Source organism: Coregonus clupeaformis, chromosome 27 (assembly GCF_020615455.1).
Source record: "Coregonus clupeaformis isolate EN_2021a chromosome 27, ASM2061545v1, whole genome shotgun sequence".
NCBI lineage: Eukaryota > Metazoa > Chordata > Actinopteri > Salmoniformes > Salmonidae > Coregonus > Coregonus clupeaformis.
The window spans coordinates 12,574,165-12,646,253 of NC_059218.1; the positions used below are offsets into that span (position 1 = coordinate 12,574,165).

A 72,089-nucleotide genomic window follows, 5' to 3' on the forward strand; every position below is an offset into this window, starting at 1 on the left:
CCCATAGTTGTGCACCTATCGGTTTTGTTGCTTAACAACCAACCTGTCTATACAATAGCACACCCCTAGTTAACTACTGCCACCTAGTGTTAAATGCTACTAAAAGGACTCCAATACCACATTCTAGGGCCCATACGTGCATCCCAATAAGTTAAAAATGCTTCCTTTCCTGATCTCCTCTCTTTTCATCTGCATTGAGCTAAACACAGGACAGGTGAAAGCAATGTGTACTACTATGGGGCATATTTATTTTCCTATCCAACTCTTTCACATCAGTGCAGATGAGGGAAAGGAGAGACGTAATTCTGACGTAAGACAGAGCTAGCTCTGGTTTTACACAACAGAGACGATTGTCACCGCAGCCACTGTCTTGAAAGTCCGTTTTTCCCTGGTACACAGACAGAGACAGAAACAGTGAGACAGACATTGACAAACGGTTTGAGATTGGAGGGCAAAACTTCAAACAATGCTTATCAATCAAATTGAATCGAATGGAAGCATCATCATCTGACAAGAGTGTTGTTGATTCTGAAGTGTTAAGTCTTGTCTGCTTCTTGTACTCATTCCTTTTAGACTTACCACCATGTGTGTTTGTGTGCCAAATAGGACAACCTGGTCTCAGAGCATTTCGTATTATTCTGTATGTACAGTTGAAGTCGGAAGTTTACATACACCTTAGCCAAATACATTTAAACTCAGTGTTTCACAATTCCTGAGATTTAATCCTAGTACAAATTCCCTGTCTTAGGTCAGTTAGGATCACCACTTTATTTTAAGAATGTGAAATGTCAGAATAATAGTAGAGAGAATGATTTATTTCAGCTTTTATTTCTTTCATCACATTCCCACAGGGTCAGAAGTTTACATACACTCAAGTAGTATTTGGTAGCATTGCCTTTAAATTGATTAACTTGTGTCAAACTTTTCGGGTAGCCTTCCACAAGCTTCCCACAATAAGTTGGGTGAATTTTGGCCCATTCCTCCTGACAGAGCTGGTGTAACTGAGTCAGGTTTGTAGGCCTCCTTGCTCGCACACGCTTTTCAGTTCTGTCCACAACTTTGTGATGGCCACTCCAATCCCTTGACTTTGTTGTCCTTAAGCTATTTTGCCACAACTTTGGAAGCATGCTTGGGGTCATTGTCCATTTGGAAGACCCATTTGCAGCCAAGCTTTAACTTCCTGACTGATGTCTTGAGATGTTGCTTCAATATATCCACATAATTTTGCTTCCTCATGAAGCCATCTATTTTGTGAAGTGCACCAGTACCTCCTGCTGCAAAGCCCCCCATAGCATGATGCTGCCACCCCCTGTGCTTCACGGTTGGGATGGTGTTCTTCGGCTTGCAAGCCACCCCGATTTCCTCCAAACATAACAATGGTCATTATGGCCAAACAGTTCTATTTTTGTTTCATCAGACCAGAGGACATTTCTCCAAAAAGTACAATCTTTGTCCCCATGTGCAGTTGCAAACCGTAGTCTGGCATATTTATGGCGGTTTTGGAGCAGTGGCTTCTTCCTTGCTGAGCAGCCTTTCAGGTTATGTTGATATAGGACTTGTTTTACTGTGGATATAGATACTTTTGTACCAGTTTCCTCCTGCATCTTCACAAGGGTCCGTTGCTGTTGTTCTGGGATTGATTTGCACTTTTCACACCAAAGTACGTTCATCTCTAGGAGACAGAACGCGTCTCCTTCCTGAGTGGTATGAAAGCTGCGTGGTCCCATGGTGTTTATCCTTGCGTACTATTGTTTGTACAGATGAACGTGGTACCTTCAGGCGTTTGGAAATTGCTCCCAAGGATGAACCAGACTTGTGGAGGTCTACAAAAAAATTTCTGAGGTCTTGGCTGATTTCTTTTGATTTTCCCATCATGTCAAGCAAAGAGTCACTGAGTTTGAAGGTAGGCCTTGAAATACATCCACAGGTACACCTCCAATTGACTCAAATGATGTCAATTAGCCTATCAGAAGCTTCTAAAGTCATGACATCATTTTCTGGAATTTTCCAAGCTGTTTAAAGGCACCGTCAATTTAGTGTATGTAAACTTCTGACCCACTGGAATTGTGATACAGTGAATTATAAGTGAAATAATCTGTCTGTAAACAATTGTTGGAAAAATTACTTGTGTCATGCACAAAGTAGATGTCCTAACCGACTTGCCAAAACTATAGTTTGTTAACATGAAATTTGTGGAGTGGTTGAAAAAAGAGTTTTAATGACTCCAACCTAAGTGTATGTAAACTTCCGACTTCAACTGTAAATCCGAGACACTGCATTTAGAATTATATGTTACATTCCGTATGGTATGTATTAATTTGTGGATGTCCATGACCCATTTCGTTTGATATGTTACTAATTACAATTCGTATTATATGTTATGAATCTGCAAAACGTAAAATATGTTACGAATTTGCAAACCGTACTATATGTTATGAATTCTAGCTAGGTGGCTAACATTAGCTAGGTTCGAGGTTAAGGTTAGGGGAAGGGTTAGCTAAAAGGGTTAAGGTTAGGAGAAGGTTTAGCTAACATGCTAAGTAGTTGCAAAGTAGCTAAAAAGTACTAAGTAGTTAAAAAGTTGCTAATTTGCTAAAATGCTAAAGTTGTCCATGATGAATTTTGAACTTGCAACCTTTGGGTTGCTTGACCTTCACATATCCACCTGTCTTAGGTAACCATACCAAACTTAACATATCATACTAATTTCAGTCTCCTGGATTTACGTTTGCTATGTAACATCTAGTCTATTAGACCAGGTTGAATAGAAAGGTTTCCTGTATAAAATATATGTATCTCTGCCATTCAAAGCCCCTACACCTGAAGTTAATCAAAACTAAAGCACATCATTGAGCGCAGGGATTATTTTTAGGTAAAACACCTGCCAGATCTACTTATAACATTGAAAGTCTATCTATGCCAATGACCATAAAACAACGTGGTTGGGCCAATTCGTTATGCTGTAATTATAAATCCTTGGTTTATTCAATGTGCAATAATATTTATACACCTGTGCGTCACCGGCAGCTTGGATATGAGCGCAAGATCAGGGTGATGTGATTGATTATCTGTCACCTATTCTACAGGACAGACAAGCATCAAGCAAGCCGACATTAAGCTCATCACCTGCGTTTGGGGTTATTATTTCATGCCTATACGCACATTTTCGAGTAGGCCTTCTTTCGGCTGTCCGTGCATAAAAGTGAATTGACTACGTAAATACTACATTTCTGGTAAAATATGCTCATTTAAATGCAGAGATGTATTCAATAGCTCTTGAAGCAGAAAATCAAATCTACAATGGCCAAGGGGTTCGCCAAGTACAAAGTCCAAGCAGTCATTCTGCAAGCAGAGTTCAATCACAGACCCAGGAGAGTGAAATTGATTGGTCCCACAAAACACCTGCGCTCTCACAGACAAGAACCGCAATTAGGATACGTTTTGAACAAAATCACAATTTTATGCGTTCTGGAATTGGATCCTATAAACTGTATGATGAAATGTCGCAAATAGGCCCATCAACACCACCCTTAAATCTGAGTGATGGTTTGCCAACAACCAATTTAAGGCTAATTATTATCTTACTCATACCATCCGTGTTTCTTCTTCTGCTGTTGAACTGTTTGTTCCTGGGTTACAAGTTACACCTTTTTTCAAAGAACAACAGAAAAAGACAAGAGGACTACGAAAGTCTTTTACAGTCTACTCTCTCGACCCGCCAGAGAGTGACCATAATATCAGAGGCGCCATTGTTCCCAAATCAAGATGGGAAAAGAGCTTCTTATATCTCTGTTTCAGAGGCTATTTTGGCACAGCCCTTGACCTCTTCAAAGGAGAGGGCAGTAGTGGAGCAGAGGATCGGATTCATCCGTCCTGATGGGGCCACAGGCGGTGGTAGCTCGGAGTCCCTGGGGACGCCGAGCGCCATATTGGCGACAACAGCCGATACCACCTCCACGGTCGACCAGCCTCGTAGGTCACGCATGGACAGTAGAAATAACATGGTCTGGCGCAGAAGCGCCCCTGTCCTACCGCAGTCAAGTGATTCAGAGGCAGAACGGCCTAACCTTGTGCCACCCAATTCACCTGCGCTATATGATCCACACTCAAGGGTAAGTTCATGGTTCCAGCCTAATATTAGCCTATGTAACCCTTGAACTCTGTCTTGGATGTTATTTAGGACTGTTTTATGCACGCAGGTAACACCTGACCAGAGGCCCATGCGTAGGTGCAGCACCATGGAGCTGCAGGATGTATTGAATAACACAGGGGAACACCAGTTTGATATGGTTGAATTCGAATGTGAATATGCCAGTAGCATACCTCGAGAGACTTCATGCTTTGTTGCATCTGACAACTCTTCCACAGTGGGTCCTGGATTGGACAGCGACTTTGGTGCAAGTGCAGGTGAGATGTTATTAAGCATACTAGACCAGTGGTTCTAAAAACCTCCTGCTAAATGACTAAAATGTAAATGTATTTTAGTTATTCCACAGCTAGCACACTTGAATCAACTTGTCAACCAATAATCAAGCCCTTGAGTAGGTGAATCAGGTGAGCTAGTTAAGGGCTACAACCAAATTATGCAACGTCTAGGGGTCCCCAATGAGAGGTTTGTGAAATGCTGTATTAGACCATATATAGCTGTTGTGTAAATGTAGTTACATAAGTCTAATCAATGTTTATTGGTCGCATACACAGATTTGCAGATGTTATCGCAGGTGCAGTGAAATGCTTGTGTTTCTAGCTTCAACAATGCAGTAATACCTAGCAATTACAAAACAATACACACATAATCCAAAAAGTAAAAATGTATAAATGTCGGAAACAAATCCAAGTAACAATCCAAATAGCACTGTAACAGTAAACCAAATGCAATCTATACATATATACACCTGAGGAATTTACACAAAATACACTAGGAATGATACACTGAACAAAAATATGAACGCAACATGTAAAGTGTTGATCCCATGTTTCATGAGCTGAAATAAAACATCCCAGAAATGTTCCATACGCACAAAAACCTTATTTCTCTGAAATGTTGTGCACAAATGTTTACATCCATGTTAGTGAGCATTTGAGCCTTTGTCAAGGTAAACCTGACAAGTGACATATCAAGAAGCTGATTAAACTGCATGATCATTACACAAGTGCACCTTGTGCTGGGGACAATAAAAGGCCACTAAAGTGTGCAGTTTTATCACACAACACCACAGATGTTTTGAGGGAGCGTGTAATTGTCATGATGACTGCAGGAATGTCCACCAGAGCTGTTGCCAGAATTCAATGTTCATTTCTCTACCATAAGCCACCTCCAACGTCATTTTAGAAAATATGTTGCAGTGGGGGGGATTTAATTGTAATTTGTTTGTCAACTTTCTTCACAAAATACTGTCAAAGTTGAAGAAAAATATTAACAATTGTAAAAGAAAAACAAAACTAATATTTTGATTATTTAGTTAGTCAACCCCATGAGTCAATACATGTTAAAATCACCTTTGGCAGCAATTACAGCTGTGAGTCTTTCTGGGTAAGTCAAAGAGCTTTGCACACCCTGATTGTACAATATTTACACATTATTATTTAAAAAAAAACAATATTCAACCTCTGTCAAGTTGGTTGTTAATCATTGCTAGACACCCATTTAAGTCTAGCCATAGATTTTCTAGCCGATTTAAGTCAAAACGGTAACTAGGCCACTCAGGGACATTCAATGTTGTCTTGGTAAGCAGGGACATTCAATGTTGTCTTGGTAAGCAACTCCAGTGTATATTTGGCCTTGTGTTTTACTCTATTGTCCTGCTGAATGGTGAATTTGTCTCCCGGGGCGTTTCTCAAAATGCATACTACCGTGCTCAGAGCACACAAATTGGAGCACGGGAGGGTCGGAGAATGAGTCCAAATCAATGCGAAAATGGAACGCGGAGGGCACTTCTTGAATCCGTACTCCGTTTGTACATATTTTGAAGCGTTCATCGATGCAAGCTTCAACGGAAAGTATGAAAATAAATATGACGCAACCACGTAAAGAATTACGCAAAATCAACATTTCTTTAAATCGAAGCGGCCATTATTTGAGCTTCGGAATGAAATGTTGCCTATTCACATCTACTAAAATATTTTATATGGATACGTTAATAAATACATGCTGTGTTAATTTTGGCATGGTTACCTGCCTACGTACCGTAGATCGCAAGCCCATAAGTCAATAGGGCTAGCTACTAGTACTTTTAGCTAGACAGATAGCCGCAAACAAATAGCTCCCCACGAAGAATTGACATCTATCTTGCATAATATAATTTTTAGGTCATTTTTGCCTGTTTTAAACTATCTGGTTAGCTACATTATTACGATTCACATATAGCTAGCTGATAGTTATGAACCTTCTTCTTTTGGAAGAAGGTTCAGTGAATGGGGAGGTGCAGCATGAGGTAATACAGTAGGGGGAGTGCTTCTCAAATGTATTGTTTTATGCGTTCTCCACTCTCCTCCTCACAAGAACGTACTCAAGAGAATGTAGTCAGAATGCACTCAGAGCACAAGAGTGTGGGTCATGGTAGTATGCATATTGAGAAACACCCCCAGTGTCTGTTAGAAAGCAGACTGAACTAGGATTTTGCCTGTGCTTAGCTCTATTCTGTTTATTTTTCTCATGAAAAAACTCCCTAGTCCTTGCCGATGACAAGCATACCCAAAACATGATGCAGCCACCACCATGCTTGAAAACATTGAACAAAACGCAACATGCAACAATTTCAAAGATTTTACTGCATTACAGTTCATATAAAGAAATCAGTAAATTGAAATAAATTAATTAGGCACTAATCTATGGATTTCACATGACTGGGAATACAGATATGCATCTGTTGGTCACAGATACTTTAAAAAAAGGTAGGAGCATGGATCAGAAAACCAGTCAGTATCTGGTGTGACCACCATTTGCCTCATGCAGGGCGACATCTCCTTCGCATAGAGTTGATCAGGCTGTTGATTGTGGCCTATGGAATGTTGTTCCATTCCTCTTCAATGGCTGTGCGAAGTTGCTGAATATTGGCGGGAACTGGAATACGATGTCGTACACGTCGATCCAGAGCTTCCCAAACATACTCAATGGGTGACATGTCTGATTAGTATGAAGGCCATGGAAGAACTGGGACATTTTCGGCTTCCAGGAATTGTGTACAGATCCTTCCGTCATGGTGCCGTACATTATCATGCTGAAACATGAGGTGATGGTGGCGGATTAATGGCACGACAATGGGACTCAGGATCTCGTCACGGTATCTCTGTGCATTCAAATTGCCATTGGTAAAATGCAATTGTGTTCGTTTTCTGTATCTTATGCCTGCCTATACCATTACCCCACGCCATCATGGGGCACTCTGTTCACAACGTTGACATCAGCAAACCGCTCGCCCACACAACGCCATACACGCTGTCTGCCCGGTACAGTTGAAACCGGGATTCATCAGTGAAGACCACACTTCTCCAGCGTGCCAGTTGTATTCGAAGGTGAGTATTTGCCCACTGAAGTCGGTTACGATGCCGAACTGCAGTCAGGTTAAGACCCTGGTGAGGACAACAAGCACGCATATGAGCTTTCCTGTGATGGTTTCTGACAGTTTGTGCAGAAATTCTAGTTGTGCAAACCCACTGTTTCATCAGCTGTCCGGGTGGCTGCTCTTAGACGATCCCGCAGGTGAAGAAGCTCTGGTGGACATTCCTGTAGTCAGCATGACAATTGCGTGCTGCCTCAAAACTTGAGACATCTGTTGCATTGTGTTGTGTGGCAAAACCACACATTTTAGAATGACCTTTTATTGTCCCCAGCATAAGGTGCACCTGTGTAATGATCATGCCTTTTAATCAGCTTCTTGATATGCCACACCTGTCAGGTGGATGGATTATCTTGGCAAAGCAGAAATGCTCACTAACGGATATAAACAAATTTGTGCACAAATTGAGAGCTTTTTGTGCGTATGGAACATTTCTGGGATATTTCAGCTCATGAAACATGGGACTTTACATGTTGCGTTGTATATTTTTTTTCAGTATGTGTGGGGTAAAGAGAGGAGGTAGTCAATGTTAAACACTTATTGCACACAGTGAGTCCATGCAATTTATGAGCAATTTTTATTTAGGCTTGTCATAACAAAAGGGTTGAATACTTACTCAAGACATTTCAGATTTTCATTTTTAAATACTTATACAAATATCTAAACATAATTCCACTTTGACATTGTGTAGACCAGTGACACAATCTCAATTTTATCCATTTTAAATTCAGGCTGTAATGACAAAATGTGGAAAAAGTCAAGTTTTTTTAAAATATATACTTTATTTACAATATTAGGCTATACATATTTTTCTCCAAATATTTAATTCTAAGAGCACTAACAGAGATCACTTTTGAACTGAGTTACCAAAATGTATTAAAAAAAATAATCCCCACCAGCAGTAGATATTAGTGCGCTATGTCAATAATCCAGTATATAAATATTCGGTGTGTAAACAGTGTAACTAAAAATGCATTGTAGTATAAATATTAGAATGAGCTATGTCGAATACGGTATGGATATTACATACATGAAATATGGATATTACATTTGCCACAATTTAAGGGATTCCCTTTCACATACCTAATTACCCATCTGCTTCTACAGGTGTCTCGCTCCGGATTCTGTCCGCAGACAGCGACGGTCTCACCAACGGTGTGTGGGCCTCAGGAATGGAGTGGGACTATTACGACCCGTGCTACGTGAGGGAGAGAAACATACCCAAACAAAAAGATCACAAACCTGAATTACATACCAAGCATTATTGGGTATGATGCCCGAGAATGACATGTTTTAAACTGATTTCGATTTTTTTATATATACTTTATTTACAATATTAGGCTATACATATTTTTCTCCAAATATTTAATTCTAAGAGCACTAACAGAGATCACTTTTGAACTGAGTTACCAAATGTATTTAAAAAAAAATCCCCACCAGTTTAAGATGAGTTTAGTAAAGGATTGCTAATTCACTAATGTAAATCACATTTATTCTTTAATTGAACTTGTTCATTCAATGTCCAAGACACTTGAACGATTCACTTTTTTGTACTTGCAATATTTTCAATGTTTAAAAAATTGTTTAATGTGGTACACTTGAATAAGCACATTTTGATTATGCACACATTTCTTGTACTTTTCACTTAATGCACTATTAAACTCAATAAAGATTGTATTGGTTTCATGGTTGAAGTTCATTCCCAATTCAAAGATCTATCCAAAAATGTAAAATTTCAGTTTCATGCAAGCAAAACTGACACCCACTTTAACAGGCTAGTATTGAATCCTTCACTAGTGGCTAGTAAGAAGCCAGATGTACTCTACCCAATCCCCCACAGCCTTGTGTAAATCCTTACAAGGTTTGAAATACTTTAATACATGTCCCCCAAAGTCATAATACAGACAAGCTGCAACATGCTATCTCTAACTATGAGAGAGGATTGTAAATAATATTAATAGGCTTTTTTTTTTGTCTTAGTTGTGTTATTATGTGTGTGTGTGTTGCGGCATTGTACAGCTTTGCCAGAATGTATATGAGGAAACTTTGGTCCACCGAGTGGTTGTGTTTTGGTCCACTGTGGGTCATGGTGCGGTTTAACCATAGAGGTCGTCATCGTTGTCCTCGTTGAAGACTGTGCCACCGCTGCCACCAGCAGAGCCCTGGCTGGGCCCGGCGCCTGGCGCAGAGCTAGTGGGGAACCTGAGACGAGGAGAGGACGGGAGAGTAATTGTTTAGTTCAGTACAGTACATATCAGGGGGAGCCAGCTTAGTAGTGCCAGAACATTCCTTATGTAAAACGTATGGCTTGTTAGCTGTATATAGAGTAGATGTACTTTGTAAGAAGAAAAGTTCAATGAATGTTCCCACTGGGTGTATATAGGCTTGAAATGATCTAGGACATACGGGAGCAGAAAGAGTTACCTAACAGTATTATTCAACACCATCATCCGCTGTATGCTATGCGTGTTCTTACCGGAAGCTGCCGAAGCCTCTGCTCTGCTGTAATGTCTGGGCGAACATCTCGTATTTGCGGATGTCGTTGTCGCTGACCGAGCGGCGGGCGAAACGCATGGCCTCCTCAAAGTGGTCCTTACGGATCTCTGGGACAGGGTCGTCCTCCTCAACCTCCTGTGGGGGCAAGGGCAATAGGGGTGGATAAATAATTGATATCTTTAAAAAACCATCACGCTTTCTCTTCCTCCGGTATATGTGTGAATCGGTTTAAGGTTCAATGCATTATCTCTACTCTTCCTCCTGTGTATAAATAATGTATAGAAATCTTTATGGTTTATATGTCAGTCAAATAAATGTCCAGATTGATTTACTCAGTCATTTAATAATTAAGAGATCAAGACACCTCGATTAAGACACCAAGACTGGCTTTGTAGCATTTACAGACTCATCATTGTAGCATCTTAAAGGCCTGGGTAAGTCCAAAATCTCAAAATCAATTATTTGTTAATAATAATTTTTGACACAGACTTTAAAGTTATGCCAAACATCCTTCCCCTAAAGTACCTCTCTATGGATTTTATTTCAGGAAGATCCAAAACATTATGAATATCTTTGTGCCATCCTGATGTGGAAATTCCCAGATCCTACATTATGTAGGCTTCACGATGCACCAACGTTAACAGTCTAGACCAGAGTTTCCCAAACTCAGTTCTGGGACCCCCCCCCCCCGTCCCCCCAGGTGCATGTTTTGATTTTGCCCTAATATTACACAGCTGATTCAAATAATCAAAGCTTGATGATGAGTTGGTTATTTGAATCAGCTGTGTAGTGTGCACCAAGGGGGGACCCCCATCATACGTTAGCAAAACATTTTTTTTTGCACGTCTTATCTTTTCAGGTGAAGGATAATGGCAAGGAGAAGTAGTCAACGTTTTAAAATGAATAGATTTGGTAGATAGTTACATTATTTGGATCTCTGCATATTATAACTGGAAGAGGAAGTGTAAACTCTAAAATAGCATATTAGCTAGAAAGGTAACTCCAAACACATTTACGCTAATGCCGGGTTCACGTGCTAGTCGGAACTAGGAAACTCAAAAATTTTCGATTTACTAACTGGTTGTAGTTATACACGTGCCGCATTCAACCAGTTAGCAAGTAGACACTTTCCTAGTTCCGACTAGCACGTAAACGTGGCATAAGAGCAGTTGTTTAGCTGGTTAAAAGGTCCAGTGCAGTAAAAACATTTTTCCTGTGTTGATATATATGTAAAGCTGCAGAAAAAATGAAGAGACCGCTGCAAAATTATCAGTTTCTCTGGTTTTACTATTTATAGGTATGTGTTTGGGTAAAAATAACATTTCTGTTTTATTCTATAAACTACTGACAATATTTCTCCCAAATTCCAAATAAAAATATTGTCATTTAGAGCATTTATTTGCAGAAAATGACAACTGTGCAAAATAACAAAAAAGATGCAGTGTTGCCAGACCTTGAATAATGCAAATAATATAAGTTAATGTTCATTTTTAAACAACACAATAGTAATGTTTTAACTTAATAACCCTGATTTTCAATCACAGCTTTCATGCGTCTTGGCATGCTCTCCAACAGTCTTTCACGTTGATGTTGGGTGACTTTATGCCACTCCTGGCGCAAGAATTCAAGCAGCTTGGCTTTGTTTGATGGCTTGTGACCATCCATCTTCCTCTTGATCAGATTCCAGAAGTTTTCAATGGGGTTCAGGTCTGGAGATTGGGCTGGCCATGACAGGGTCTTGATCTGGTGGTCCTCCATCCACACCTTGATTGACCTGGCTGTGTGGCATGGTGCATTGTCCTGCTGGAAAAACCAATCCTCAGAGTTGGGGAACAATGTCAGAGCAAAAGGAAGCAAGTTTTCTTCCAGGACAACCTTGTACGTGGCTTGATTCATGCGTCCTTCACAAAGACAAATCTGCCCAATTCCAGCCTTGCTGAACCACCCACAGATCATCACCGATCCTCCACCAAATTTCACAGTGGGTGCGAGACACTGTGGCTTGTAGGCCTCTCCAGGTCTCCGTCTAACCATTAGACGACCAGGTGTTGGGCAAAGCTGAAAATTGGACTCATCAGAGAAGATGACCTTACTCCAGTCCTCTACGGTCCAATCCTTATGGTATTTTGCAAACCTCAGCCTGGCTTTTCTTTGCTTCTCATTGATGAAGGGCTTTTTTTTAGCTTTGCACGACCTCAGCCCTGCCCCTAGGAGCCTGTTTCGAACTCGCCGTGCACTTCACCCCAGCTGCCATTTGCCATTCTTTTTGAGGTACTATTAGCACTGTTTTTGCCATCCAGCTGGTCCTATTGCAAGAGGATAGTGATGACCACAGCAGTGATTTTTATACTTTTCCTCGTTAAATAATATTTGGTTCATGTGATCACCTAATCAGTACCTAATTCAGTAGAATGAGGTGTGCCTGTGTTAGAATTCAACAGACAATGGAATGGAATGGCTGTCATACATGTAGAGATGATGATTTAAGAAAAATATGCAGTGGTCTCTTCATTTTTTCCACAGCTGTATATATACACTGTCAACTGCGTATATTTTCAGCAAACTTAACATGTGTAAATATTTGTATGAACATAAGATTCAACAACTGAGATATAAACTGATCAAGTTCCACAGACATGTGACTAACAGAAATTGAATAATGTGTCCCTGAACGGGGGGGGTTGTCATGCTGGAGGGTCATGTCAGGATGAGCATGCAGGAAGGGTACCACATGAGGGAGGAGGATGTCTTCCCTGTAACGCACAGCGTTGAGATTACCTGCAATGACAAGCGCAGTCCGATGATGCTATGACACACCACCCCAGACCATGACGGACCCTCCACCTCCAAATCGATCCCGCTCCAGAGTACAGGCCTCGGTGAAACGCTCATTCCTTCGACGATAAACGTGAATCCGACCATCACCTCTGGTGAGACAAAACCGTGTCTCGACAGTGAAGAGCACTTTTTGCTAGTCCTGTCTGGTCCAGCGACAGTGGGTTTGTGCCCATAGGCGACGTTGTTGCCGGTGATGTCTGGTGAGGACCTGCCTTACAACAGGCCTACAAGCCTTCAGTCCAGCATCTCTCAGCCTTTTGCGGACAGTCTGAGCACTGATGGAGGGATTGTGCGTTCCTGGTGTAACTCGGGCAGTTGTTGTTGCCATCCTGTACCTGTCCCGCAGGTGTGATGTTCGAATGAACCGATCCTGTGCAGGTGTTGTAACACGTGGTCTGCCAGTGCGAGGATGATCAGCTGTCCATCCTGTCTCCCTGTAGCGCTGTCTTAGGCGTCGTACAGTACGGACATTGCAATTTATTGCTCTGGCCACATCTGCAGTCCGCATGCCTCCTTGCAGCATGCCTGAGGCACGTTCACACAGATGAGCAGGGACCCTGGGCATCTTTCCTTTAGTGTTTTTCAGAGTCAGTAGAAAGGCCTCTTTAATGTCCTAAGTTTTCATAACTGTGACCTTAATTGCCTACCGTCTGTAAGCTGTTAGTGTCTTAACGACCGTTCCACAGGTGCATGTTCATTAATTAATTAAGATCTGTGAAGTTATTTGGATTTGTAAAAATTATCTTTGAAAGACAGGGTCCTGAAAAAGGGACGTTTCTTTTTTTGCTGAGTTTATATATATATATATTAAAACTCGTTTTTCAACCACTCCACACATTTCTTGTTAACAAACTATAGTTTTGGAAAGTCGGTTTGGACATCTACTTTGTGCATGACACAAGTCATTTTTCCAACAATTGTTTACAGACAGATTATTTAACTTATAATTCACTGTATCACAATTCCAGTTGCTCAGATGTTTACATACACTAAGTTGACTGTGCCTTTAAACAGCTTTGAAAATGCCAGAAAATGATGTCATGGCTTTAGAAGCTTCTGATAGGCTAATTGACATCATTTGAGTCAATTGGAGGTGTACCTTTGGATGTATTTCAAGGCCTACCTTCAAACTATGTGCCTATTTGCTTGACATCATGGGAAAATCTAAAGAAATCAGCCAAGACCTCAGAAAACAAATTGTAGACCTCCACAAGTCTGGTTCATCCTTGAGAGCAATTTCCAAATGCCTGAAGGTACCACGTTCATCTGTACAAACAATAGTAAGCAAGTACAAATACCATGGGACAACGCAGCCGTCATACCGCTCAGGAAGGAGACGCATTCTGTCTCCTAGAGATGAACGTACTTTGGTGCGAAAAGTGCAAATCAATCCCAGAACAACAGCAAAGACCCTTGTGAAGATGCTGGAGGAAACAAGTACAAAAACTATCTACAGTGAGGGAAAGTATTTGATCCCCTGCTGATTTTGTACTTTTGCCCACTGACAAAGACATGATCAGTCTATAATTTTAATGGTAGGTTTATTTGAACAGTGAGAGACAGAATAACAACAACAAACTCCAGAAAAACACATGTCAAAAATGTTATCAATTGATTTGCAAAACCCTTGTTGGCAATCACAGAGGTCAGACGTTTCTTGTAGTTGGCCACCAGGTTTGCACACATCTCAGGAGGGATTTTGTCCCACTCTTCTTTGCAAATCTTCTCCAAGTCATTAAGGTTTCGATGGACGGGGCCATGTACGATCAAATCTTGGGTGAGAACCTCCTTCCCTCAGCCAGGGCATTGAAAATGGGTTGTGGATGGGTATTCCAGCATGACAATGACCCAAAACACACAGCCAAGGCAACAAAGGAGTTGCTCAAGAAGAAGCACATTAAGGTCCTGGAGTGGCCTAGCCAGTCTCCAGACCTTAATCCCATACAAAATCTGTGGAGGGAGCTGAAGGTTTGAGTTGCCAAACGTCAGCCTCGAAACCTTAATGACTTGGAGAAGATGCAAAGAGGAGTGGGACAAAATCCCTCCTGAGATGTGTGCAAACCTGGTGGCCAACTACAAGAAACGTCTGACCTCTGTGATTGCCAACAAGGGTTTTGCAAATCAATTGATAACATTTTTGACATGTGTTTTTCTGGATTTTGTTGTTGTTATTCTGTCTCTCACTGTTCAAATAAACCTACCATTAAAATTATAGACTGATCATTTCTTTGTCAGTGGGCAAACTTACAAAATCAGCAGGGGATCAAATACTTTTTTCCCCTCACTGTACATTGTGTCCCTGGCCTGAGAGGATGGAAGTTCAATATGTAGCTAGACGTAGTAGGCTAATGTTAACTAGCTGGCTCATCATTGCCCAGGAAGTTAGGCTAGTGAGCAAGCATTTTAGCCAGGTAGCCTAGGACAACAAAAACGAAAAGCGTTTACTGTATGACAGAGTCATAGACCGTTTTGGCAACATGAAAGCAAGGAGGATAGCATTGGTGTTTCTCTACAAGTAGGGTGAGTCAACATGTTTTGTCTACTTGCACGCCGCATACACAGAGAAATCAGAGACATGGACAGACATCATATTTAGCTTATGTTGATTGGACTAAATAGTTTTTGGTATCTTTTAGTCACTGTATTAGACTAAGTATAGGTGATTTGATGATGTTGAAATGTTGAAGTTGAAATGGTGCTGAAATAGTGGAGGCAGCTCCTGTTTTCTTTGCGACTTGCAGTAACTCTCCATGGTTCTAAATCAATAGTTTAGTAGTCGGAAACATTAACTTACTTGACCATGCTGTAGGTCATGTAACTGTTTGTTACATGCAATATGCTTTGTGGACTTCACCGGATAGATGTTGCTCTCCGGTTTTCTGATGAAAGAAAGGGGTGGTTGAATTTATTCTGCCACTGTGTCTTCTTATTGTGTCGGCCTTAGGCCTATATACTGTATCACGGTGGCAAGGCAAATGAACTAACAGGTTATAGAGCAAACAGCGCAATTATCACAACACAGGTTGTAATATGGCTTTTTTGGGGGGCTTGGCATCCCCATTGATTTTACCCCCGCACCGCTACTGGACATTATTAGAAAGAGGATATTCTCCTCTTTTCTACTGTAGGTATGTAATTCAAAATATGTTTATTCTGCTGTTGCTAGCAAAATTCATAAAAACATTGGGGGGATAAAAATCACTTGTTTATATTTTCTCCGACCCCTGGTCTAGACCGTGTCATTGAATAAATAAAGATGCAGTAGTGATTAAACTCACCATGGCTGAGGGGTTGGTCTGCCTCTCTCTCTCCCTCCTGATCTCGTTCTCGATGGACTCCCTGATGGCCATCTTACAGGCTCTCTGGCAGATCTCTGTCAGGTCAGCTCCAGAGAAACCATTGGTCATCTTGGCCAGGAAATCCAAGTCCACATCCTATAATCAGACAGGGAGTGTTAAAACCACTTCCAGAAAAAGATCAAAACAGTAATGGGATTATAAAACACATAGATGTTTCCCCACACACAGCAATTTCCATATCAACAACCTTTCCACAAACCCATTTTCTACAATCAATACCCATTACATGAAGCCCAGCCTGGAATTAAAACATATGATAAGCCCTAACCCCACCCCTCACATCAGAACATGCTGACTGAGGAGGTGGGAAAAACAGTTCAGTCAGCACAATGTCAGCGCATGGCCAAATACACATAAATAGAGGCTTGCCTTGGCGATGGGCGACTTCCTGAGGTTGGCGCTGAGGATGTTAATGCGGGACTTCTCGTCTGGCAGGGGGATGTAGATGAGCTGGTCCAGTCTGCCGGGCCTCAGGATGGCCGGGTCGATGATATCAGGCCTGGTACAGCACACAGTTTAGTCATTAAACTGAACCTACATTTCTACACAAACCATTCTACACCTCATTATACAGTACCTTATTGTCCACCTAAGAACTAAGTGCATTCAACTAAAGTATGGGAGACTACCACATATGATAATTGCAAGTAAAACCAAGCAGCAACCAGCTAGAAATATGTATTGATCTATTCTAATTATCAAAAAATGCTATGTACCCTATATCAATCCGCCGAATTCAATCTAGCCTGAACATACACCTCTGAGGCCCAAGCGCATCACCAAATGAAACGGTGAGACAGGAGAGAGGAAAGGACGGCACCATTTGGACAGAAGAAGCCGGTGACAATGCTACTGGCCGATTATCAGCACAAAATGTCATCACAGAGAGCAGGCCCTACATCTCAAGCAAAAAACAAGATCAGCAACGCACTCACCAGCTTTCGTTGTTTATGTAACATGGACATGCTCCAACTTATGCCATTGCATGAAGATGCAGACCATGTAAGCACGAGCTGACAATAATTGACTATTTTTGACTGCGGTCATAGACACATAAAGGTCTTTCTATAAACTAGGGTACCAGTGAGGATTTCCTACACTGGACAACTTGTTACAGCGGTTGATAAGTCATTGATAATAATCAGCCTTTTTTTTTTTCATGTCATTCAATTAAGATATAAGGGGGGAACATAGCTATATTCAATCAAATTCACGAGTTGATTTAAAACCTGTTTAACCCTTTATCATGGTTGGTGTCTTGACAGATTTGTCCAAAATCGTGCGACATAAAACATTATATTTCTGTCCTTGCATTTATGGCAGTGTAAGTTGTCGTTATATCATATATTAAGCATTCATTAGTTAAATTAGACATTGAACCCTGTAAGAAACCTGGATCTAGCTGTCGGACAGTTTTTTGTACAGAGAGCTCAGAAATGCAGTGTAACTGGCTAACATTTCGTGTCTCCTTATGTTATGGGGTGAAAACAGTTTTCATGGGCACACAAATCCAAAATAATATGCATTGCAAAATCGAATGCTTCTAACCGAAAGGGTCACCTTACCTTGATACTTAAAACCTAAATCGATACAGTCATTAACGTGGTTCTTCAATAATTATGCATAATACTTGTTGGATGCGCATGGTGTCGGGCTGATTAGTTACGCCGTGATATTTTCACTCATCATCATCAACTGATCCAGGAAGGAATTTTCCAAATGACAGTGACGTGACAAACAGCTGTTGTGAGAGCGAATGCGATGCAACAACAGCCCAAGTGCTGGAAAAAAAGGAATTTCCAGAATATTTTGGTGTCTCATTCCTTACGCCGGTGAAGACAGCAGGGCCGGCGTTATGGGCGGGCCTTAGGGAGCCTGGACCGCCCTACCATACCTTCTTGACCGTCCAAATAAAATATTTATATAATTGATCATTTATTTGACTGATTTTGAACCATTTCATGTGTCTGAAGGTAGAACTCCGGCTACCCGGCAGGCCCAGAGAGCAAATCAAGTGCACCTGTAGGCCTACTGCTGGCCAATCAGATAGCTCAGATCACCAAGGCTGCAGTTTCCTCAAGCCATAGACTGTAAAAAGAAGCCTTGAATGCTGACAGCAAAGTTGATATTGTGAGATTACACAACTTTTAAAACCATCACTAGAGAGAGACTCAACGAATACAGCAAAGAGCTGCTGTTTTTATGTGTAAATTCATATTTAAGTTATTCAGCACTGTCAACACTTTATTCAACACCTTTATGAACCATATAAGCTTTATAAGCCACCAGCACCGCAGCTGCAATGAATGAGTACAGCAAAGTGTTCCGATAAGCTTCCGTTGTTATTATTAGCGGCTTGTGTCTTTTATAATATCAAGGAATATTTCACTTTCTCTGGTCATAGGAGAACAACATGAATTGGTGCATGAGGCAGAAATAATGCAGTGTGACTTGAGTTTCGCCATCAGCTGGACGACAGTCCCCTTTTCTCAGCGGAGGGAGGCAGGACGGTGAGTCGGGTGAGAGGCAGCCTCACCGCTGCTCCCTCCCTCCCTTCTACATTGTAGAATAATAGTGAAGACATCAAAACTATTGAATGGAATATATGGAATAATGTAGTAACCAAAAAAGTGTTAAACAAATCTAAATATATTTTATATTTGAGATTATTCAAAGTAGCCACCCTTTGCCTTGATGACAGCTTTGCACACTCTTGAATTCTCTCAACAAGCTTCACCTGGAATGCTTTTCCAACAGTCTTGAAGGAGTTCCCACATATGCTGAGCACTTGTTGGCTGATTTTCCTTCACTCTGCCGTCCGACTCATCCCAAACCATCTCAATTGGGTTGAGGTCGGGGGATTGTGAAGGCCAAGTCATCTGATGCAGCACTCCATCACTCTCCTTCTTGGTAGAATAGCCCTTACACAGCCTGGAGGTGTGTTGGATCATTGTCCTGTTGAAAAATGAATGATAGTCCCACTAAGACCAAACCAGATGGGATGGCGTATCGCTGCAGAATGCTGTGGTAGCCATGCTGGTTAAGTGTGCCTTGAATTCTAAATAAATCACAGAGTGTCACCAGCATAGCACCCCCACACCATAACACCTCCTCCTCCATGCTTTATGGTGGGAAATACACATGCGGAGATCATCTGTTCACCCACACGCGTCTCACAAAGACATGCCGTTTGGAACCCAAAATCTGAAATTTGAACTCCAGACCAAAGGACAAATTTCCACCGGTCTAATGTCCATTGCTCGTGTTTCTTGGCCTGATTCAAACAGTCTCTTCTGAACAGTTGATGTTGAGATGTGTCTGTTACTTGAACTCTGTAAAGCATTTATTTGGGCTGCAATTTCTGAGGCTGGTAACTCTAATGAACTTAACTTAACTCTGGGTCTTCCATTCCTGTGGCTGTCCTCATAAAAACCAGTTACATCATAGCGCTTGATGGTTTTTGCGACTGCACTTGAATAAACTTTCAAAGTTCTTGAAATTTTCCAGATTCACTGACCTTCATGTCTTAAAGTAATGATGGACTGTCGTTTCTCTTTCCTTATTTGAGCTGTTCTTGCCATAGTATGGACTTCGTCTTTTACCAAATAGGGCTATCTTCTGTCTACCCCCCCTACCTTGTCACAACACAACTGATTGGCTCAAACGCATTAAGAAGGAAAGAAATTCCACAAATTAACTTTTAAGAAGGCACACCTGTTAATTGAAATGCATTCCAGGTGACTACCCCATGAAGCTGGTTGAGAGAATGCCAAGAGTGTGCAAAGCTGTTATCAAGGCAAAGGGTGGCTATTTGAAGAATCTCAAATATAAAATATATTTTGATTTGTTTAACACTTTTTTGGTTACTACATGATTCCATATGTGTTATTTCATAGTTTTGATGTCTTCACTATTATTCTACAATGTAGAAAATGGTAAAAATAAAGAAAAACCCTTGAATCAGTAGGTGTTCTAAAACTTTTGACCGGTAGTATATATTTACATTTTTGTCATTTAGCAGACGCTCTTATCCAGAGCGACTTACAGGAGCAATTAGGGTTAAGTGCCTATATATATATATATATATATATATATATATATTATGATCACTTAGCTGTGCCTCACAAGTAATACAACACATGATCTATTACCAGTGTGATCATATACCTACATGTTTTAAATATCATTTCTAAATGATCTGAGAAGAGCAGCATTGGCAGGGCAATTCAAGCATAGCCAATATGCAGTGATGATGTATTGGGCCTATAGCCTACTGCACAAACCTCATTGCTACAGAACTGTTTTTAATTGGTTCATGTTGTTAAAATCTGAGCGGTAGATCTCGGCTTGCATTTTGACTCAAAGTGATCTTGACTCAGAAAAGGTTGGTGAACTCTGGTGTAGACCATGTATCTGATGCTGTCTGGACCAAAATAGTATGGCATGTCATACTATTTCTGGCCAGACAGCATCATATACATGGGTTACATATAGTAAGACAGAGGGGCGCTGTTTCGCTCACTCGGATGCGTTCTCCGGTGAGAGAGTTCAAGCAGAGAGGAAGAGGCGACACGAGAGGACTCACTCTCACCAAAATCTGTCCAGAATAAGCCCAATGGGTTTCCATGGGCATCTTTGGAGACCTAAGCTTGTCGGCTGCCTTCCTTCCTTTGGGACAACGACACCCATCGTTAGGGCAGAGACATGAGCATCTCGTCATTATATACAGATCTCTGGTTTAAGCCTCTTGCGAATTGGAAAGGAAAGTTGGTGGGCGTACAGTACACTATTAGGATGCTGGTTTCCCCTAACGTACATGTATGATTTGCCAAAAAAATAGCTGTTGATCGTTTCAAATCACAACTGTGTAGGCCTGTGCCTATTTGGGAATAGCACAATTTTGGCAGCGCACGTGGCAATATGTCTAGCTGATCGAGTTGTGGCCGTCAGTGAAAAGCATCTAAAATATACACTACCCGACCAAAAGTATGTCGACACCTTCTCGTCAAACATCTCATTCCAAAATCTTGGGCATTAATAACTAATAAAAATGCTATTGTGTTATTTGTAGAAAGAAAAAATGTGTATTGTAATGCTACCTTCATAAACACAACCACATTATTATTTTAGTGATAGCACATATGAAATGTATTAATTACATTGCTAGAATGTTGCAGTCTGAATGACTGCTCATTAGCGTGAACGGGGATCCCTCGAGGCCCAGCGGTTCTAGTGTTAAAAACGAAATGAGTAAGAATAACAGTGAAGCAGAGTGAGCGGTTAAGAGGGCCGACCTGTTGGTGGCGCCGATGATGAAGACGTTCTTCTTGCTGGACATGCCGTCCATCTCTGTCAGGATCTGGTTGATGACACGGTCGGCCGCTCCGCCACCATCCCCCACGTTGCCGCCACGCGCCTTGGCGATGGAGTCCAGCTCGTCAAAGAAGAGCACACAGGGGGCGGCCTGGCGAGCCTGGAACATAAGAGGGTTTAGGAGGGTGCAATATAGGTTTTGCAACGGAAAAGTCAAGTTAGGTCCCTCCCGTTTCAGTCGGTTTTCTTCTGTTTGGTGCCTAATAAACACATCCCAGGTTTCACATTTATTAACCGTCTTTGTGTAACACAACAATGAGATGCCATACAATCAATACAAATATACAAAAACAGTTCAAATACATGTAAATCTGAGGTTAGAGAGATCTGAAAGCCATGATAAATCGGTTTAGCCTTACCTTGTCGAAAATCTCTCGGACATTGGCCTCGGACTCTCCGAACCACATTGTGAGCAGCTCAGGTCCTTTGATGGAGATGAAGTTGGCCTGGCACTCGTTGGCGATAGCTTTGGCCAGCAGGGTCTTACCACAACCTGGGGGCCCGTAGAACAGCACGCCCTTGGACGGGGTCATGCCGAACTTCAAGAACTTGTCTGGGTGCTCCACAGGGTACTGAAGAGAAGCACAGAACATGAAGGTTAATCAAACTGTTAATTCACTATGAAAGGGATTCAGCATTCAGACTCGTCACAAGACCCACTACAGACAAGCAAAACAGACCAGAGATTTGAACTGCCATTTTTACTCGAACTCTATTGATACAAAATCAACAAATGACATATTAGCTTTCATGGCATATAAAGCTGAATCGTATCAGTAACATGGCTTACTTGTACAAGCTCCTGGAGTTCCCTCTTGACGTCCTCCAGACCTCCGATGTCTTCCCAGCTGACGTTGGGCACCTCCACCACCGTCTCTCTCAGTGCAGACGGGTTGCTTTGGCTTAGAGCCCACTGAAACACAACACGCATACAAACCGGTTAGTGCTGCTGGCTAAGAGATTGTCTGCTACAACTGGTTCTAATGCTTAATGGTTACTGGTCACATTACGGGAAGATAACTTAAGAATAAAGTGCTGTCCTCAGACCATTAGCAAAAAGACAATTGCTGGATGCTGCAGATTTACATAGTGATGGAAAACAGAAGGTGAATAAAGTTCTCTGTGCAGTATAAGCTACTTTGAGTGGTGCGTGTGTTAAAGGAGACAATAATCCAGTTCCTTACTCTGAAGTCATCCATGGTGACAGCCAGGGAGCTCATGACCTCTGCGTCAATGGTTTCGTCCTCCAGGTTGATGAGATCCATCTTCTTCCTGATGGCCTGCAGGGCGGCTTCAGAGCACAGAGCGGCCAGGTCAGCACCCACATGGCCGTGAGTCTGATTGGCAACCTGGAGGACACAGATAGACATGGGCACACATACAGTAGCGATACAGACACCGAATCAATATGGCAGTGAGTTAACTTGAAAACCCACTCCCAACTTTTTATTCTACCTTGCATACACACAAAATGGTGGTGGTGAGTTTCATTGCAGACCTCACTCTGTAAATGACAGTAGTGCTATACACACACCTGCTCGAGGTCCACATTGTCGGACAGTTTCATGTTCTTGGTGTGTATCTGGAGGATCTCCAGTCTGCCTGTGGCGTCAGGGATGCCGATGTCCACCTCCCTGTCAAAACGCCCTGAAGAGAGACGTCACACAGTCAAGGTAAGTCTCACTAACCAGCATATAATTCCATTTCATATTATTTATTTGTTAACATCAACCCTGCTGATTCACAGCTAGTAATGACAAAGAATCAACATAGGATGAAGATATTCAAAGATATATCAAATACGAGACGCCTCCGACATAAACTCAGAACTGAAACTGTTACATTCTAGGTCTACAAGTGCACAGGAGAGATGGTACCAAATCGCCTCAGGGCGGGGTCAATGCTGTTGGGTCTGTTGGTGGCTGCCATGACGATGACGTGAGCGCGCTGCTTTAGGCCGTCCATGAGTGTGAGGAGCTGGGACACGATGCGCCTCTCCACCTCACCGTGTGTCTGCACAGGACAACATAAAAGGTTCATGACATTCTCGGTTGACCCTAAAGGCCCTATCTCACCATGTCTTGTTGACGACACCATTCAAACCAATTGCAAAATATCGTCATGCTGCAATCCGTCAATTATTTGTTCGAAACAGGTTTGATTTTTGTGTCTTTTCGCATGCGAAAATAAGCTGTTGATCAAAAAAATAAAAGCAACATGCAACAATTTCAATGTTTTTACTGAGTTACAGTTCATATAGGGAAATGAGTCAATTGAAATAAATTCATTAGGCCCTAATCTATGGATTTCAAATGACTGGGCAGGAGCACAGCCATGGTTGGGTCTGGGAGGGCATAGGCCCACCCACTGGGGAGCCAGGCCCAGCCACAAAAGGGCTTTATTACAGACAGAAATACTCCTCGGTTTTATCAGCTGTTCAGGTGGCTGGTCCCAGACAATCCCACAGGTGAAGAAGCCAGATGTGGAGGTCCTGGGCTGGCGTGGTTACACATGGTCTGTGGTTATGAGGCCGGATGGACGTACTGCCAAATTCTCTAAAACGACGTTGGAGGCGTCTTGAAAGATGAACATTCAATTCTCTGGCAACAGCTCTGGTGGACATTACTGCAGTCAGTATGCTAATTGCACGCTCCCTCAAAACATCTGTGGCATCATGTTGTGTGACAAAACTGCACATTTTAAAGTGGCCTTTTATTGTCCCCAGCACAAGGTGTACCTGTGTAATGATCATGCTGTTTAATCAGCTTCTTGATATGCCACACCTGTCAGGTGCAGAAATGTTCACTAACAGGGATGTAAACAAATTTGTGCACAAAATTGAGAAATATACTTTTTGTGCATATAGAAAAATTCTGGGAGTTCAGTATAAATTGTTATCTGGGACAATGCCACTGACGGGTCTGTGGCTTCATTGTGTGAATGAATGGATTTATTTATTTCTCTGCCTGTTTTTTACATTTGCAATGAATCAGTGCAGAAATGTATTAATTTAGCCAAAGTGATCACATCACACCAGAGCTATACACGTTGCTCTCGCCATTCAAACTTCCCCGCCAGTTCATTGCCAACGCTGTAGCCTATTTAATAGCCATTCAACAAGCAAGAGGATCGGTCGATGCTTCTCCCCTCGAATAGGCCTAGGCCTATTGGTTTAAAAAAATTGCTCAAAATAAGTTGAACTATATTGATATTCATAGTCTATATATAACCTACTCGTTCAAGAGCTCTGAGGGGGAAAAGATAGGCCAGTGGAGTTGCCAGCGGAGATGCGTGAATTGCGCAAGAAGGGAACAGTGAAGAAGACAGAGGGATGTGTAAGTTAGAAGTTAATACAGCCTATATATTAGGCTATATATTATAGGCCTGCCAAAGTGAACTAGGCCTTTCCTACGCTCTTCTCAGTAGTTGCTATTCAGACTTACCTTATGAAGGTGCTTAATGGGCTTTGTAGGCGTGGTTCCCTTGTGCGCGCTGAATAAATGTAATTCAACTGCTGAAAACCCTCCCACTTGGTGGCCAACAGAGTTTTCATTCAATAGGGTTTTCAATACATTTATGTTAAGCCATCCCTTTAAATGCGGTGTACCTTTTAGTTCGAATTTTGTCAGACTCTATTTATTTTTATTTTATTTCACCTTTATTTAACCAGGTAAGCCAGTTGAGAACAGGTTCTCATTTACAACTGCGACCTGGCCAAGATAAAGCAAAGTAGTGCAATAAAAACAACACAGAGTTACATATGGGGTAAAAAAAACAAAGTCAGAAATACAACAGAAAATATATATACAGTGTGTGCAAATGTAGCAAGTTATGGAGGTAAGGCAATAAATAGGCTATAGTGCAGAATAATTACAATAGTATTAACACTGGAATGCTAGATGTGCAAGAGATTATGTGCAAATAGAGATACTGGGGTGCAAAAGAGCAAAATAAATAACAATATAGGGATGAGGTAGTTGGGTGGGCTAATTTCAGATGGGCTGTGTACAGGTGCAGTGATCGGTAAGGTGCTCTGACAACTGATGCTTAAAGTTATTGAGGGAGATAAGAGTCTCCAGCTTCAGAGATTTTGGAATTCGTTCCAGTCATTGGCAGCAGAGAACTGGAAGGAATGGCGGCCAAAGGAGGTGTTGGCTTTGGGAATGACCAGTGAGATATACCTGCTGGAGCGCAGACTACGGGTGGGTGCTGCTATGGTGACCAATGAGCTAAGATAAGGCGGGGATTTGCCTAGCAGTGATTTATAGATGGCCTGGAGCCAGTGGGTTTGACGACAGACATGTAGTGAGGACCAGCCAACAAGAGCGTACAGGTCACAGTGGTGGGTAGTGTATGGGGCTTTGGAGACAAAACGGATGGCACTGTGATAGACTACATCCAATTTGCTGAGTAGAGTGTTGGAGGCTATTTTGTAAATGACATCGCCGAAGTCAAGGATCGGTAGGATAGTCAGTTTTACGAGGGCATGTTTGGCAGCATGAGTGAAGGAGGCTTTGTTGCGAAATAGGAAGCCGATTCTAGATTTAACTTTGGATTGGAGATTCTTTATGTGAGTCTGGAAGTTGAGTTTACAGTCTAACCAGACACCTAGATATTTGTAGTTGTCCACATACTCTAGGTCCGACCCGTCGAGAGTGGTGATTCTAGTCGGGTGGGCGGGTGCTAGCAGCGTTCGATTGAAAAGCATGCATTTAGTTTTACTAGTGTTTAAGAGCAGTTGAAGGCTACTGAAGGATTGTTGTATGGCATTGAAGCTCGTTTGGAGGTTTGTTAACACAGTGTCCAATGAAGGGCCAGATGTATACAAAATGGTGTCGTCTGCGTAGAGGTGGATCTGAGAGTCACCAGCAGCAAGAGCGACATCATTGATATACACGGAGAAAAGTGTCGGCCCAAGAATTGAACCCTGTGGCACCCCCATAGAGACTGCCATAGGTCCAGACAACAGGCCCTCCGATTTGACACACTGAACTCTATCTGAGAAGTAGTTGGTGAACCAGGCGAGGCAGTCATTTGAGAAACCAAGGCTATTTAGTCTGCCAATAAGAATGCGGTGGTTGACAGAGTCGAAAGCCTTGGCCAGGTCGATGAAGACGGCTGCACAGTACTGTCTATTATCAATCGCGGTTATAATATCGTTTAGGACCTTGAGCGTGGCTGAAGTGCACCCGTGACCAGCTCGGAAACCGGATTGCATAGCGGAGAAGGTACGGTGGTATTCGAAATGGTCGATGATCTGTTTGTTAACTTGGCTTTCGAATACTTTCGAAAGGCAGGGCAGGATGGATATAGGTCTGTAGCAGTTTGGATCTAGAGTGTCACCCCCTTTGAAGAGGGGGATGACCGCGGCAGCTTTCCAATCTCTGGGGATCTCAGACGTTATGAAAGAGAGGTTGAACAGACTAGTAATAGGGGTTGCGACAATTTCGGCAGCTAGTTTTAGAAAGAAAGGGTCCAGATTGTCTAGCCCAGCTGATTTGTAGGGGTCCAGATTTTGCAGCGCTTTCAAAACATCAGCTGTCTGAATTTGTGTGAAGGAGAAGCGGGGGGGCATGGGCAAGTTGCAGCAGAGGGTGCAGAGTTGGTGGCCGGGTTAGTGGTAGCCAGATGGAAAGCATGGCCAGCTGTAGCAAAATGCTTGTTGAAATTCTCGATTATTGTAGATTTATCGGTGGTGATAGTGTTTCCTAGCCTCAGTGCAGTGGGCAGCTGGGAGGAAGTGCTCTTATTCTCCATGGACTTTACAGTGTCCCAAAACTTTTTGGAGTTAGTGCTACAGGAAGCAAATTTCTCTTTGAAAAAGTTAGCCTTTGCTTTCCTGACTGCTTGTGTATATTGGTTCCTAACTTCCCTGAAAAGTTGCATATCGCGGGGGCTATTTGATGCTAATGCTGTACGCCACAGGATGTTTTTGTGCTGGTCAAGGGCAGTCAAGTCTGAGGAGAACCAGGGGCTATATCGGTTCTTAGTTCTGTATTTTTTGAATGGGGCATGTTTATTTAAGATTGAGAGGAAATTACTTTTAAGGAACAACCAGGCATCCTCTACTGACGGAATGAGATCTATATCCATCCAGGATACCTGGGCCAGGTCAATTAGGAAGGCCTCCTCGCTAAAGTGTTTTAGGGAGCGTTTGACAGTGATGAGGGGTGGTCGTTTGACCGCGGACCCGTTACGGACGCAGGCAATAAGGCAGTGATCGCTGAGATCCTGGTTGAAGACAGCTGAGGTGTATTTAGAGGGTGTGTTAGTCAGGATGATATCTATGAGGGTACCCATGTTTACGGATTTAGGGTTGTACCTGGTAGGTTCGTTGATAATTTGCGTGAGGTTGAGGGCATCTAGCTTGGATTGTAGGATGGCTGGGGTATTAAGCATATCCCAATTTAGGTCACCAAGCAGTACAAACTCTGAGGATAAATGGGGGCAATCAATTCACATATGGTGTCCAGGGCACAGCTGGGGGCTGAGGGGGGTCTGTAGCAAGCGGCAACAGTGAGAGACTTATTTCTGGAAAGGTGGATTTTTAGAAGTAGAAGCTCAAACTGTTTGGGCACAGACCTGGATAGTATGATAGAGCTCTGCAGGCTATCTCTACAGTAGATTGCAACTCCACCCCCCTTTGGCAGTTCTATCTAGACGGAAAATGTTATAGTTGGGGATGGAAATTTCAGAATTTTTGGTGGCCTTCCTGAGCCAGGATTCAGACACTGCTAGAACATCAGGGTTGGCAGAGTGTGCTAACGCAGTGAATAACTCAAACTTAGGAAGTAGACTTCTGATATTTATGTGCAAGAAACCAAGACTTTTGCGATTACAGAAGTCATCAAATGATAGCGCCTGGGGAGTAGGAGTGATACTGAGGGCTGCAGGGCCTGGGTTAGCCTCTACATCACCAGAGGAACAGAGGAGGACTAGAATAAGGATACGGCTAAAGGCTTTAAGAACTGGTCTTCTAGTGCGTTGGGTACATAGAATAAAGGGGGCAGATTTCCGTGTGTTATAGAAAAGATTCAGGGCTATAGAATATATCGGTATATATTAAAATTCTGCATAATGGCACAGCATTTCATAAACTTTATATCTATAGAATATATCGAGAGAACGGGTTCAGAATATTAGGGATCAATTAAAGAAAGCCATGTAAGTATATGCATATTTGTCTCTGTTTCAGCATCAATTGGTAGATTAAAAAAATACTCTGATCTTGTTGATTATTTAAGGTTAATAAAGTATTTACAAATCACAAAAAAACGGGTTTAAAGAGCCTTTACACACAAAATAAAGAAAACAGTGGTTTGATTAATTCTGAAAATTGCGACATTCAGTTGTTCAACCCAAGGTAATGTTGGAAGATTAGTGTATATAGAATTATAAATAGGGAGAATAGTGTACAATAGTAGCCTACACCCTTGTCTATTGCCTGCACTAACCATGGAACTTTGTGATGACAGACAATTCATGCGTCATGAGTTGGGGTCAAACTAATACGGCTTGGTCTGCACTCCTCTCCATAACGATTGAATTAGTCTACATGTCTTTTTTAAATATTATCAACTGTTACTAATGATCCTCAGCAACAACCATATGGCCGTGACTGCGTTTACAGAGGAAGCAAATTAAGTTAAACAAAACAATTTAATTAAATGGAATGATTAATGTAGGCTATACCAACTGAAGGTAACTAACAGTAAATTGGCAGTTCAATATGTGTTGTTATTAGGCCTGCTGACGGTTGATACTGATAGTGGCTAATATTTAACATGATAGAAATAGGAAACAGAGAAATTCGTGGTAGCCTATAATTAAGACATTCCAGAGTGCCCATCCCTGCAAATTATAAGGTTGTACAATTAAAATTCTGCATAATGGCACAGCATTTCATAAACTTTACTGTGGGAAAGTTGATATGCTTCAATTTGCTGCCATATTATTGTTTCACATGTCTCCAGCGATTATAAGGTCAAATATACCTAAAACAAGCGTCATTTATATTTACAATTCCCATATCCAAAACGGATTACTCATTTATCTAGCACTTATCAATAGCTCTTATTGTTATTTCTATCGGAAAAAATAGATCCTTTTTCCACTTGGAACTAGTAGGTTCGCTAGACCTTATTCATGGTTTCCTCACGCATAAAGGTGGTGGAAATAAGTCTAGGTCAGAATACGGCGTATCTGTAGACACCTCCTCCACACCTTCATTTATTCAATCTCCACCCCCCCAAAAATAGCAGGTGAATAGCACACTATTCTCACGCTTATGTTAAAGATCAGAATACGTATAGAAAGAATGGTGCATAAAGGGAATTACGTCCCATTTACGTGCGCTTAACTTGGGTCGGAATCGGGCCCCATGTCCATTCAGAAAGGTTCAGAAAATACCGACTGGACCCGATTAGACCTGTCCTCTGTTAATTTACTGTTTGTGTGATGAGAACTGCGCGAATTTGTTATCTGTGTCAGCCAATTGTAACTCAATAAAACGTATAGGCGCACAATTGGCCCAGCGTCGTCCGGGTTTGGCCGGTGTAGGCCGTCATTGTAAATAAGAATTTGTTCTTAACTGATTTGCTTAGTTAAATAAAGGTAAAATAAAATAAAAATAAAAACTGGTTCCAGCTGCTCACCTCACGTGCGCCTGCTGCTGATGAGTGAGTGAGTGAGTGAGTGAGAGAGAGAGAGAGAGCGAGTGAGAGTGAGAGTGAGAGTGAGAGTGAGAGTGAGAGTGAGAGAGAGAGAGAGAGAGAGAGAGAGAGAGAGAGAGAGAGAGAGAGAGAGAGAGAGAGAGAGAGAGAGAGAGAGAGAGAGAGAGAAAAAGGAGCCTTGGCCTAGGCTACTGTTAATTGCGAAGATGGAGTAATTTTTCATTGAAGTAAAACAAAAGTTGAAAGGGTATAGTGAAAAGAAGTCGACAACGGGAATGTCCTCAGGGACAAGTTTTAATATTGTAGTGGACAAAGATGAGAAGAACGTGTGTAACTCGCTTTTCAGGTTTGATGCAACTTTCTACCTTGCATTTGTTTATTTTGTATTTATTATCAATTGTTTAGTCATCATTATTATTATTATTATTATAAATTCTTCTTTTATTTCTTTTTAGTCATTTAGCAGACGCTCTTATCCAGAGTGCCTTACAGGAGCAATTAGGATTAAGTGCCTTGCTCAAGGGCACAGACAGATTTTTCACCTAGTCGGCTCAGGGATTAGAACCAGCGACCTTTCGGTTACTGGCACAACGCTCTTAACCACTAAGCTACCTGCCGCCCCAAATCATTATTATTGTAGGCCTATTTAATCATCTAAACCTGTTCTTTAAATAGCCTATGCAAAAAGTTTCATTTTGTTCCGATTTTTTTGTTGGCTAAATTAAGTTTGAACTGTCTTTTATCATTTTGTCCAAGGTTAAAATTCGGCCTGTTGTAAAAGAAATAGCATTAGCCTATCGCTGTCATTTGTTGGGCAGGCCTACGGTAGGCAATCGCCTTTCTTGGTAATAGCTGCAATATAGGCCTGTTCCAAAAACTTTTTTGAAGGTTTCATTCTGTTGCGCCGTTTTTGTTTGCCAAATTAAGTTCCAGCTGTAATGTTGTGTTTGCCGCAACACAATACAATTACCAGTAGGCCTACTATGCTACTTACACTCAAACCATGAAAAGGAAAACCAAAGAGGGCAAGATGCAAAACTCAATTTAATGCCGCAATATAATAACCTGTTCATATTTTCTCTTTAAACAATGAATTCACTTACTTTTTATAATACCCTAATAAAGTCAAACAACTTTTGTGATGGTTTTATTTGTTGTATGGCTATTATTAGGCGTAGCTACTGCAGGCCTATGAAGGCAGTGCGCACCGGCACCCCAACTGACTATGACAGTTGAACTTGAGGTGAGGAAGAGTGTTTTAGGCCAGAGTTGCTCCTTTAAATGTAACAATATAATGCTCATCTTTATGAAAAATATTCTGATCGAAAATGTATGAACTAGCCTCCTGTATGCCTATATCTGTAACCTCTATGACAAGTATAAAGAAATCCATGTCAATGTCGGGAACATGGCGCCCGGCATATCTCTATCTTTCTCTCGGGTTATTCTTAAATATGAATATCATACAAGGGCCTATACGCATGCAATGCCCTGATGTATTTAGCACTCAAATCTCCAACAGCTGAACCGTGAGGTAGACTATTGTTGTTTTAGTAAAGTAAAAACCATTTTGAATATGCTTCACCATGCTCAAAGGGATACTTAATGTCTGCTTTTTTTTACCAATAGCTGCCCTTCTTTATCAAGGCATTGGAAAACCTCCCTGGTCTTTGTGGTTGAAATTCACTGCTCGACTGAGGGACCTTGCAGATAATTCTATGTGTGGGGTACAGAGATGAGGTAGTCATTCAAAAATCATGTTAAACACTATTATTGCACACAGAGTGACTCCATGCAACTTATTATGTGACTTGTTAAGCTAATTTTTACTCCTGAACTTACACTACATGACCAAAAGTATGTGGACACCTGCTCGTCGAACATCTCATTCCAAAATCATGGGCATTAATATGGAGTTGGTCCCCCCTTCGCTGCTATAAATAGCCTCCACTCTTCTGGGAAGGCTTTCCACTAGATGTTGGAACATTGCTATTGGGACTTGATTCCATTCAGCCACAAGAGCATTAGTGAGGTCGGGTACTGATGTTGGGCGATTAGGCCTGGCTCGCAGTCGGCGTTCCAATTCATCCCAAAGGTGTTTGATGGGGTTGAGGTCAGGGCTCTGTGCAGGCCAGTCAAGTTCTTCCACACCGATCTCGACAAACCATTTCTGTATGGACCGCGCTTTGTGCATTGTCATGCTGAAACAGGAAAGGGCCTTCCCCAAACTGTTGCCACAAAGTTGGAAGCACAAAATCGTCTAGAATGTCATTGTATGCTGTAGCGTTAAGATTTCCCTTCACTGTAACTAAGGGGCCTAGCCCGAACCATGAAAAACAGCCCCAGACCATTATTCCTCCACCAAACTTTACAGTTGTCACTATGCATTGGGGCAGGTAGCGTTCTCCTGACATCCGCCAAAGCCAGATTCGTCTGTCGGACTGCCAGATGGTGAAGCGTGATTCATCACTCCAGAGAACGCGTTTCCACTGCTCCAGAGTCCAATGGCCGCGAGTTTACACCACTCCAGCCGACGCTTGGCATTGCGCATGGTGATCTTAGGCTTGTGTGTGTGGCTCAGTTGAAAGTCAGAGCTCTTCAGAGTTGGCCATTCTACTACCAATGTTTGTCTAGGGAGATTGCATGGCTGTGTGCTCGATTTTATACACCTGTCAGCAACGGGTGTGGCTGAAATTGCCGAATCCACAAATTTGAAGGGGTGTCCACATACTTTTGTATATATAGTGTTTTTAGACTTGCCATAACAAAGGGGTTAAATATTTATTGACAAGACATTACAGTCTTTCATTTTTTATTAATTTGAAAATATTTCTAAAAACATAATTCCACTGACATTATGGGGTATTGTGCATAGGCCAGTGACACAAAATCAAAATTGAATCCATTTTAAATTCAGGCTGTAAAAGTCAAGGGGTGTGAATACTTTCTGAAGGCACTTTAGGCCTAGCCTGTCTGCACTTTATCTCTTTAATCAGATAGAAAGAAAACTGTAGGCAGCAAGCGTCATGATGGTCAACATTTGTGCAAGGAATGACGACAAGTGCAAATGGGGTGCAACTGAATGAAACATAGCCAAGCTCCTTTCCTGAATTGGTGTGAACGGTTTAGTGCGTCAAAATCGGAATCTGTATTTTTTCGGAATTCTGACAAAAAGATCGCAATGCAGTTGGTGAGAAAAGGCCTTAAGGGTCAAGTCTATAGTAGGTGGTATAGGGATTTGATCTTATAGTGAATTTACTGCAGTGCCATTGAATCCTGGTCCGCGAGAATCCTGGGCGTGCAGGCTTCTGTTTCAGCCCTGTGCTACCACACCTGATTCAACTAAAGAAGTAGGTTTGTGCTGTGCTACACAAAAAGCCTGCACACCCTGTGGGCCTCCAGGGTCGTGTTCAGTATGGCACAACGTTCAAACATTTTGGACAAGTTCAGGTAGTACCTTTCTGTTCCACTCACTCAGTTTCAAAAAATGTCTCCCTAATGAACATGACTACGGATTACAAAGGAAGAACACTAATATAGTGGATGGGAAGGAAACTGTATCAGAAGACATGAGCCCACCTTTTCTCTTTTTGGTGCAATGGCGTCCAGCTCGTCAATGAAGATGATGGCGGGGGCATTCTTCTCAGCTTCCTCGAAGGCCTTCCTCAGGTTACTCTCAGACTCTCCGGCCAGTTTACTCATGATCTCAGGCCCTGAAACATTTAGCAGGCACAAGTTCAACTATTAGGTAACTATTTCCTTACAAGCACACTGATGGTGTTATTTTGACCGTTACTGAACAGAGTTTGGGTCAATCAATTCCAATTCAGTCAGTTACATTGAAATTCCAACTAAAAACATTTTTGCTCTTGAATGGAATTTCTATTCACTTAATGCATTAACTGAATTGAAATGGAACTTAATGAAACGCTAAATGAAAAATAACAACGCTTTTGTCGCTCAGTCTCACCATTGATAAGGAAAAAGAAGGCTCCAGTCTCGTTGGCCACGGCACGTGCGATCAATGTCTTTCCTGTTCCAGGGGGTCCGTACAGCAGGATACCCCTTGGAGGCTGGGATTAAACATTGAATTACCTTTTAATTAGTTGCATTTTCATGTAAAACAATATAATAAAAAACAAAACAAACAATTTACTTATTTATCTTTTATCTAATCTTGTCCATGAGGTTTGAGGTGAATGATGAGAGATAGGGTTGGGCGGTATCAAGATTTTCATATCGTCATACCGTCCTTCTCGCATCCCGGGATTTACGGTATTACCGGCTTAGTACACAAAGGGGGTGCAAAACAACGCAAAAAAACAACATTTTGCCTCGATTACCAGAATGCTAACAAAATTACCACAAGTAATAGCGAATTTCCATGGAGGCTAGCTAAATATGTTAACGAGTGCAAACAAACATAAACAAATTGCAAAGACAGGCAATCCAGCTCCTAAAGTTATACATATATAGGGAGGAGATACCAAATTACATTTTTCGTTTGGACATTTACAAGCGAATGTGAACACGAGACATTGTGCAAATGAACAAAGTTGACGGATGCTTGTCTGAAGGAAGAACAGTACTGTGTACACGCTTTGTCTGTGTGGAGTCTGGAGTCGCAGGGCAACGGGCCTGTCTGCTCTTTTCGGAGATGGGGAGGATCAGACGGGGCCGAGAATAGAGAAAATAAATGCAAGGAAATCAAGCTGCAGTGGCAGCTGTACAGATAACTCATCCTAAGGGCTTTGACTTCTCTAACACGGCAGAAAACTAACACAATATGATGCCCCGTCACCTTATTAAATTAGCCAGCTGAGGAGTATTTCTGTCTGTAATAAAACTATTTTGTGGGGGGGGCAAACCCATTCTGATTGGCTGGGCCTGGCTCCCCAGTGGGTGGACCTGGCTCCAAAGTGGGTGTGCCTATGCCCTCCCAGGCCCACCCATGGCTGTGCCCCTGCCCAGTCATGTGAAATCCATAGATTAGGGCCTCATAAATTTAGTCCAATTGACTGATTTCCTTATATGAACTGTAACTCATCAAAATCTTAGAAATTGTTGCATGTTGCATTTATATTTTTGTTCAGTGTAAAATGCTTCTTATTGTTATTTCTGATCGGCATTAAACACATTTTGTGCCTCAGTTGCACTTCTTCACTCGGATGAGAATTCACGAACGGACATTCTACCATGCATCAGCAGACAGAGCTCTTTTCTCCGGTACTTTTCTCGGTGTAGCCAGCCTACTTTTTCTCCAGCAAAATGCAAGATAGACTTAAAGCAAAACATAAGGAAATGTAGCTGGCTACATTCTTTCTATGATAAACATTAGAAATATGATGGCCATGGATTGTTCTTTGCAAAAAATACAATTTACAGTGCATTCGGAAAGTATTCAGACCCCTTGAGTTTTTCCACATTTTGATACAGCCTTATTCGAAAATGGATTAAATTATTTGTTGCCCTCATCAATCTACACACAATACACCATAATGACAAAGCCAAAACAGGTTTAGGAATGTTTGAAAATTTATTTTAAAAAACAAAAACAGGTTTTTACATAACGTTTTTAGACTCCAAATTGAGCTCAGGTGCATCCGGTTTCCATTGATCATCCTTGAGAAGTTTCTACAACTTCATTAGTGTCCACCTGTGGTAAATTCAATTGATTGGACATGATTTGTAAAAGGCACACACCTTTCAATATAAAAGGTCCCACAGTTGACAGTGCATGTCAGAGCAAAAACAAAGCCATGAGACAGGATTGTGTAGAGGCACAGATCTGGGGAAGGTACAAAACAAATTCTGCAGCATTGAAGGTCCCCAAGAACACAGTGGCCTCCATCATTCTTAAATGGAAGAAGTTTGGAACCACCAAGACTCTTCCAAGAGCTGGCCGCCCAGCCAAACTGAGCAATCAGGGGAGAAGGGCCTTGGTCATGGAGGTGACCAAGAACCCAATTGTCACTCTGACAGAGCTCCAGAGTTCCTCTGTGGAGATGGGAGAACCTTCCAGAAGGACAACCATCTCTGCAGCACTCCACTAATCAGGCCTTTATGGTAGAGTGGCCAGACGGAAGCCACTCCTCAGTAAAAGGCACATGACAGCCCGCTTGGAGTTTGCCAAAAGGCACCTAAAGACTCTCAGACCATGAGAAACAAGATTCTCTGGTCTGATGAAACCAAGATTGAACTCTTTGGCCTGAATGCCAAGCATCACGTCTAGAGGAAACCAGGCACCGCTCATCACCTGGCCAATACCATCCCTACGGTGAAGCATGGTGGTGGCAGCATCATGCTGTGGAGATGTTTTTTCAGCGGCAGGGACTGGGAGACTAGTCAGGATTGAGGAAAAGATTAACAGAGTAAAGTACAGAGAGATCCTTGATGAAAACCTTCTCCACAGCGCTCAGGAACTCAGACTGGGGCGAAGGTTCACCTTCCAACAGGACAACGACACTAAGCACACAGCCAAGACAACGCAGGAGTGGCTTCGGGACAAGTCTCTGAATGTCCTTGAGTGGCCCAGCCAGAGCCCGGACTTGAACCCGATCAAACATCTCTGGAGAGACCTGAAAATAGCTGTGCAGCGACGCTCCCCATCCAACCTGAGAGAGCTTGAGAGGATCTGCAGAGAAGAATGGGAGAAACTCCCCAAATACAGGTGTGCCAAGCTTGTAGCGTCATACCCAAGAAGACTCAAGGCTGTAATCGCTGCCAAAGGTGCTTCAACAAAGTACTGAGTAAAGGGTCTGAATACTTATGTAAATGTGATATCAGTTTTTAATTTTAAATACATTTGCAAACATTTCTAAAAACCTGTTTTTGCTTTGTCATTATGGTGTGTGAATTGATAAAAATATATAAAAATAATATCTCAATTTTAGAATAACGCTGTAAAGTAACAAAATGTGGAAAAAGTGAAAGGGTCTGAATACTTTCCGAATGCAGTGCCTTGCAAAAGTATTCATTCCCTTTGGCATTTTTCCTATTTGGTTGCATTACAACCTGTAATTTAAATTGATTTTTATTTGAATTTCATGTAATGGACATACACAAAATAGTCCAAATTGGTGAAGTGAAATGAAAAAATAACTTGTTTCAAAAAATTCTACAAAATAAATAACGGAAAAGTGGTGTATGCATATGTATTCACCCCTTTGCTATGAAGCCCCTAAATAAGATCTGGTGCAACCAATTACCTTCAGAAGTCACATAAGCAGTTAAATAAAGTCCACCTGTGTGCAATCTAAGTGTCACATGATCACAGTATACAGTGGGGGGAAAAAGTATTTAGTCAGCCACCAATTGTGCAAGTTCTCCCACCTAAAAAGATGAGAGAGGCCTGTAATTTTCATCATAGGTACACGTCAACTATGACAGACAAAATGAGAAAAATAAATCCAGAAAATCACATTTTAGGATTTTTAATGAATTTATTTGCAAATTATGGTGGAAAATAAGTATTTGGTCAACAACAAAAGTTTCTCAATACTTTGTTATATACCCTTTGTTGGCAATGACACAGGTCAAACGTTTTCTGTAAGTCTTCACAAGGTTTTCACACACTGTTGCTGGTATTTTGGCCCATTCCTCCATGCAGATCTCCTCTAGAGCAGTGATGTTTTGGGGCTGTCACTGGGCAACACGGACTTTCAACTCCCTTCAAAGATTTTCTATGGGGTTGAGATCTGGAGACTGGCTAGGCCACTCCAGGACCTTGAAATGCTTCTTACGAAGCCACTCCTTCATTGCCCGGGCGGTGTGTTTGGGATCATTGTCATGCTGAAAGACCCAGCCACGTTTCATCTTCAATGCCCTTGCTGATGGAAGGAGGTTTTCACTCAAAATCTCACGATACATGGCCCCATTCATTCTATCCTTTACACGGATCAGTCGTCCTGGTCCCTTTGCAGAAAAACAGCCCCAAAGCATGATGTTTCCACCCCCATGCTTCACAGTAGGTATGGTGTTCTTTGGATGCAACTCAGCATTCTTTGTCCTCCAAACACGACGAGTTGAGTTTTTACCAAAAAGTTCTATTTTGGTTTCATCTGACCATATGACATTCTCCCAATCCTCTTCTGGATCACCCAAATGCACTCTAGCAAACTTCAGATGGGCCTGGACATGTACTGGCTTAAGCAGGGGGACACGTCTGGCACTGCAGGATTTGAGTCCCTGGCGGCGTAGTGTGTTACTGATGGTAGGCTTTGTTACTTTGGTCCCAGCTCTCTGCAGGTCATTCACTAGGTCCCCCGTGTGGTTCTGGGATTTTTGCTCACCGTTCTTGTGATCATTTTGACCCCACGGGGTGAGATCTTGCGTGGAGCCCCAGATCGAGGGAGATTATCAGTGGTCTTGTATGTCTTCCATTTCCTAATAATTGCTCCCACAGTTGATTTCTTCAAACCAAGCTGCTTACCTATTGCAGATTCAGTCTTCCCAGCCTGGTGCAGGTCTACAATTTTGTTTCTGGTGTCCTTTGACAGCTCTTTGGTCTTGGCCATAGTGGAGTTTGGAGTGTGACTGTTTGAGGTTGTGGACAGGTGTCTTTTATACTGATAACAAGTTCAAACAGGTGCCATTAATACAGGTAACGAGTGGAGGACAGAGGAGCCTCTTAAAGAAGAAGTTACAGGTCTGTGAGAGCCAGAAATCTTGCTTGTTTGTAGGTGACCAAATACTTATTTCCACCATAATTTGCAAATAAATTCATTAAAAATCCTACAATGTGATTTTCTGGAAAAAAAATTCTCAATTTGTCTGTCATAGTTGACGTGTACCTATGATGAAAATTACAGGCCTCTCTCATCTTTTTAAGTGGGAGAACTTGCACAATTGGTGGCTGACTAAATACTTTTTTCCCCCACTGTATATACATACACCTGTTTTGAAAGGCCCAGAGTCTGCAACACCACTAAGCAAGGTGCACCACCAAGCAAGTGGCACCATAGAGACCAAAGAGTGTAGCTCAGTTGGTAGAGCATGGCGCTTGCAACACCAGGGTTGTGGGTTCGATTCCCACGGGGGGGCCAGTTTAAAAATAAAAATAAAATGTATGCACTCACTAACTGTAAGTCGCTCTGGATAAGAGCGTCTGCTAAATGACTAAAATGTAAAATGTAATAACCCTGAAGGAGCTGCAAAGCTCCACAGCGGAGATTGGAGTATCTGTCCATAGGACCACTTAGAAGCATTGTGGTGGCAGCATCATGCTGTGGGGATGTTTTCCATCGGCAGGTACTGGGAAACTGGTCAGAATTGAAGGAATGATGGATGGCGCTAAATACAGGGAAATTCTTGAGGGAAACCTGTTTCGGTCTTCCAGAGATTTGAGACTGGGATGGAGGTTCACCTTCCAGCAGGACAATGACCCTAAGCATACTGCTAAAGCAACACTCGAGTGGTTTAAGGGGAAACATTGAAATGTCTTGGAATGGCCTTGTCAAAGCCCAGACCTCAATCCAATTGAGAATCTGTGGTATGACTTAAAGATTGCTGTACAACAGCGGAACCCATCCAACTTGAAGGAGCTGGAGCAGTTTTGCCTTGAAGAATGGGCAAAAATCTCAGTGGCTAGATGTGCCAAGCTTATAGAGACATACCCCAAGCGACTTGCAGCTGTAATTGCTGCAAAAGGTGGCTCTACAAAGTATTGACTTTGGGGGGGGTGAATAGTTATGCACGCTCAAGTTCTGTTTTTTTGTCTTATTTCTTGTTTGTTTTAGAAGAAAAAATATTTTGCATCTTCAAAGTGGTAGGCATGTTGTGTAAATCAAATGATACAAACCCCCCCAAAATCAATTTGAATTCCAGGAAAAATGCCAAGGGAGGTGAATACTTTCACAAGCCACTGTACATGTGTGGCTGCCAGCCAAATAGTGTTGCACTTCTGTTGAAGCTATTTTCTGCCGAATGTGTTGCACTAATGTATTTCCTGTGAAGGAAAACTATAGTTGCACATCCCTGAACACTATTAAAGCAACAACAAAAAAACACTACTTTCAATATAAAACGCGACCCCTGTCAATACACAGCTGGACTCACCTGCTCCCGCTTTCTCCCGCTGTGCTATTTACAAACACGCGACTGGCTCAACTGTTCTGGGGAACTATGGTAACATTAATTATGTAAAATAATGTGACAGGTGAAATGAAGAACGCGATCTGCCTGATCCCCTAACGTATTGCACAAGTTGACTGCAGGTATTTACTCAAAGAATAGCAACAAATATGACAATTTATTGAAAAACTAAAAACCATCCCGTATACACGGTATACCGCCCAAGCCTAATAAGAGAGGTGGTGTATTTAGTTCACCTTGACACCGATGGCCTTGAACAGTGCTGGGTGTCTCAGGGGCAGCTCCACCATCTCCTTAATCTGGGCCAGCTGCTTCCTCACGCCCCCAATGTCATCATAGCCAACCTCATTCAGAGACTCCTCCTCATCCTGAACACAGAGAGAGATGTGGTTGGTAAAGCACAGAAACGCAGAGGGAAAGGCTACAGATAGCATACAAATGTAATAAATAGTTTACTATGATCAGAAAATCTGGAATTCCCAAATTATCAACAGAAATCCCATCTCTGAAAACTACAGCTTTAAAGTGAACCTGCTCTCATGCACAAGATCCAACTGAAGCCGTAGACAGAGCAGTCCTGGATGTAGTCCTACCTCTCGTTTGATGGGCTCGCCCTCACAGTGGATGACAGTGTCTGGGGCCACGATGCAGTAGGGGTTGGGATCCGTCTCCACTACTTTGAACTCCACTGCACGCATGCCTCCCCTCACCAAGAAAATGTCCGCTACAAAACAACAGAGACTTCACAATAAACCAGGTCCCCAAGACCCTGACTTAACCTTTTGTTTTTTTCATAGGTGTAGTCAGCTGGCAAAGACACAGGATCATGTTCGTTATGCACCAAACGGATGAAAACAGACCGAAACGGGGAGGGACTACCTGGACTTGTCCAATAAGAAACACTTTAGATTTCCGTTGCAAAATGTTTTCATTTAGGTGTCCTAATGATCATAACCCAGAACAACATCTGTAGTAGAGGGTCAAGTTCAGGTGGAGGAAGTACCTTAAACATTTTCTCCCATTTGGTGCCTACTGAACACACTCCAGGTTATCCCCTGAATCACTGTTACCTTTCCTGATGGGCCTGTAGGCCTCCATGAAGTAGGGCTTGAGGTAGACCTCAAACAGGTTCCCTGTGATCCCCTCCACAGTGTCATCGATGGGCAGAACGTGGATCCGCTTCCCATACTTTACATCTGGGCATGGCTGAATACTGTGTGATCACAAAAGGAACTAATTATGCCATGGCTTTACTGTACAGTGTGAAGGAGCAGTGGTCTGGTTCCCCACATCACCCCGCACTGATGCCAAAGTTCTCCAGTTCTACCTCACCTGATGACATCTCCCAGGCGGACTCTCAGGTTGTTGCGGACCACTCTGTTCATGCGGACCTTCTCGTCGGAGCAGGTGTCGTCAGAGAGCACGATGCATACCGTCTCCCGCCTCTTCTTTCCTTTCATCAGCACGGTGTCTCCCCTGAACAGTTGCAACTCATCCATCTTTGCCTAGGGCGGGGCAGGAAAGAGGAATTAGTCAGACACTGAATCCTACTGATCTAGTATAGAACCTTCAACAGGGAACATAACTATCACAGCCTGTGCAACAGGAACGAGTGAGTGAGTTACTGCTGAAATAATATTGTACAGTCGTGGTCAAAAGTTTTGAGAATGACAAGTATTGGTCTTCACAAAGTTTGCTGCTTCAGTGTTATGATATATTTGTCAGATGTTACTATGGTATACTGAAGCATAATTACTAGCATTCCATAAGTGTCAAAGGCTTGACAATTACATTCAGTTTATGCAAAGAGTCAATATTTGCAGTGTTGACCCTTCTTTTTCAAGACCTATGCAATCCGCCCTGGCATGCTGTCAATTAACTTCTGGGCCACATCCTGACTGATGGCAGCCCATTCTTGCATAATCAATGCTTGGAGTTTGTCAGAATTTGTGGGTTTTTGTTTGTCCACCCGCCTCTTGAGGATCGACCACAAGTTCTCACTGGGATTAAGGTCTGGGGAGTTTCCTGGCCATGGACCCAAAATGTCGATGTTTTGTTCCCCGAGCCACTTAGTTATCACTTTTGCCTTATGGCAAGGTGCTCCATCATGCTGGAAAAGGCTTTGGTCGTCACCAAACAGTTATTGGATGGTTGGGAGAAGTTGCTCTCGGAGGATGTGTTGGTACCATTCTTTATTCATGGCTGTGTTCTTAGGCAAAATTGTGAGTGAGCCCACTCCCTTGGCTGAGAAGCAACCCCACACATGAATGGGCTCAGGATGCTTTACTGTTGGCATGACACAGGACTGATGGTAGTGCTCACCTTGTCTTTTTCAGATGCCCCAAACAATCGGAAAGGGGATTCATCAGAGAAAATGACTTTACCCCAGTCCTCAGCAGTCCAATCCCTGTACCTTTTGCAGATTATCAGCCTGTCCCTGATGTTTTTCCTGGAGAGAAGTGGCTTCTTTGCTGCCCTTCTTGACACCAGGCCATCCTCCAAAAGTCTTTGCCTCACTGTGCGTGCAGATGCACTCACACCTGCCTGCTGCCATTCCTGAGCAAGCTCTGCACTGTTGGTGCCCCGATCCCGCAGCTGAATCAACTTTAGGAGACGGTCCTGACGCTTGCTGGACTTTCTTGGGCGCCCTGACGCCTTCTTCACAACAATTGAACCTCTCTCCTTGAAGTTCTTGATGATCCGATAAATGGTTGATTTAGGTGCAATCTTACTAGCAGCAATATCCTTGCCTGTGAAGCCCTTTTTGTGCAAAGCAATGATGACGGCCCGTGTTTCCTTGCAGGTAACCATTGTTAACAGAGGAAGAACAATGATTTCAAGCACCACCCTCCTTTTAAAGCTTCTAACTCAATCAGCATGACAGAGTGATCTCCAGCCTTGTCGTCGTCAACACTCTCACCTGAGTTAACGAGAGAATCACTGACATCATGGCAGCTGGTCCTTTTGTGGCAGGGCTGAAATGCAGTGGAAATGTTTTTTGGGGATTAAGTTCATTTTCATGGCAAAGAGGGACTTTGCAATTAATTGCAATTCATCTGATCACTCTTAATGACATTCTGGAATATATGCAAATTGCCATCATCAAAACTGAGGCAGCAGACTTTGTGAAAATTAGTATTTGTGTCATTCTCAAAACTTTTGACCACGACTGTAGTACTCAGTGCAGACTGAGCGTTCACTAAAATGTCCCTGTCCCATTCATTCACACCACCAATGCCTCACCTGAGACAGAGAAACCACACTGTTGTCCTCATTGAGAGATTCATCCACAACCAACCGGTTGGGCCTGGTCTTCTGCTTTAAAATCGCTGTGGATAGATCATTTTTTGATCTGAGGGAAAATCAAAGAGATGGTAAATATATCTGATGGCAAAATGTAACATACTTCATAATATCCAAATATATAGACAGACAGCTAGCTAGCTGACTGTTGAACATTTCTACTAAGAGACAAACGGGTTTCTTTATTCCGATTTTTAAAATTAGGATCCCAATTAGCCAATGCCAATGGCGACAACTAGTCTTTCTGGGGTCCGACACATAACGAAAAATACATTACAAAAGACAATTTACATACATTTAAAACATTAAAATAGACATTACAGACTTATAGAAAAAAAATAATAGAACTAAAAGACAAATGTAAAAAATAATATTAAAAAAAACAATACAACTAAAGAATAATCATGTGTGTGTGTGCACGCATCTATCAGTTGTACATACACACAAAAATTAGGTCACATGGGGAGAGGCATTGTGCCTTGATGTGTTGCTTTATTTGTTTTTTTTTAAAACAGGTTTGCTGTTCACTTGCGCTATATGACATGGAAAGGCATTCCATGCAATCATGGCTCTATATAATATTGTACGTTTTCTTGAATGTATTCTGGACCTGGGGACTGTAAAGAGACCCCTGGTGGCATGTCTGGTGGGGTAAGTATGTCTGTCAGAGCTATATGTAAGCTAATTACAGACTATTTGGAAGTGAACACATACATTTCTCACAAAAACAAGAATTGATGCATGCAGTCAATCTCTCCTCTACTTTGAGCCAAGAGAGACTGACAAGCATTGCTGATATTAGCCCTCTGTGTACTTTGCAGGGCAAGACGTGCTGCTCTCTTCTGGGCCAGCTGCAGTTTTTCTAGGTCCTTTTTTGCAGCACTTGACCATACAACCGGGCAATAGTTATGATTAGATAAAACTAGAGCCTGCAGGACTTGTTTGGTCGACTGTGGTGTTAAAAATGTTGAGCATCTCTTTATCACAGACATACCTCTCCCCATCTTTAAAACAATTGAATCAATATGTCTTGACCATGAAAATGTATAGGGTGTCCAATCAAAACGGCATATTTTGACTAATGGGTAAAATTATGTTAATTGTATAGATAATCCTCTAAGAAAACCAATGGTCCAAACCTCATGTCTCTATCATAATCCGTTCCAAATTTATTGGAGTTTCTACCCTTGTACTATAGGATGGTCAGAATTAGGGTGACTCAATTTGTAAGGCAGCAGCTACTCTTCCTGGGGTCCAGCAAAATTAAGGCAGTTATACAACTTTAAACACATCAAGTAACATTACAATACATTCACAACAGATTTCACAACACATTAAGTGTGTGCCCTCAGGCCCCTACTCTACTACAACACAAAATCCACGTGTGTGTGTATGCATGTGTCTGTGCCTATGTGTGTGTTGCTTCACAGTCCCCGCTGTTCCATAAGGTGTATTTTTATTTTTTTCAATCTAATTTTACTGCTTGGAGGCCAGAGAAAAAATTGCATCGCGTCAGCTAGGCTGAATTCTGTGCAGGAATTAAGGCTACTACCGACCTGACAGGCTCACTTTCCCGTTGAACTCGTCAACTTTTTTCTCCAATCCGCAGGACATAAAACAATAGAGGTAAGATGGATATCGATTTTGAAACATGACGTAGTAGGCTATTTACATATTTTAGTATACGCTTTTCATATTAATTCAAAATTCCTGTTCTTTTTTGAAGACTTCTCACAAAAACAAGCGTATCTCTGCGAAATGTCAACGGACCACTGAGCGTATACCAAGCTTTTTATTTTCAAAGCCTTTTACATTTAATTCAGTTTGTGTCATGCTAATGTTGCAAACCACGGAAACAACTTTGAAGACTACAACCACAAAATGGGGGAGGGGGTTCCGTTAAAACGATAAGAACAATTCTTACAATTTCACGTGAATTCACAATGCAGCAGCGCTGCTGCCAGCAACGGTTTGGGTTACGCATTGCACCTGTACTACCGTTACTGTACATCAATTCCACCTCGCAAAGTTTGCATTTCCTTTTCATGTAACTTCTCAAAGTGTTGCCATAGAGGATTTCTCTGCTGTCGTTGTCTTTCTCTGCCATTTTTCCAACTGTTAATGACGACGATGACGTAGTGGTGGAGAGTCGATTCCAAAATAATTGATTCCTTGAAAGTCGACTCCCGGTGTCAACTCCCATTTCTGAGTATCAAGAGTCGATTCCGCTAGGAATCGACTCCTAAGATTCTGTATTTTTGGAACGGAGGAGACCGATTAGTTGGCGTACTTCCGAGAACACAAACACTTGCATCTTTCATAGGGAGCTAGCGAGGGACAAAGAGAGAGGGGAGGGGCACAGTATATGCAGGTCGGTCACCAGGCAGAGTCAAAACCGTGCACTAAGCCTAGCTTTGGGACACAACATCAGGAGTCTGTCTTTTCGGGAGTCTATTGGTTGGAATCATAAGCTTGTTTTTGTAAGAAATCTTCGAAAAATAACAGGAATTTGGCCTTAATGTGAAAAGTGCACACTAAAATACTACGTCATGCCTCAAAATCAATATCTATCTTACCTCTATATTGTTTTATGTCCTCCGGATTAGAGAAGGAAGATGACGAGTTCAACGTCTAGCCTTAATTCTCGCACAGCATCCAGCCTAGCTGACCACTTTTTTCCTCTGGCCTCCATTGATTTAGTCACCCTAAAAACTCCAATAACTTTTGAACAGATTGTGTTTTTTTGTGTTGACCGTAACTTTGTACCTAATTTTTCCGCCATTGTTTCCTACAACTGAAAAGAGCTTCTGGACATCAGAACAGTGATCACTAGCCTCGATTTGAATGAAGATTTCTACTTCAATGATTTCGCGGCAAAGGACATACTGCTCAACCCCGGACCAGGCCCTAATCCCAGACACTCAGAAGAGAAAGAGACTGCGATATAGAGGCCGAAGTGCGAGTACCCTAATGAAGCTACGGCGGAGAGTAAATAATCCGCCTTTACCCTCTGTTCTATTGGAAAATGTACAATCACTGGAGAATAAAGTGGACGAGCTCCATTCGAGACTATCTTATCAATGGGACATAAAGAACTGGAATATCCTATGTTTCTCGGAAACTTGGCTGAACAAGGACATGGATAATATTCTAGCTGGTTTTTCTATGTATCGGCTGGACAGAACGACAGTGTCGGGTAAGCTCAAGGGGAGGTGGTGTGTGTCTAATATTAAGGAAGTCTCAAGGTTCTGCTCGCCTTAGTTAGAATCTCATGATAAGCTGCAGACCATACTATTTAACAAGAGTTTATCTATATTTTTTGTAGCCGTCTATTTGCCACCACAATTCGATGCTGGTACTAAGACCAAATTCAACAAGCTGTATAGGGCCATTAGCGAAGCAAGCAAATGCTCATCGAGAGGCGGCGCTCCAAGTGGCCTGTGATTTTAATTCAGGTAAACTGAAATCCATTTTACCTCATTTCTACCAGCATGTGACCTGTGCAACTAGAGGCGAAAAAATTGATCACCTTTACTCCACACACAGAAACGCATACAAAGCTCTACCTCACCCTTCATTTGGCAAATCTGACCCTAACTCGATCCTCCTGATTCCTGCTTACAAGTAAAAACTCTAACAGGAAGTACCAGTGACGCGCTCAATATGGAAGTGGTCCGATGAAGCGAATACAAAGTCACAGGACTATTTTGCTAGTACAGACTAGAATATGTTCCGGGGAATTATCCGATGGCATTGAGGAGTTTACTACATCAGTCACCGGCTTCATTAATAAGTGTACCGACGACATCGTCCCCACAGTGACCATACGTACATATGCCAACCAGAAGCCATGGATTACAGGCAACATCCGCACAGAGCTAAAGGCTAGAGCTGCCGCTTTTAAGGAGAGGGACACTAACCCGGACACTTATAAGAAATCCCGCTACGCCCTCCGACGATCCAACAAACAGGCAAAGAATCAATACAGGACCAAGATCAAATCCTACTACACCGGCTCTGACGCTCGTCGGATTTGGCAGGGCTTGCAAGCGATCACAGATTACAAAAGGGAAACCCAGCCACGAGCTGCCCAGTGACGCAAGCCCTGCCACATCTTCTATGCTCGCTTCAAGGCAAGCAACACTGAACCATACGTGAGAGCACCAGCTGTTCTGGACAACTGTGTGATCACGCTCTCCGTAGCCGATGTGAGTAAGACCTTCAAAAGTATTAACTTTCACAAGGTCGCGGGGCCAGACGTATTAACAGGACGTGTACTCAGCGTATGCGCTGACCAGCTGGCAAGTGTCTTCACTGGGTCAAGGAGAGGTTGAAAATGACAGTCTGTAATACCTACATGTTTCAAGCAGACCACCATAGTCCCTGTGCCCAAGAATGCCAAGGTAACCTGTCTAAATGACAATCGCCCTGTAGCACTCTATAGCCATGAAACAATGTGAAAGGCTGGTCATGGCTCACATCAACACCATCATCCCAGACACCCTGGACCCACTCGCATACCGCTCCAACAGATCCACAGATTACGCAATCTCTATTGCACTCCACACTGCCCTTTCCCACTAGGAAAAAAGGAACACCTACGTGAGAATGCTGTTCATTGACTACAGTTAAGCATTCAACACCATAGTTCTCTCCAAGATCATCAAGCTAAGGACCCTGGGACTGAACACCTCCCTCTGCAACTGGATTCTGGCCTTCCTGACGGGACGCCCCCAGATGGTGAGGGTAGGCAACAACACATCCGCCATGCTGACCCTCAACACATAGGCCCCTTAGGGGTACGTGCATCATTAGGTTTGCCGACGACACGACGGTGGTAGGCCTGATCACCGACGATGAGACAGCCTACAGGGAGGAAATCATCAGAGACCTGGCACGGGAAGACAAAAGGAGCTGATCGTGGACTACAGGAAACGAAGGGCCGAGCACCCACCCATTCCCGTCGATGGGGCTGTAGTGGAGCGGGTTGAGAGCTTCAAGTTCCTCAGTGTCCACATCACCAATACAGATCATGGTCCAAACACACCAAGAGGGCATGACAATGCCTCTTACCCCTCAGGAGGCTGAAAATATTTGGCACGGGTCCCCAGATCCTCAAAATGTTCTACAGCTGCACCATTGCATCACCACCTGGTATGGCAACAGAAGATAGCCCTATTTGGTAAAAGACCAAGTTCCATATTATGGCAAGAACAACTCAAATAAGCAAAGAGAAATGACAGTCCATCATTACTTTAAGACCTGAAGGTAAGTCAATACGGAACATTTTAAAGAACTTTGAAAGTTTGTTCAAGTGCAGTCACAAAAACCATCAAGCGCTATAATGAAACTGGCTCTCATGAGCACCGCCACCGGAATGGAAGACCCAAAGTTACCTCTGCTGCAGAGCATAAGTTCAATAGAGTTACCAGCCTCAGAAATTGCAGCCCAAATAAATGCTTCACAGAGTTCAAGTAACAGACACATCTCAACATCAACTGTTCAGAGGAGACTGTGTGAATCAGGCCTTCATGGTCAAATTGTTGCAAAGAAACCACTACTAAAGGACTCCAATAAGAAGAAGAGACTTTATTGGGCCAAGAAACACGAGCAATGGACATTAGACCAGTGGAAATGTGTCCTTTGGTCTGGAGTCCAAATTGGAGATTTTTGGTTCAAACTGCCGTGTCTTTGTGAGACGCGGTGTGGGTGAACGGATGATCTCTGCATGTGTCTTTCCCAACGTAAACCATGGAGGAGGAGGTGTTATGTTGTGGGGGTGCTTTGCTGGTGACACTGTCTGTCACACTTAACCAGCATGGCTACCATAGCATTCTCAGATTCTCAAAAAGTTCTACTGCTGCACCATTAAGAGCATCTTGACCGGCTGCATCACCGCCTGGTATGGCAACTTCTTGGCATTTGACAGCAAAGCGCTACAGAGGGTAGTGCAGACAGCCCGGTACATCACTGGGGCCGAGCTCCCTCCCATCCAGCACCTCTATACCAGGCGGTGTCAGAGGAAGGTCCAAAAAATGGTCAAAGACTCCAGCCACCCAAGTCATAGTGTTCTCTCTGCTGCCGCACGGCAAGCGGTACCGATGCACCAAGTCTGGAACTACTGCTAAATAGTTAACCAAATAGCTAGCCGGACTATCTGCATTGACCCTTTTTGCACTAACTTTGCCTCATAACATACGCTGCTGCTACCTATCACTTTATTCCTAGTTACAGTTGAAGTCGGAAGTTTACATACACTTAGGTTGGAGTCATCAAAACTAGTTTTTCAACCACTCCACAAATGTCTTGTTAACAAACTATAGTTTTGGCAAGTCGGTTAGGACATCTACTTTGTGCATGACACAAGTAATCTTTCCAACAATTGTTTACAGACAGATTATTTCACTGTATCACAATTCCAGTAGGTCAGAAGTTTACATACACTAAGTTGACTGTGCCTTTAAACAGCTTGGGAAATTCCAGGAAATTATGTCATGGCTTTAGAAGCTTCTGATAGGGTAATTGACATCATTTGAGTCAATTGGAGGTGTACCTGTGGATGTATTTCAAGGCCTACCTTTAAACTCAGTGCCTCTGTGCTTGACATCATGCGAAAATCACAGCAACCAGATGGGATGCTGTGTGTATGGGCTGTGTGGTGTGTGTATGCAGGTGGCACGGGGTTGGACACATTATTTGGCACTCTAGGCCAAATCGGTTTGGCTACAGAATACAACATAACTGTGACACAGCCTAACTATTACTAATTGGTAAATAGTAACCCTGCTTTTCGTTCATGATCATGTAAACCCAATTACTCCGTTACAACCCCTGGTGTTTTGCGTGTGTGTGTGTGGCACCTTACTCCTCAGTGTAGATTCCCAGTTCTGCATAACACATCAATATATGTTAACAATATGACCACTTGGCTTTAAATTAATGGGTTTAACCCCCTAAAGTCGATGTCCGCGAAAATCTAATTAGCATAATAATAAAAAATCCCCATTAAATCTGTCAGCTTAAGCTAGAAATATGTGTTTTTGCATTGGATGCATTTCAATCCACCGCATCCCCCTATGTCGCACTTCCGCATCTGTGGGTGAAAGGTGACAGCTAGAGCGGTCTTTGTCAGTTTGGTCTACAAACTATTATAACCCCTTTAAGGAAAGAGACAAGACTTTCATGAACACGATGGTGTTCTCCGTTTTGCTCTACAACCCCCACAAGCATCTTGGAATTCATCTGAAGTCGGTACAGCCGATCTGCCAACTTCTGTCTGAGGCGTCCGAACAGTTTGGGCTACACACTAATATGAGACTCTCACGAACATATACACTACCGGTCAAATGTTTTAGAACACATACTCATTCAAGGGTTGTTCTTTTTACTATTTTCTACATTGTAGAATAATAGTGAAGACATCAAATCTATGAAATAACACATATGGAATCATGGAGTAACCAAAAAAGTGTTAAACAAATCACAATATATTAAATATTTGAGATTCTTCAAAGTAGCCACCCTTTGCCTTGATGACAGCTTTGCACACTCTTGGCATTCTCTCAACCAGCTTCACCTGGAATGCTTTTCCAACAGTCTTGAAGGAGTTCCCACATATGCTGAGCACTTGTTGGCTGCTTTTCCTTCACTCTGCCGTCCGACTCATCCCAAATAATCTCAATTTGGTTGAGATCGGGGGATTGTGGAGGCTAGGTCATCTGATGCAGCACTCCATCACTCTCCTTCTTGGTAAAATAGCCCTTACACAGCCTGGAGGTGTGTTGGGTCATTGTCCTGTTGAAAAACAAATGATAGTCCAACTACGTCCAAACCAGATGGGATGGCGTATCGCTGCAGAATGCTGTTGTAGCCATGCTGGTTAAGTGTGCCTTGAATTCTAAATAAATCACAGATAGTGTCACCAGCAAAGCACCCCCACACCATAACACCTCCTCCTCCATGCTTTATGGTGGGAAATACACAAGCGGAGATCATCTGTTCACCCACACGCGTCTCACAAAGAAATGCCGTTTGGAACCCAAAATCTGAAATTTGAACTCCAGACCAAAGGACAAATTTCCACCGGTCTAATGTCCATTGCTCGTGTTTCTTGGCCTGATTCAAACAGTCTCTTCTGAACAGTTGATGTTGAGATGTGTCTGTTACTTGAACTCTGTAAAGCATTTATTTGGGCTGCAATTTCTGAGGCTGGTAACTCTAATGAACTTAACTTAACTCTGGGTCTTCCATTCCTGTGGCTGTCCTCATAAAAACCAGTTTCATCATAGCGCTTGATGGTTTTTGCGACTGCACTTGAAGAAACTTTCAACGTTTTTGAAATGTTCCGTATTGACTGACCTTCATGTCTTAAAGTAATGATGGACTGTCATTTCTCTTTGCTTATTTGAGCTGTTCTTGCCATAATATGGACTTGGTCTTTTACCAAATAGGGCTATCTTCTGTATACCCCCCTACCTTGTCACAACACAACTGATCAGCTCAAACGCATTAAGGAAAGAAATTCCACAAATTAACTTTTAAGAAGGCACACCTGTTAATTGAAATGCATTCCAGGTGACTACCTCATGAAGCTGGTTGAGAGAATGCCAAGAGTGTTCAAAGCTGTCATCAAGGCAAAGGGTGGCTACTTTGAACAATCTAAAATATATTTTGATTTGTATAACACTTTTTTGGTTACTACATGATTCCATGTGTTATTTCATAGTTTTGATGTCTTCACTATTAGTCTACAATGTAGAAAATAGTAAAAATAAAGAAAGACCCTTGAATGAGTAGGTGTTCTAAAACTTTTGACAGATAGTGTACATGTTGGTTGTTTTGCTCTAGGACGCCCACAGGCCTCACAAGATTCATCTGAAGGTCCCCGGTACAGGTTGAAAAAATAGTACTGTATAAATGGAGACTGTTTAGTGCAAAAAATAAGGGGTTAAATACATATAAAAAATAAAGGTTTCCTGATCTTTCTTATATCTCTCAGATATACACTGAACAAAAATATAAATGCAACAATTTAAAATATTTTACTAAGTTACAGTTCATATAAGGAAATCAGTCAATTGAAATTAATTCATTACGCATCCGTTGGTCACATATACCTTAAAAAAAAGTAGTGGCATGGATCAGAAAACCAGTCAGTATCTGGTGTGACCACCATTTTCATTATGCAGCGCGACAGCTCTCCTTCGCATAGAGTTGGCCTGAGGAATGTTGTCCCACTACTCTTCAATGGAACTGGAACACGCTGTTGTACACGTCGATCCAGAGCATCCCAAACATGCTCAATGGGTGACATGTCTGATAAGTATGCAGGCCATGGAAAAACTGGGACATTTTCAGCTTCCAGGAATTGTGTACAGATCCTTGCGACATGGGGCTGTGCCTTATCATGCTGAAACATGAGGTGATGGCGGCGGATGAATGGCACGACAATAGGCCTCAGGATCTAGTCCTAGTGTCTCTGTGCGTTCAAATTGCCATCGATAAAATGCAATTGTGTTCGTTGTCCGTAGCTTATGCCTGCCTATACCATAGGCCCACCGCCACCATGGGGCACTCTGTTCACAATGTTGACATCAGCAAAATGCTCGCCCACACGACGCCATACACGCTAACTGCCATCTGCCCGGTACAGTTGAAACCGGGATTAATCCGTGAAGAGCACACTTCTCCAGCGTGCCAGTGGCCATCGAAGGTGAGCATTTGTCCACTAAATTCGGTCACGATGCCGAACTGCAGTCAAGTCAAGACCCTGGTGAGGACGACGAGCACACAGATGAGCTTCCTGGAGACGGTTTCTGACAGTTTGTGCAGAAATTCTTTAGTTGTGCAAACCCTCAGTTTCATCAGCTGTCCAGGTGTCTGGTCTGAGACGATCCCGCAGGTGAAGAAGCCGGATGTGGAGGTCCTGGGCTGGCGTGGTTACCTGTGGTCTGCGGTTGTGAGGCCGGTTGGACCTACAGCCAAATTCTCTAAAATAACGGAGGTGGTTTATGGTAGAGAAATGAACATTCAATTCTCTGGCAACAGCTCTGGTTGACATTCCTGCATTCAGCATGCCAATTGCGCGCTCCCTCAACTTGAGACACCTGTAGCATTGTGTTGTGTAACAAAACTACACATTTTAGAGTGGTCTTTTATTGTCCCCAGCACAAGGTGCACCTGTGTAATGATCATGCGGTTTAATCATTCTTGATATGCCACACCTGTCAGGTGGATGGATTATCTTGGCAAAGGAGAAATGCTCACTAACAGTGATGTAAACAAATTTGTGCACAACATTTGAGAGAAATAAGCTTTTTGTGCGTATGGACAATTTCTGGGATCTTTTACTTCAGCTCATTTATATTTTTGTTCAGCATAGGACAGACACTTCAGAACAAACTTCCTTTAGATTATAATTTTTTTGGGGGGGGATGACTATCTGTTGTTCCATGTAGTGGATCTGATATTCAATGCGTTTGTATGGGCTAATAGCAATAAGGCCCAAAATAATTTATCATCAAATTATTTTTTGATATATATTTATTTTGGTACTTCAAGGGGTCTTAAAATTCTAAATCAAATAGCAAAATGATGCTTGGTATGACATTCTTAAAACAATTCCATATATCTTAGTAGTTAATAATATGGCCACCCTACCTTAAATTATTGGGTTTACTGTAATTATGTATTCCGTAGTGCCTAATTTGCATATTAAGTGCATCATTTGCACAATATTGCATATTTGTTTGGTACATTTTACTTTTATTCTAGTCATCTGTGTTCTACATCAGCCCTGAAAATATCATAATAATATGACCACCCTATCTTGAGATATTGGACAAAAAGGGTTTCCAAACAGGGATTACCATCACCAATCTGCGACCTTTTTGACCTTTTCCAATCAGATGAAAATAAAATAATCTGAGCAATGGTAAATCCTATGCTCATGAAATAAAGTGGTATGTGTTCCTGAGAAGCTGGTATACAACATTAAAAACATGGAATAAGTATAACACCAGAACCAAAGTTTCATTTTGACCCTAACACCCTACAATTAACATTTTACCCATTGGTCAAAAGATGCGTTTTTGATTGAATACCCTGCCATCATATCAATCAACCGCCTCTTTGGGTTAAAAGTGGTATTTTTGGGTTAAAAGTGTGCCTACTGACCAGAGACAGAAACGTAGAAAAACTATTATGGGCCAGTTGCTTTCAGTTTTTCATTATACAGTAGTGAAACTAGCTACTAGAATGGGCAGCAATTCTATTTTGATGGGTTTTGAAATGACATCTGCCACACTGTTAGCTAGATAGCTAAATTAACTTGCTTGCTAACAGGAGAGGAGAGTATTAGCAAATATTTTTTTATAACTAACCCAAGATAGACCACAGCATGTCGTTTCCACTTGGAGCAAATTGAATTATAGTGGGAAGAACAAGCAAGGAGGTGGGCAGAGCCAAGCACAAGCTAGCAAGATCGTATTGGCGCGTTCTAGCATGTATTTGCATATTTCCATTAGAGAACACCTACTCTGAAGTGCGCATGTTCAATAACTCAATTTGCCCTTGCACTCCTAAACAACGAAAAAATTTGAAACTTTGGCAAGGGGTAAGGTCTACCAAACTTTGTACACTCTGTAACATATTTCAGTTTTGCGAACAGAAAACTGTATTGAGCTCAAATGTTTAATCGATGAGAAAATTTGCAGAATGTCGGCCAAAATCCATCTTCTCCCACTTGGCTTCCTCTCAGCACCATATTTGGTGGAGAGTGGAAATGACAAACAGATGCTAGCTACAGATTTTACATCCGGTGAAACATTACATTTTAGTCATTTAGCAGATGCTCTTATCCAGAGCGACTTACAGGAGCAATTAGGGTTAAGTGCCTTGCTCAAGGGCACGTCGACAGATTTTTCACCTTCTCGGCTCGGGGATTAGAACCAACGACCTTTCGTTGCTCATTGTTCCGTGGTATTAGGTAGCATATATAAGATGTGTATTTCTTTTGAACAAACCTAGCTTGGGTCGGGACTCCGAAGAAAGGGAGTATCACTTTTGTAATGTTTACTGTACGAAATGCTCATGTTTTGCTAAACGCTAGCATCAGCTTCAGTAGCCCAAAGACCAGCAGGTGGCGATATTGAGTCGTTTCATCTTACCGTCAAAACGCATTGTATACAGTAGGCAATACACTCCTATCCCCCTAGACGGGTTCATACTTAAAACTTTCTCCATTGAGGCTGCAAATTATAGATTTCCTCCTGAACGCAGGGCGCAACATCAGGAACTAGCATTAGCCACTCTAGCATGGTGGTGGAAAATAGTGTTTCATAAATAAAGTACGCATATTTTTCCACCAATAAATACTGTACAGTTAAGGAGGAAATCGACGCCTTCGCAGCCTGTATGGATAATGTTTTATGTATAAGCCGGTCCACGGGTGATAACAGTGTATTGCCAGCTGCATACAATGCGTTTCTGCATACAATGCGTTTGGACGGTAAAATGAAACGACTCAATATCGGCATCTGGGTTTCAGATTCAGTTGTAAATCTGTAGCTAAGAAAAACTACGAGAGCTAAAGTGGTCAGTCATTCGCTCAATTTAGCAGACTACTATAACTGTAACGTTTGCTAGTATAACACAAGCATCACTTAGCAAATGTAAGCTACAACATGACAAGCAGTCTTCCCATTTACGTCGCTGTCAGTTAACCAGCTTAGTTAGCTACGTAGCTATTTAAGTCTGGTAGACAGATACAGATGGCAAGCTGGTATTTTTGACATAGCTAACACGTAGCAGTAAACTGAAATTAGCTAACCGGCCCTGGCATGGGCATGGCATAATCTTGCTGCTAGTTAGCTATGTTGAAACGTATCATTTGCATGTACTTCTATATGTTCAAATATAGCTACGTTCATATAAAACATATTGATAGTAGCTAGATGTGCCAGGTAGGTGCGCACGTTCGCTAGCAACAACAGAAAGTTAGCTAACCTTAGCTACCCAATTTAGCTAGGTTTAGCTAACCAAGCAAACGTTCTTTCTTGGTAACTGGGTCCTCTAGGATAGCAAGTTAGATAGCGATGGCAACTTACTCTCCTCCTGAAGCCATGGTGTTCCGCTTGGTAGGTTCAACGAATAAATTATGGTTTCTTTATAGTTTGTAACCTCTTCTCATGTGTATTTTCCTCTCCAGTGAGTGCAACGCCAATAGTTTGATTTGATCCGTGCAGTAAACAGACAGCGCAGTGGATTCTGAATGTCAATGGAGCCAATCAGAATAAAACGTTTCTTTGTCATTATCTACCTAGTAACAATATACCATATGCCATACAGTGCCATAGGAAAGTATGCAAGAACCCTTGACTTTTTCCAAATTCTGTTAGGTTACAGCCTTATTCAAAAATTGATTAAATTGTTTTTTTCCCTCATCAATCTACACACAATACCCCATAATGACAAAGCAAAAACAGGTTTAGAAATTTTTGCTAATTTATTTTAGAAAAAAAACTGAAATCATATTTACATAACTATTCAGACCCTTTACTCAGTACTTTGTTGAAGAACATTTGGCAGCGATTACAGCCTCGAGTCCTCTTGGGTATGACGCTACAAGCTTGGCACACCTGTATTTGGGGAGTTTCTCCATTCTTCTCTGCAGATCCTCTCAAGCTCTGTCAGCTTGGATGGGGAGCGTCGCTGCACAGCTATTTTCAGGTCTCTCCAGAGATGTTAGATTGGGTTCAAGTCCGGGCTCTGGCTGGGCCACTCAAGGACATTCAGAGACTTGTCCCGAAGCCACTCCTGCGTTGTCTTGGCTGTGTGCTTAGTGTCGTTGCCCTGTTGGAAGGTGAACCTTCGCCCCAGTCTGAGGTCCTGAGCGCTCTGGAGCAGGTTTTCATCAAGGATCTCTCTGTACTTTTCTCTGTTCATCTTTGCCTTGATCCTGACTAGTCTCCCAGTCCCTGCCTCTGAAAAACATCTCCACAGCATGATGCTGCCACCACCATGCTTCACCGTAGGGATGGTGCCAGGTTTTCTCCAGACGTGACTCTTGGCATTCAGGCCAAAGAGTTCAATCTTGGTTTCATCAGACCAGAGAATCCTGTTTCTCATGGTCTGAGAGTCTTTAGGTGCCTTTTGGCAAACTCCAAGCGGGCTGTCATGTGCCTTTTACTGAGGAGTGACTTCCGTCTGGCCACTCTACCATAAAGGCCTGATTGGTGGAGTGCTGCAGAGATGGTTGTCATTCTGGAATGTTCTCCCATCTCCACAGAAGAACTCTGGAGCTCTGTCAGAGTGACCATTGGGTTCTTGGTCACCTCCCTGACCAAGGCCCTTCTCCCCCGATTGCTCAGTTTGGCTGGGCGGCCAGCTCTAGGAAGAGTCTTGGTAGTTCCAAACTTCTTCCATTTGAGAATGATGGAGGCCACTGTGTTCTTGTGGACCTTCAATGCTGCAGAAATGTTTTGGTACCCTTCCCCAGATCTGTGCCTCAACACAATCCTGTCTCGGAGCTCTACGGACAATTCCTTGGACCTCATGGCTTGGTTTTTGCTCTGACATGCACTGTCAACTGTGGGACATTATATAGACAGATGTGTGCCTTTCCAAATCATGTCCAATTAATTGGATTTACTACAGGTGGACTCCAATCAAGTTGTAGAAACATCTCAAGGATGATCAATGGAAACAGGATGCACCTGAGCTCAATTTCGAGTCTCATAGCAAAGGGTCTGAATACTTATGTAAACAAGGAGAAGGTGTTAAAATAACTTTGATCTTGGTTGGGTCCATTTTGTCCAACTGTCCCCTCACACCGGCATAGATGACTGTAACCTGCTCCTCAATGGCCATGGGGCCTGCAGGACAAAATGGATGCAGTCAGTCACACAGGCAAGGGAAGGAAGAAGGAACAGCAGTGGATAGAGCAAACTTTACTAAGGACGACCCTCTGGAAAATCTGAATTCAGTCTCATCTACTCATGCAATTTATTTGACAGGAACAGTGCACACATGAATCATAATTTCAGTTGATTAAAATCATACAAATATGCCCAAGAACTCCATCTCCTCAGCTTGCAGGTTCCTGAGACACTCTGGCAATACCGTCAGCGGCCAGTCTCCTCCAGGTCGGCACTGGTGTCAGCCCCCAGGATCTTCTCCTACAGCAGGGTTCTTCAATTCCGGTCCTGGAGGGCCGACACACTTCTGTTTTTTATTTCTACCTGGTAGTTAATTGCACTCACCTGGTGTCCCAGGTCTGAATTAGCCCCTGATTAGAAGGAGAGGATGAAAAACATAGGTGTTTCGGCCCTCCAGGACCGGAATTGAAGAACCCTGTCCTACAGAATGGATGAGACATCTGCTGTGCCTGCAGTGCATATTTACATTTACATTTTAGTCATTTAGCAGACGCTCTTATCCAGAGCGACTTACAGGAGCAATTAGGGTTAAGTGCCTTGCTCAAGGGCACATTTACGTCATTTAGCAGACGCTCTTATCCAGAGCGACTTACAAATTGGTGCATTCACCCTATAGCCAGTGGGATAACCACTTTACACATTTTTTTATTGTATTTTTTTTTTTGGGGGTGGAAGGATTACTTTATCCTATCCCAGGTATTCTTTAAAGAGGTGGGGTTTCAAATGTCTCCGTAAGGTGGTGAGTGACTCCGCTGTCCTGGCGTCGTGAGGCTTGTTCCACCATTGGGGTGCCAGAGCAGCGAACAGTTTTGACTGGGCTGAGCGGGAACTATGCTTCCGCAGAGGAAGGGGAGCCAGCAGGCCAGAGGTGGATGAACGCAATGCCCTCGTTTGGGTGTAGGGACTGATCAGAGCCCGAAGGTACGGAGGTGCCGTTCCCCTCACTGCTCCATAGGCAAGCACCATGGTCTTGTAACGGATGCGAGCTTCAACTGGAAGCCAGTGGAGTGTGCGGAGGAGGGGGTGACGTGAGAGAACTTGGGAAGGTTGAACACCAGACGGGCTGCGGCATTCTGGATGAGTTGTAGGGGTTTAATGGCACAGGCAGGGAGGCCAGCCAACAGCGAGTTGCAGTAATCCAGACGGGAGATGACAAGTGCCTGGATTAGGACCTGTGCCGCTTCCTGTGTAAGGCAGGGTCGTACTCTCCGAATGTTGTAGAGCATGAACCTGCAGGATCGGGTCACCGCCTTGATGTTAGCGGAGAACGACAGGGTGTTGTCCAGGGTCACGCCAAGGCTCTTCGCACTCTGGGAGGAGGACACAACGGAGTTGTCAACCGTGATGGCGAGATCATGGAACGGGCAGTCCTTCCCCGGGAGGACTGCCCGGGGAAGGATGCATGGCATTTGAGAGTTAGCCAAGTTATCAGAGTAAACTGAGAAGATGCCGTGAAGATGAAGATGCTTCTTCTACTAAGAAGAAGTTGTGATTGGCAACATAGGCTGATCAAGACTATACCAGTTGTCAATGCCCCCAAGCTATAGAAAAATCCATTGCTATTACAAAAAAAAAAATTTTTTTTTTTGTCTTTATTTTTTTTTTGGGGGGGGGGGGGATGGATCAGCTTAATATTGAGGATAGATTGTATCTTCTATCAATGTAATTGTCTGCATCACTTCCAATCCCCCATGTTTTTTTTTTTTTTTATGTTTTTTTTTTATATACACTCCCCTTTATTACTTTTCAACCCCACCATCCTTTCCCTACTTGGAGTAAATTAGTGAACAACAATGCCCAGGCCTCTACTTCCGGTCTATACTTACTATCTACACCTTATGGACAGAGTTAATTTTACAATAATTCTATTATATATATATATTATTATTTTTTTATTTTTTTATTTTTTTTTGCTCCTGAACTTCTTCTACTCTCAACCTCTCCGATCATTTTCATGATGTCCATCCGGTTTGCTTCTATATGCCATATCTTTCTAACTGTGCTCTTTCCCAAAAGCTCCCAACATACAACCTATATACTTATTATGGACACAGTATTTGTTGTTATTTGTTATTAGTCCCATCCTTCAACTCTATTCAATACCTCCCATCTATCTCTTAACACCATCCATATAGGATTTCTATTTGCCATATATATTTCAACCGTACTGTGATGTTTTACAAAAGTTCTGAACCTTTCTATTCTCATTGCTTCTACAGATTGTGAATTAAAAATAAACATTTTTGCTAAAAGTATTATTATATTATTGATTGATTGACTATGACTTTTCAGATCACCCAGTAATGCTATCTGCAAGGTTAGTTCCAGGTAAATATTGTAATCCTTTAGCCATTCCTGGACCTGTGTCCAAAAACAAGCTACAAATGGACAGAACCAAAACAAATGATCTAATGATTCTGTCTCTTCACAGCAAAATCTGCAGAGCTGGGAAGATTGTATCCCCCATATAAATAACATTCTATTGGTAGCAAGAATTTTATATAATAATTTAAATTGAAAGATTCTAATTTTTTGAATCCGGTGTCGTTTTGCGTGTCAGTTCATAACCACTATGCCATGGGATCGGTACGTCAAAGATCTCTTCCCAACTATTTTGCAATCTATATGGGACGGCTGTCAATCCTTTGGTCCTTAAGTGAAACTGATATACTTTTTTATTTATCACAGTTTTCCTTAACCAATTATGTTCTTTAATGCAAGGCCGACAGACAAGTTCCTTACTTTCTCCCCCTTCCACTTTCCTCTTCCACTTTTGCGGTAATACTGCAATTATTTGGTTGTAATTTTGGGTAGAGCAGACATTTCCATATGTTTTTGTTAGCTGCATGTGCGTCATAACTCCACCAGTCCTACCGATGATATCATTTATGAAGATTATACCTTTTTTAAACATTCTGTCAAAAAATAAAGGTTTTTTGTTAATTAGTATATTTGAATTTAACCACAATATTTGTTTGGTTACATGTGTCATTCAAGAGCCCTGACCTGTCTTGGCCATCCATGGTTTTGTGGTGTGCAGGTGCCTGGCTCCTACACATGCAGCGGCAGCAACATTTTTGAAGACCTGCAAGGACAGTGGTTGAGATCATGTTACAATTTCAATCCGTTTACATGCAAAATAGTGACCCTCAAATCTGCACCATATTCTGAGTGGACTGATGATAGACAGTGTAGCTATGCTACTAGTTTACCATACAAGTGTGATGGAAAATTTTATGTTTGTGCCTTTCTAATAACCAATTTCTGTGTTCATCCATCACTATCAGTATCTGCAATTTGGCAGTACGCCCAGAACCTTGTTTTGAGAACGAAAGATACAGTGGGGAGAACAAGTATTTGATACACTGCCGATTTTGCAGGTTTTCCTACTTACAAAGCATGTAGAGGTCTGTCATTTTTATCATAGGTACACTTCAACTGTGAGAGACGGAATCTAAAACAAAAATCCAGAAAATCACATTGTATGACTTTTAAGTAATTATTTTGCATTTTATTGCATGACATAAGTATTTGATCACCTACCAACCAGTAAGAATTCCGGCTCTCACAGACCTGTTAGTTTTTCTTTAAGAAGCCCTCCTGTTCTCCACTCATTACCTGTATTAACTGCACCTGTTTGAACTCGTTACCTGTATAAAAGACACCTGTCCACACACTCAATCAAACAGACTCCAACCTCTCCACAATGGCCAAGACCAGAGAGCTGTGTAAGGACATCATGGATAAAATTGTAGACCTGCACAAGGCTAAGATGGGCTACAGGGCAATAGGCAAGCAGCTTGGTGAGAAGGCAACAACTGTTGGCGCAATTATTAGAAAATGGAAGAAGTTCAAGATGACGGTCAATCACCCTCGGTCTGGGGCTCCATGCAAGATCTCACCTCGTGGCATCAATGATCATGAGGAAGGTAAGGGATCAGCCCAGAACTACACGGCAGGACCTGGTCAATGACCTGAAGAGAGCTGGGACCACAGTCTCAAAGAAATCCATTAGTAACACACTATGCCGTCATGGATTAAAATCCTGCAGCGCACGCAAGGTCCCCCTGCTCAAGCCAGCGCATGTCCAGGCCCGTCTGAAGTTTGCCAATGACCATCTGGATGATCCAGAGGAGGAATGGGAGAAGGTCATGTGGTCTGATGAGACAAAAATATAGCTTTTTGGTCTAAACTCCACTCGACGTGTTTGGAGGAAGAAGAAGGATGAGTACAACCCCAAGAACACCATCCCAACCGTGAAGCATGGAGGTGGAAACATCATTCTTTGGGGATGCTTTTCTGCAAAGGGGACAGGACGACTGCACCGTATTGAGGGGAGGATGGATGGGGCCATGTATCGCGAGATCTTGGCCAACAACCTCCTTCCCTCAGTAAGAGCATTGAAGATGGGTTGTGGCCGGGTCTTCCAGCATGACAACGACCCCAAACACACAGCCAGGGCAACTAAGGAGTGGCTCCGTAAGAAGCATCTCAAGGTCCTGGAGTGGCCTAGCCAGTCTCCAGACCTGAACCCAATAGAAAATCTTTGTAGGGAGCTGAAAGTCCGTATTGCCCAGCGACAGCCCCGAAACCTGAAGGATCTGGAGAAGGTCTGTATGGAGGAGTGGGCCAAAATCCCTGCTGCAGTGTGTGCAAACCTGGTCAAGACCTACAGGGAACGTATGATCTCTGTAATTGCAAACAAAGGTTTCTATACCAAATATTAAGTTCTGCTTCTCTGATGTATCAAATACTTATGTCATGCAATAAAATGCATATTAATTACTTAAAAATCATACAATGTGATTTTCTGGATTTTTGTTTTAGATTCCGTCTCTCACAGTTGAAGTGTACCTATGATAAAAATTACAGACCTCTACATGCTTTGTAAGTAGGAAAACCTGCAAAATCGGCAGTGTATAAAATACTTGTTCTCCCCACTGTATATATCAGTTTCAAGGTCTCAGCTTAGAGAGAAGAAGCCTCATGAGGTATTGGTCTGTCACATGCATGAACCAGTATTGGTCGGTCACATGAATGAAGCAAATGTTAATGATGAATGAATTATGAATGATGAATAGGCTAAATCATGCAAATATAACTTGTCTGCAGTATATAAGAGAACTAACGGGCCTGCCCCGATAGAGCTCCTGACAGACGTGTACTATGGTGCATCAAGTTTGTTGGAACCTATCCAGCATGCTGTTAATAAACAATTATTCATTTAAGATTTACTTCGAGTGTCCCTGTGTAGAATTTGTACCGGTCAAAAGTTTGGACACACCTACTCATTCAAGGGTTTTTCTTTATTTTTACTATTTTTTACATTGTAGAATAATAGTGAAGACATCTAAATTATGAAATAACACATATGGAATCATGTAATAACGAAAAAAGTGTTAAACAAATCAAAATATATTTTATATTTGAGATTCTTCAAATAGCCACCATTTGCCTTGATGACAGCTTTGTACACTCTTGGCATTCTCTCATACAGCTTCACCTGGAATGCTTTCCCAACAGTCTTGAAGGAGTTCCCACATATACTGAGCACTTGTTGGCTGCTTTTCCTTCACTCTGCCGTCCGACTCATCCCAAACCATCTCAATTGGGTTGAGGTCGGGGGATTGTGGAGGCCAGGTCATCTTTTATTTATTTATTTTTATTTTTATTTCACCTTTATTTAACCAGATAAGCCAGTTGAGAACAAGTTCTCATTTACAACTGCGACCTGGCCAAGATAAAGCAAAGCAGTGCGATAAAAACAACACAGAGTTACATATGGGGTAAAAAAAATAAAGTCAAAAATACAACAGAAAATATATTTACAGTGTGTGCAAATGTAGCAAGTTATGGAGGTAAGGCAATAAATAGGCTATAGTGCAAAATAATTACAATAGTATTAACACTGGAATGCTAGATGTGCAAGAGATTATGTGCAAATAGAGATACTGGGGGTGCAAAAGAGCAAAATAAATAACAATATAGGGATGAGGTAGTTGGGTGGGCTAATTTCAGATGGGCTGTGTACAGGTGCAGTGATCGGTAAGGTGCTCTGACAACTGATGCTTAAAGTTAGTGAGGGAGATAAGAGTCTCCAGCTTCAGGGATTTTTGCAATTCGTTCCAGTCATTGGCAGCAGAGAACTGGAAGGAATGGCGGCCAAAGGAGGTGTTGGCTTTGGGAATGACCAGTGAGATATACCTGCTGGAGCGCAGACTACGGGTGGGTGCTGCTATGGTGACCAATGAGCTAAGATAAGGCGGGGATTTGCCTAGCAGTGATTTATAGATGGCCTGGAGCGTACAGGTCACAGTGGTGGGTAGTGTATGGGGCTTTGGAGACAAAACGGATGGCACTGTGATAGACTACATCCAATTTGCTGAGTAGAGTGTTGGAGGCTATTTTGTAAATGACATTGCCGAAGTCAAGGATCGGTAGGATAGTCAGTTTTACGAGGGCATGTTTGGCAGCATGAGTGAAGGAGGCTTTGTTGCGAAATAGGAAGCCGATTCTAGATTTAACTTTGGATTGGAGATTCTTTATGTGAGTCTGGAAGGAGAGTTTACAGTCTAACCAGACACCTAGGTATTTGTAGTTGTCCACATACTCTAGGTCAGAACCGTCGAGAGTAGTGATTCTAGTCGGGTGGGCGGGTGCCAGCAGCATTCGATTGAAGAGCATGCATTTAGTTTTACTAGTGTTTAAGAGCAGTTGGAGGCTACTGAAGGAGTGTTGTATGGCATTGAAGCTCGTTTGGAGGTTTGTTAACACAGTGTCCAATGAAGGGCCAGATGTATACAAAATGGTGTCGTCTGCGTAGAGGTGGATCTGAGAGTCACCAGCAGCAAGAGCGACATCATTGATATACACGGAGAAAAGTGTCGGCCCAAGAATTGAACCCTGTGGCACCCCCCATAGAGACTGCCATAGGTCCAGACAACAGGCCCTCCGATTTGACACACTGAACTCTATCTGAGAAGTAGTTGGTGAACCAGGCAAGGCAGTCATTTGAGAAACCAAGGCTATTTAGTCTGCCAATAAGAATGCGGTGGTTGACAGAGTCGAAAGCCTTGGCCAGGTCGATGAAGACGGCTGCACAGTACTGTCTATTATCAATCGCGGTTATAATATCGTTTTAGGACCTTGAGCGTGGCTGAAGTGCACCCATGACCAGCTCGGAAACCGGATTACATAGCGGAGAAGGTACGGTGGTTTTCGAAATGGTCGGTGATCTGTTTGTTAACTTGGCTTTCAAATACTTTCGAAAGGCAGGGCAGGATGGATATAGGTCTGTAGCAGTTTGATCTAGAGTGTCACCCCTTTTGAAGAGGGGGATGACCGCGGCAGCTTTCCAATCTCTGGGGATCTCAGACGTTATGAAAGAGAGGTTGAACAGACTAGTAATAGGGGTTGCGACAATTTCGGCGGCTAGTTTTAGAAAGAAAGGGTCCAGATTGTCTAGCCCAGTTGATATGTAGGGGTCCAGATTTTGCAGCTCTTTCAAAACGTCAGCTGTCTGAATTTGTGTGAAGGAGAAGCGGGGGGGGGCATGGGCAAGTTTCAGCGGAGGGTGCAGAGTTGGTGGCCGGGGTAGTGGTAGCCAGATGGGAAGCATGGCCAGCTGTAGCAAAATGCTTGTTGAAATTCTCGATTATTGTAGATTTATCGGTGGTGATAGTGTTTCCTAGCCTCAGTGCAGTGGGCAACTGGGAGGAAGTGCTCTTATTCTCCATGGACTTTACAGTGTCCCAAAACTTTTGGAGTTAGTGCTACAGGATGCAAATTTCTGTTTGAAAAAGTTTGCCTTTGCTTTCCTGACTGCTTGTGTATATTGGTTCCTAACTTCCCTGAAAAGTTGCATATCGCGGGGGCTATTTGATGCTAATGCAGTACGCCACAGGATGTTTTTGTGCTGGTCAAGGGCAGTCAAGTCTGAGGAGAACCAGGGGCTATATCGGTTCTTAGTTCTGTATTTTTGAATGGGGCATGTTTATTTAAGATTGAGAGGAAATTACTTTTAAGGAACAACCAGGCATCCTCTACTGACGGAATGAGATCTATATCCATCCAGGATACCTGGGCCAGGTCAATTAGGAAGGCCTGCTCGCTAAAGTGTTTTAGGGAGCGTTTGACAGTGATGAGGGGTGGGTCGTTTGACCGCTGGACCCGTTACGGACGCAGGCAATAAGGCAGTGATCGCTGAGATCCTGGTTGAAGACAGCTGAGGTGCATTTAGAGGGTATGTTAGTCAGGATGATATCTATGAGGGTACCCATGTTTACGGATTTAGGGTTGTACCTGGTAGGTTCGTTGATAATTTGCGTGAGGTTGAGGGCATCTAGTTTGGATTGTAGGATGGCCGGGGTATTAAGCATATCCCAATTTAGGTCACCAAGCAGTACGAACTCTGAGGATAAATGGGGGGCAATCAATTCACATATGGTGTCCAGGGCACATCTGGGGGCTGAGGGGGGTCTGTAGCAAGCGGCAACAGTGAGAGACTTATTTCTGGAAATAAGTGGATCTCTACAGTAGATTGCAACTCCACCCCCTTTGGCAGTTCTATCTAGACGGAAAATGTTATAGTTGGGGATGGAAATTTCAGAATTTTTGGTGGCCTTCCTGAGCCAGGATTCAGACACTGCTAGAACATCAGGGTTGGCGGAGTGTGCTAACGCAGTGAATAACTCAAACTTAGGAAGTAGACTTCTGATATTTATGTGCAAGAAACCAAGACTTTACGATTACAGAAGTCAGCAAATGATAGCGCCTGGGGAGTAGGAGTGATACTGAGGGCTGCAGGGCCTGGGTTAGCCTCTACATCACCAGAGGAACAGAGGAGGACTAGAATAAGGATACGGCTAAAGGCTTTAAGAACTGGTCTTCTAGTGCGTTGGGTACATAGAATAAAGGGGGCAGATTTCCGGGTGTTGTAGAAAAGATTCAGGGCATTATGTACAGACAAGGATATGGAAGGATATGAGTAAAGTGGGGGTAAACCTAAGCGTTGGGTAACAATGAAAGAGATAGTATCACTAGAGGCACCAATTGAGTCGGTCTCTGCGTGTATGGGGGGTGGGACAAATGAGCTATCTAAGGCAGGTTTAGCTGGGCTGGGGAATCTACAGAGAAATAGTACAATTAGAAATAACCGAAACAACAATAAGCTAACCATGTTTGGGCTGAGGCTAAACATAAACAGGATGTAGTACCGTAAAAAGGAACAGTCCAGCAGACATCAGCTGTATAGCTGAGTTATCATAAGGTCCAGTGAACAGCAATAGGATAGTTCGGAGGCTGCTAAAGCATTAGCAAGTAAGAGGCCACGGCTAGCGTGTGCTAGCGGGCCGGTGCTAGCAGATGGAATCTTCGTGGTCGACGTCGTCGTAACCACATCAGACGATTTCGTCGGCAGACCAGTCGTGTAGGATCGTGTAGGATCTGATGCAGCACTCCATCACTCTCCTTCTTTGTAGAATAGCCCTTACACAGCCTGGAGGTGTGTTGGGTCATTGTCCTGTTGAAAAACAAATTATAGTCCCACTAAGCCCAAACCAGATGGGATGGCGTATCGCTGCAGAATGCTATGGTAGCCATGCTGGTTAAGTGTGACAGACAGTGTCACCAGCTAAGCACCCCCACACCATAACACCTCCTCCTCCATGGTTTAAGGTGGGAAATACAAATGCAGAGATCATCCGTTCACCCACACCGCGTTTCACAAAGACACGGCAGTTTGAACCAAAAATCTCCAATTTGGACTCCAGACCAAAGGACACATTTCCACTGCTTGTGTTTCTTGGCCCAAGCAGGTCTCTTCTTCTTATTGGAGTCCTTTAGTAGTGGTTTCTTTGCAACAATTTGACCATGAAGGCCTGATTCACACAGTCCCCTCTGAACAGTTGATGTTGAGATGTGTTTGTTACTTGAACTCTGTGAAGCATTTATTTTGGCTGCAATTTCTGAGGCTGGTAACTCTAATGAACTTATGCTCTGCAGCAGAGGTAACTCTGGGTCTTCCATTCCGGTGGCGGTGCTCATGAGAGCCAGTTTCATTATAGCGCTTGATGGTTTTTGTGACTGCACTTGAAGAAACTTTCAGTTCTTTAAAATGTTCCGTATTGACTTACCTTCAGGTCTTAAAGTAATGATGGACTGTCATTTCTCTTTGCTTATTTGAGCTGTTCTTTGGACCATGATAGATGTTGGTGATGTGGACACCAAGGAACTTGAAACTCTCGACCCGCTCCACTACAGTATGAAGTATAATGGGTTACTGGAGATAAATAACATATGAAGAGATAATGGGTTACTATAGATTTGATTGAGTAACAATAGAAATAATAATAATAATAATATACAACTTGCATACCCACACGTAGACGTACGTAAGTGGTGTAAAAAGTATTAAGAGAATTTAATAGTATAATGGGTTACTAGATTTGATAAAGTAACAAAGTATGAATGTGTAATCGGTTAACTTGCTAGGTAGAGACTTAGTCTGGACAGAGCACCCCATCTACATGGTCTGATAGACATCTGCCAGCCCAGTTATTGTGAAAGTTGATCCCAGAAAGAGACTCTAGTCTCGAGAGCTACTTTAAAAAAGGAAGCTCCCTCCAAAGTTTCTCTTCCCTTCTGAATTGGCCGATGCATTTTATAAATTCAGCGCATTACATGTTAATTAAGTGATAATGCCAGAGAAGCCGGTGTTTGTTGGATATATTGGTACTGGTGTTGTTAGTCCTGAGACGAAGTTGAGGGCCGACAAACCATGCCAATATATCCAACAAACACCGGCTTCGAGGGCATTATCACTTTTATACAACGGGTTACCAACATATTCAAATAAATGATTGACATATTTTCATTAAAAACTTTATGTTGATTAACTTATTTGTACTATTTCTAACCTTACAAGAGTAAGAGGATCACACAGTCATGATTCATCTGAAATGTTGCATTTGTTTTAAATGCTCACATCATCTGCACAGATCTAGAGTTAATTAATTGACATAATCATCTGATTACAGGGACGTCAAGAAAACAGTGAAAGCTCAAGCGCTGGAGAGTGCTAAAGCAGAAGAAAGACTGCTGAATATGGACTATGTCAAAGCAAAATCCAAAGACCTGTCATACCAAAACAAGAAGGCAGAGGTCGCTGTTGTCTTATGTGCAGCTGATAATATGTTGTTTACTAATTTTCTTCACATTTTACATTTTAGTCATTTAGCAGATGCTCTTATCCAGAGCGACTTACAGTTAGTGAGTGCATACAATTTCATACTGACTCAAGAGTCAAGATTTCCTTTGTTTGGTTTCTGGTTTTGAGATGTTGGATTGGGGGTAGCTTGTGGTTTATTGAGCTGGGAAGTCAACCTCGGAAACATGGTCAGGTGGTTAGGGCTTTTTGCCTGGGTCATAAGCAATGCATGTTCATCCTCTCACCCTCAGGACCAGCTGGCATCCAGACACATGTAGAATCAAATCTTCCACCAAGCTTTCTTGGAGTTCTCCGAGGTATACTTATGTTATGATTTTTTTAAGCTGGTAGTATTTGCTGTGAAATGTATTGCAATGGTTTTCTCCTCCCTCTGCAGGAAGTTGCCACGTTGAAACAAGAAATTATACCTTTGTCAAAGAAACTAGAACCCTACAGAGATTTGAGCCCAGTAAGAAATGTTTGTATTTTTTAAAAGTAATTTCATTTACATTTTCCCTCATTTTTGTGATATGCTCTTCTAAATAATATCGTATCTCCCCATTAGAGTCCATCTCTTGCTGAAGTAAAAATTGAAGAGGCAAAGCAAGAATTTGTGAGTTTTGCCATTCTACAATACAACATGAATTTTGTGATGATACTGTACATTGTGACAATTATATTTTAAGTTAACTGTTTTCTCCTTGTCCAAGGCTGCAATTGATGCTCAACTGGAGATGAAGGTGGACTTCATTAATTCCTCCATGTCTAAAGGGCTGCTTTTAAAATGACACATACATTTTGGGGATTGTAAGTGTAGAAAGTATTTGTAATGATAATAAATGTCAATGGAAATCGTAAGGGTTTTTCATCAACTTGTCATGGGCTGTTTAGGCTATATTTTTCCAGAATGTGTGGAAGGGTATCTTTATCTGTCTTACAAAATCATAGGTGGGAAAGTAAAGATGAGCCACTATGCTTTTGAACATTCAAAGCAACTGGGAAATGTCCAGACACATGGAGAATCGAATCTTCCACCAAGCTTTCTTGGAGCTCTTGATCCCACTGCACACACCTGCAGTGGAACCAGTGCTGGCAGAAGTCACAGCACACTCATGGCACCTCGGATCTACACTCCTGAGGGGAGCTTGCAGGCGGATCACGCTCCCCGCAGCGAGCACAGCAGGTGGTGTCTTCTTTTATAAAAAATAAAATAATAATACAAATTGATTAATATGGTTTTGCAAAATGTAGAAGTTCTTCAACAACAATAGTAATTGATACAACTGAGAGAGCGAGAAAAACAGATTATGAAGTACCTGAGAGTGGTGCCATGGGTGGTGTGACAGATGTGACCGGTGTAGCTTTTCTCTTCCTTTTCTGTGCTGCAGTTTGAGAAAAAGTAGTGTTAGACAGAGCATGTTGCATGAAAACCCTTTTCAACTTTTTTACATCAATACCTCTGGAGGAAGCTGCAGAGGTTTTGGAGGAGGTGGAGATGACTTGAGGGCTGGTGCTATGTACTGTAGATATGTAAAGATATATATTTTTTTTACATTGCTGTTTTATAAAACGGATAAGTAATTTTTTCGTAATTTAACATGTGTTTACCTGTTGAGGTGGTGGTATTCAAATTGCAGGGGGCAGGGACACAAGACGAGGCTGCTATGGTGGTGTGACCAGGGGAGACGGAGGAGGCAGTTGGTCCAGAGGAGGCCGTGTTGGTGGTGACAGACATGGGGGGTGGTGTGCATTGGGGTGGTGGTGGACAAAACCGCCGACGATGGCTTGGAGGAGGTGGTGTTTGTAATGGTGGGGTTGAGGGGCCGACGATGGTGTGGCCGGGAGAGTAGGCATGTGGCCTTCTTCTGCAGCTGGGGACTCCGGCGGCTCCTACAGGTGTTGCACACTGGGAGGCACTGGCAGTGGTGATGCAGCTGTAAGGGGTGTTTCCAGCAGGGGGTCCAGCAGAGGCGATGGCGTCAATGGTCTCATCCATGGCAGCCCTCTCCTGTGCCCTCTGTGTTCTGAGGGCTGCCCGACGCTCTTTCTCCTCTGCCTCGGCCCTCTCCTTCTCACCCCTCTCCTGCCACTGGCGCGTGTATTCCTCCCCTGTGAGGCATGTGGCGACCACAGGGAGTCTTCTGTATCGGTCCAGCCGATACTTCAGGACAGTAAGGATGTGCCCCAGGTCCTTCGCTATCAGCCCCCCCTCTGTTAGGGGGTGCTCTTCTAGAGCTAGGGATGGGACTGGAGCA

At 42.6% G+C, this 72,089-nt stretch overlaps 2 protein-coding genes across 3 annotated transcripts; one reads left to right on the forward strand and one right to left on the reverse strand.

The window, feature by feature from the left end:
- Window positions 1-3,240: 3,240 nt before the first annotated feature.
- Window positions 3,241-8,833, forward strand: LOC121541460 (protein huluwa-like). The gene is made up of 3 exons (XM_041850490.2): window positions 3,241-4,112; window positions 4,200-4,407; window positions 8,667-8,833. The coding sequence occupies exons 1-3, from the start codon at window positions 3,261-3,263 to the stop codon at window positions 8,831-8,833; spliced, it is 1,227 nt and encodes a 408-aa protein (XP_041706424.2). The 5' UTR covers window positions 3,241-3,260.
- LOC121541459 (transitional endoplasmic reticulum ATPase) lies at window positions 8,332-56,935 on the reverse strand. 2 transcript variants are annotated; one of them, XM_041850487.2, is made up of 18 exons: window positions 56,799-56,935; window positions 43,633-43,741; window positions 41,722-41,894; window positions 41,460-41,602; window positions 40,983-41,113; window positions 40,626-40,757; window positions 34,268-34,370; window positions 33,877-34,010; window positions 23,503-23,638; window positions 23,160-23,272; window positions 22,810-22,974; window positions 22,416-22,538; window positions 21,985-22,197; window positions 21,547-21,725; window positions 16,622-16,751; window positions 16,172-16,327; window positions 10,036-10,190; window positions 8,332-9,761 (listed from the first exon to the last, which is right to left on the reverse strand). In XM_041850487.2, exons 1-18 carry the CDS (start codon window positions 56,813-56,815, stop codon window positions 9,656-9,658), a joined length of 2,418 nt encoding a protein of 805 aa, XP_041706421.1. In that variant the 5' UTR covers window positions 56,816-56,935; the 3' UTR covers window positions 8,332-9,655. The 2 variants fall into 2 exon arrangements, with proteins under 2 accessions (XP_041706421.1, XP_041706422.1); XM_041850488.1 differs by lacking the exons at window positions 43,633-43,741; window positions 56,799-56,935 and adding an exon at window positions 43,310-43,337.
- Between the last annotated feature and the right edge of the window lie 15,154 nt (window positions 56,936-72,089).

Bases quoted from the DNA above. Each gene is read 5' to 3' on its own strand.
- LOC121541460 (XM_041850490.2), top strand. From the start codon at position 3,261: ATGTATTCAATAGCTCTTGAAGCAGAAAATCAAATCTACAATGGCCAA. The intron at 4,113-4,199 runs GTAAGTTCATGG...TTATGCACGCAG, and splicing joins TATATGATCCACACTCAAGG to GTAACACCTGACCAGAGGCC. The intron at 4,408-8,666 runs GTGAGATGTTAT...CTGCTTCTACAG, and splicing joins CGACTTTGGTGCAAGTGCAG to GTGTCTCGCTCCGGATTCTG.
- LOC121541459 (XM_041850487.2), bottom strand. The intron at 34,371-40,625 runs GTGAACTAAATA...GTTTAATCCCAG, and splicing joins TCAAGGCCATCGGTGTCAAG to CCTCCAAGGGGTATCCTGCT. The intron at 16,328-16,621 runs GCAAGCCTCTAT...GTCTGATTATAG, and splicing joins GGAAGTCGCCCATCGCCAAG to GATGTGGACTTGGATTTCCT.